At 39.4% G+C, this 72089-nt stretch overlaps 4 long non-coding RNA genes across 6 annotated transcripts; 2 read left to right on the forward strand and 2 right to left on the reverse strand.

Moving 5' to 3' along the window:
- Positions 1–3296: 3296 nt before the first annotated feature.
- LOC147754423 (uncharacterized) lies at positions 3297–18678 on the forward strand. Of its 2 annotated transcripts, none has more exons than XR_015317344.1 (3): positions 3297–3719; positions 5215–5446; positions 18539–18678. It is a non-coding gene; the product is annotated as an uncharacterized LOC147754423 (long non-coding RNA). The 2 variants fall into 2 exon arrangements; XR_015317345.1 differs by having other exon boundaries at positions 5218–5446.
- Positions 18495–41072, reverse strand: LOC111254516 (uncharacterized). 2 transcript variants are annotated; one of them, XR_015317343.1, is made up of 7 exons: positions 40789–41072; positions 32244–32470; positions 25131–25220; positions 24745–24867; positions 24359–24456; positions 19177–19536; positions 18495–18626 (listed from the first exon to the last, which is right to left on the reverse strand). It is a non-coding gene; the product is annotated as an uncharacterized LOC111254516 (long non-coding RNA). The 2 variants fall into 2 exon arrangements; XR_002675055.2 differs by having other exon boundaries at positions 18495–19536; positions 40789–41071.
- An 8325-nt stretch (positions 41073–49397) lies between these two features.
- Positions 49398–52760, forward strand: LOC147754424 (uncharacterized). Its single transcript, XR_015317852.1, has 4 exons — positions 49398–49474; positions 50062–50169; positions 51547–51605; positions 52093–52760. It is a non-coding gene; the product is annotated as an uncharacterized LOC147754424 (long non-coding RNA).
- Positions 52761–68218: 15458 nt separating this feature from the next.
- LOC147754425 (uncharacterized) lies at positions 68219–70880 on the reverse strand. The gene is made up of 2 exons (XR_015317216.1): positions 69461–70880; positions 68219–69374 (listed from the first exon to the last, which is right to left on the reverse strand). It is a non-coding gene; the product is annotated as an uncharacterized LOC147754425 (long non-coding RNA).
- Positions 70881–72089: the final 1209 nt, after the last annotated feature.

The raw sequence follows: 72089 nt of genomic DNA on the forward strand, positions 1-72089 counted from the left end.
TTATTTACCTGATTTACATCTGTGATTATATCGAAAGATAGCTTCTGCGTATGTAAAACAAACTTCACATAGTGGTGCAGCGGAATTAGTGCAGAACATAACATTAATCACATATTAGACATGTAAAATTCAGACGAGATACTGTCACTGGATGACAGATGCTCTAAACCGTGCTCAATAGGACATAGCTATAATTTAAAAATCACTCTCAAAATTCTGTATCGCTATTCCTCTTCAATATTGTTAAGTAAATACCGAACCCACTGAGGGATTTTACTTTGTGATGCCCTTTTAAATGTACTAATCTCCGTAGAACATTTGTAACGTTAGATGCGATTGGCACAGGGTCGTTTACCTGCAACTTAAATATGAAGTTGGCATTAATAAATATTGTAATATTTGATAGAAACTCGTCTAAATAAGCGCCCGGAATCACTTTTTGAATGCGTTTGAAGCAACTAGAAGATACTGTATCTGGCAGTGTATGCAGAAAGAATCTATCCTATATAGCTACTGCCAACCAACTCAGCGTTTGGAAAAAAACTGTTTTTCCAAAAGCTAGCCACTGAGGCTCGGCTAAAATGTATTGACCTTTCAAACATCGTTCGATCTGTAGCTTTTCTTAGGCCCGGCCTCAAGGTGACCTCTACTAAAACGGGCCCAGAGCATGCTTTCTCGGTTAGAGTAAACATGGTACGCGACCTTCAATACGAGTTTCGTTGCTGAGAATGAAGTTAAAAAATCCTCGCGAGAAATTGGAAGATGAAAAATAAAAAGTGAAGAGAACGTACCTATGTGAATATGCTAGGTTAAATTTAAGCATTCTTTTTTTTTTTTATACGTAAACGGATTTTTAGTAATGATACTCTCCCTAGTCTCCCGCTTTTATGCGTTCGGAAGTCGTGTCCCTCTTTGGTGTTCTGAAAATTGCCTCGAACTAAACAGTATCATAAGGTGTCTGCAAAGGTGCCGCAAAGGTGTCTACTTGATCAGCGCTCTGTACCAGAGCTTGATTTTAACATTTACTATGAAATAGGACATAGTTTTGCGCTACATAACATAGCTGAATAAGCGGAAATCACGCTAGCATTCCAATAAGCTAATAGTGAAAGGAATTTCAACATGTATGCTAAAGGTAAACCTGCTGTTTACATTTCCGATATTCGACTTACGCCAAGCTATGATGGCTTCTGAGCTCTACTTTTCGGGTAAATGACAAGTCTGCAAACCTACTGTTCTACGTGATGTTACGATAACCTAAGCGCATTGTCCTAAACAAATAAAGCCGTTGACAATTTTAGATAGTGATTTCCAAGTTACAGACATTCCTATAAACCTGACGTTAAAAAATAAATAAAAATGCAACAGCATTGGAAAAAAATAAATATTATATACAGTAGAATGTGTCACGGACCTTACGAAAATTACAGACATCTGGGCCTGTAACGGCGTACTCATTTTTATTCTATTGATTTACAAAGTGTAACCATTTAGGTTTCGGAAGGAAACCTAAACGTGCGTAGTTGATCACGCCACTGCGTGAACGAATTTTAGATTATAAAATTTGGCTTATAACCTATCCAATATAAGAACAGGTATCTGCGCACAGGCACTTAAGCGAAATTCAATGAAATTTTCTAAATTTAAATTGTCATTTATCCGCGGCTAGTTTTCGATGATCTTAGATTATTGGGCCTATACGAGATATTTACAGCGCATAATTTTTTATACGCTTCAGGAATTATGGCTTCAGGATTTGTTAAATAATGTACGAGGTACAATTAAAGAAAAAAACACTCGTAAATATATAAACCATATGAAAACAGTTCGGTTATTTATAGTTTAAGTAATTGGGCTATTTTTAACACCTGAAAATATCTTGCAGGCCCTGTACCCCCGTCACCTGTGCTTTTTTCTCGCTAACATTTTCTGTGATTTCCTTTACATGTGAAGGCTTTTTATTCAATGAACTCTTCTCTACAATAGCGCATAATCATGCGCTAGGCTTCTGTGTGTGTTCTTCAGTCTATTATCTACATAAAAAATTTTACCGTATAAATACTCTTGTTCTACATAAATGCCGCTTTGCGTGGACATCCTGATAAATAACTAAGGATTTATTCTACACGTTCAAAAGGGTCCTTGTTTCTGGACCATTTAAATAGGACTTCTGAATAGTATCCACCCACAAAATGTCCTACGAATTTGAACACGTTTTTCGCATAAAGGTGTGATGATTAATTGTAATGCGTTTCGCCAATGTATCTTACAATATTTAGTAGCCAATGTACTTGAAAACTTCCAATAGGATCGCAAAATGAAGCGAAGAAAAATGCCTGCTTTATTAGAATACCTGTTCTGGTGGATGCGTAACTTTGTTACGAGATTCTTGTGGGGGTTAAGTTCCTATTATATTATGTCCATTTGATCAAAGAAACACCCGCGATTATGGTACATCTGATAAATTTTACTTTTTTGGATCCCTGTTCTCCACATTGAGTTGGGCCCTGCGATATACATCGGAACAACAATCGCGGAAACGATCCATTCATCGCACGTTAAGCATATCTATTTCCCCGACTATTTGGCTAGCTGACTAGACTTTCTACCCAAAACAACCTGCCCGACGCCCGCTTGTGCAAATTCTGACCAGTTTTTCTACTTCTTGACGTCTAGTATATATTACATGGTTATCTACAAGCGCCTAGATATACCAGTCGAGAATAGAACTGCACCCGCAGACGGTGTAGTACAAATTAGGTTCGTGTTGAACCGCCTGTGATGGTGTGCATATCTGTCGAATTGAGGAGAATTTAATGAACGCGACCACCCTTAGGGAGGTAGGCTCCAGTTGTCGACGTCAACGGTCAAAACCTCAGCAGTGCTATCCTCCTAAAGGGCACACCAGGGAGGGAAATCTGGATGAGCCGCTTCCCGTGAAGCGTAACACGTCAAACTGGAAGCCAGGGTCTTACGAGTCGAAAACTGAGGACGAACCCGAAGAAAGTATGATATGCCAATACCATGCTGCCGTCACACTTCAACGGGACGACTCAACTTTTCTACACTTTCCTTTAGCATGTGGCTTGTATGCTACTGTGTAAGCGTGCAAAGCAGCCACATCCTGTTCTACCGCGTACCGATTCGAGAACGGGGAAGGACATTACACGGCCCAGTTCTCGCCCTTTCCCCTACGTTGCTCGGAGCACTCACAAACCTAGCGAAATCGAGTCGGGAGATTTTCGGAGCAAACCCAGACATTGTCGTTCTCTACTATGCGACGTTCTACCGTTTTCTGCTATGGCATGAAAACGCGACGAGCTTCATCTCGTTCTGCTTTTCTGAAAACGGCATATACGAGCCTATAAGCAAGAGTGTACGTTGTAGCCCTCAACGAACGACGACTAGTCGATCGATAAGTCGCTGCAAAGTGACAATAAGAAGCGGAGCTACTAAGAGAGGCAGGTCTGCACAAACAGCAAAGGGTAATATAACTAGTCAAGCGTACCTGAGTCTCATTTATATTGTCACAAAGCAGCAGAGGGTGCAGTGCAAATGTTAGTAGGAAAAAACGTGACGCCAGCTTTTCCAGCTAATACAAATCAAAGTACGTCTACGACCTACTCTGTGGAATTTCTTTGAGTGACTAGGTCATTAATGTAAGCTTGTGTCAATTTATGGAGCTGGATTTTGTTGCGCGTCGGTCGTCCAATCTGTCGGTAAGCGATATGTTTTTGGAGAGAAAAATATATATAGGTAAATGGAAAATGGTTAACAGTATAATGAAATCCTTCTTGAGAAATACAATTAAACATTCTGGTGATACCAGTTAGTATTTGAGTCGTTTTCTTTTGCTTAAGACCTTATCAAGATCAATTATTGTCGTAGAAACGCCTTAATTGTTCCATAGATAAAGCTTATTTCTTTTAATATACTATACCAACAAAGACAGAAAAGCGTAAAGCACACAACTGTAAAACCCTGCCAGTTTTGTAAGGAAGGGTTTATAAAGGTTTTATAACCTTTTACAGGCTATGGGATTTCGTTTGGTTGGAGTAATTTTTCCAATTTCCAAATAGAAAAAAACAATCGAAACTGATATGTAATATTTTCTTATCAAAACTTACAAATTCTAAATATTTCGCGCACTACTTCATCTATTCAACTTCCCAAATCCCGTTTTAACTCTGTACATTGACATCCTTCATTCAATGTACAGTAAAGGCCTGTGTATCCTATCGACATCAGTACCCGAAAACTCTCCTAAAAAGAGATTCTCTATAATCTTTGAACGTAGTCGCGGGTAGGGTTATTGTACCTTTTCCTTATTGGAAGTTCAGTTGTCGAAATAACGCCTACATATGCTGGGTAAACTGGTACAATATCAGCACATACCTTACAGCGTATGTTGTATTATGATTTAGTGTTACACGCTTTTCTTATGAATGATAGGCGATGTAGAAATGATCAGGGTAGATAGAGGGACCCACTGTTCTGTCTCTACCTCCTCCCGCAATGACGAGCGCTCGTTAATATCTTAGGAAGTCACTTGTTAATGAGTACTGTAGAAAACCATCGCAGATCGTCTAACTGATTATTGATATTGGATAATAAGCGAAATTCTGCTTTCAGTGGACATCTTATAGCCATTGAGCTTTGACCTGTTACTCCAGAAGGAGGTAATAATGCAAATACTTGCACAGAATCAATTTATCAATGCATAGACGTACATAAGTCGATAAGGAGGAGGACATGTTGGATCGCCAGGGGTAGGTATGAACAAATCAGACATTGTAGGCATGGGTTTACCGATCAAGTCGATTGCTCATCAATTTATTTGTATATGTACGTACGATGTGTAGTCCCACAAAATATGCATCGCTAACAAGTATTCAAGTCGACGTTTAAGACAGCAATTTTACGCCAGTGAATTTTTATGTGTATGACCACATTTGCCATAAGCGACATTCTGTTTCGCTAGAGGTCGACCGGGGCGATAAGATATTTCTACCGCAGACAAGATCTCGACAGATACGACTACACAAAAGCCGGCGTCTCCCAAGAGGGTTTAGCATATCCACTGCACAAGGTACAACTTCAGCGTCATTTTAATCAACTGGGGGGGGGGGGGGGTATTCACTGATAAAATTTTGCGTAACGTTTATAGCATAGACGAATCCGTTTTCACGATTCTTATTAACTCTCACTCGTCAGTAGGGACGTCTACGGTTGGCCTGGCTGATGCTACTGCTGTTAACGTGATGCTGTTGGTGCGAACCCGCCAACCCATTAAAGCAGGCGTACGACAGCATCGTCGCCGTGAGCTAATAGGAATTGACGATGTTGGCAAGCCACTAATCAGCTCCACTCAGACACATTGGAACGAGCGCCATTGCCAACTGCTACGGTCGGTACTGCTTTCAGCATCTGCGCTGTTTTGGCATTGGTAAGTTAGTAGGGAAGCAAAGGCACTAGTGAGTAGGGCACAGATTCGGTCGTTTTTTACCACTACCGTTGCCACTGCTACTATATCCCAGGAAAATAAATTGTCGAGGTCGACAATTTATTTTATTTTTAGTACTAACACTTAATTCCGCTTTGTTGACACCGACCGTTTTTTAGTTATTTTTTGGTGAGAGGTTATATTTCCTTTCCTATACGTTCTATTTTCTTCATTAGAAGCTAATACCATACCAAAGTAGCTCTGTATTAATTGTAATATAGCAGTATTGTAGTATTATGTAAGGTTTTACTCATGAATCGTCACTTTGCCAGACACCTCTTCAATATGTGACGTTACCCTCGTAACTTATTAAAGGAACGTAGCCTGTGACGTTCGCTACTGCAAGACCAAAAATGATTCTTCGGCAAGTTTTATTATTCTGTCAACTTCGACAGCAGGCAGTTGAGAGGTATAGATATACCAGTCCTTCAAAAAAAGCACCCACTTCCCTCAGGGTAATTCGTCCTCCGCATTTCTCTTTAGCACCGCCTTGCAAATCCTCAAATTCACAGCAATAACAGCAGCTCATGTTCAAGCAGTGGTCACTTCTCTCTGTACCCTTCTTTACGTATTGTCAGCGTTGCCACTAAATTGAGACTAGCGTACTGCTTACTTACCATGTGACTCAAGCTCTTTGGCCAGTCAACCGCCAACGAAGACGCTATTCGATGGCGTTGAAGCCGACACCCTCAATTGTCGACGCAAAGTGCCTGGCAAGAAAATGTTCACAAAGCCGTTAAATGTAACCAGCGGAAGATTGAGAAGCTGTACTCTCCCATTATTTGCTTCAGTCGTTTCTCTAGCTTAGCGCATCACTTTGGCTGCTGAGCTTTTCACTTGGTTCTCGGTTAGAAATTCACCATTGGTTAGACCTGTTCGTAGTGAGGGGTGGTAATCTTTGCCGTTTATTTAGTTGTTTTGGCTTACCAAGTTCCGAAAGCACGTATCTATAAGGGATTTTATGAATTTCGAAAACTGAATTAGTCGACTACACTTGAGAAATGGCGACTATGTAAAATTGATGACGCGCTGATTGTGGTTGATGTATGCAAAAACTCACCCCAAAGCGACATAAAAATAACAGTTGTTATTATACAAGGCAAATGGGAGCAGATATAGCAAGCAACATCAGAAAGTCACAAACTTTCCTGAAGGCACAAAACCTTCAATCAAAACCAGATTTATGTAAAAAAAAAATGTAAAGCCTTTTCGATATACAAACAAGGCCGTGAAAATTCATTCCAAAAATATAATACTCAGCTTCGATGTTCGGCGTAATGGCTGTAGATTTTGTAAATTTCTGAAAGTTTGAAGATTTCTCATGTCGTTCATGTGACCAAGTATGAAGGCTCTTAGGTTTTCGTTGCAGACCAAGAAAGTAGAAGGATGTTTCATCAGAGTCACGTTGGTCATTTCGAGGGGGATATTAGTATGTGACGATTTGGACGGCATACGTTTCATAAAATAGTTTCGGGGGAAAATGGCGAGTACACTTGGAATAGGCAAGTACACCCGTTAGAAGCTTTTTCAGTTTCTTTTAACGCCAGCCTTACCATCCAGAAACATTGCTCTTCAGAATCTGCTAACGGCCATTTAACTTGTCGACCGGGTGCTCAACATTGGGAAACTTTCTTGTTTTGGAAACATTAAATTACCTAAAATAAAAAACATTTTAAAACGCGTACGAGTAATATGACATTGCTTTAAATGCCCAATAACGTGATGATTTGAGCACCATTTGTTTATACCGGGTTTATACTCAATAACAATCCTACTTACGTCAGGTTATTTTTTTATTAAAATATAATAGAATAGAGCTGTATATTATATACATTTTAGTAGATATACTGATTATAGAAAGGTGCACTAAAAAAATCAACCAAGGAACAACAGCTATCTATTCGTTATATCCAATAGCCGAGCTAAATTCGATAAAGCCTACGCTTTTATTTTCCCACAAAACCCCTCATTACTGTTCAGGCGCCACAATTCCTCCGTTTTCTATGTCTAGATGTGGCGAGGGTAGAGCCCGTCTATAAAAAATAGTTTCTTTGTTATCGTTATGCAAAATATCGAGTATTGTTGTTATGCCTCATTCTTTCTAGTGTCGCTTTAGTATGGTTCCTTGTCATACCCTCCTTTTACTCCCCGCTTACCCTCACTTATATCCATTTTGTGGTAAAGTAGCTAACCCTGAGCGCCGTACCCTTTGACGACGGTATGCCTTCCTTTCTGGCGAATGTGGACTCGTCATTTGGCTGAAAGTGCCTCCGGAAGTGTATGGATGGTAGACCCGAGACCGGACGCCTTTAAAGCTCAGCCGAGAACATGCACAAACACTGCAGGAGCAGCGAGCAGCAGGGCAAATTCCCTCTAAAGTATGCATAGCAAAAGGCAATCATTAGGCGTGGTCGTGAGCACGAACGGTCCGTGCTTATGCTTATAGACTTTGTACCATATCGTGTTAGATATGAGCCACAAGCAGCGCTTTCTAGCTTTAGGCACACTTTCAGCCTATTCGATTTACTGATGGAGATAACAAGTTAGAGGTTTCGGTAGACCGGTAAGCCTATACTTCGGCGAAGAATGTAATAATGTAATATGTTTACTACATGCTGAGTATTTATTGCAATCACCCGGAGCAGGGCGCTTCAATGCTCCCCAAAGTCATTCCGTATTTTGCTCAAAAAGACTAGATAAACACATGTCCGAGGTGCCACTTCTACAGTCCAGCTGTCTGCGCCACCCTCTAACACTTGCAACATAAGTTTGCTACTTTATGCTTTCATTTTCTCATAGACTAGTAGTGGTAAGCTGCAGGAAAAGAGGCGGTGGCAGAAGAAATGATTACTTCCGTCAGCGTAACCCTTGCATCACATGCGACGCGAAAAGCTAGCGGTTCCGCTTAAGCACGGTAGTGTTAGGCGTGAAACCAACTCTAATGTTGGATAACTATCTAGTGAGATGCGCGCTATACTATGTTTTAATTTGAAGACAAGCTTGATTCGGGAATCTCTACAGCAGCGTGAAGCTCGGGGACTGACATTTAGCAGCGCAAATGTCGTTCCCCGAGCTTCGCAAAAAATTCGTTGGAAACCGTTGCATTTACTGCCCAGCTAACATCGGTCGTGTCTAAGTGACGATCGGTATTTGCACATTACCATGTTCGAGACGAGTTTTAATTTAAAGATAGTAACAGGTTATAGCTCAATTCACGGTTCAGTCAATGTAACCTGGATGAAATTGGGCCTCTGTTATAACACTATCAACTTGTTATGCCGAAATGTTACATTTAGGTAGTGTAGGTATATCATTTTATATAAACGTATCGCTTTAGCAATTGCAGAACCTGAATTCGACTCCTTTTTTTTGCCGCTATGCCCCATATCCGCTCCTGACCTAGTAACTATCTCTACGCATATCCACTAAGGAACATGTTTTTCCTGCATACGATACAGCATTACACGCTAGTAGCCAACGTATATATTAATCAGTTAAAATATTTTCATTGTGTTGTTCAAGTCGAGTTTATGACTCCTTGCGACTGCGTTCTGTTACAAAACTCTTTCTTTTTTTCTGACTTCATATGTCAGATAGCGCATCGAGCCCAGTCAGGCGAGTTAGCGAGCGTCGTAGCGTCAGCAAGCTTCAAGTCAAGCGCAATACATTTCCTCAACAAAGGATTTTGCCACCACAGCCGTTGCTCACGGGAGTGACAACGACTCCAATCGAAGAAAATGAAAAGAACAAGGATAAAAAAAGTAAGCGAGAGGATGTATCTCGGTCGAAAGCAAACAGGGCAAAATAAGACAGGATAAACGAAGAGAGAAGGATAAATAAGACTCGCGGGATGAGAAATGAGCAAAGTTGAAAAGTCTTGACACATCATGACATATGAGAGCCAGTTTTGCGGACACACAGGAAGAAGGGCCTGAGAGGGGTAGGGGGCCACAAGCAGGCCATTTCTTACAACGTGTCAGCCGCGGGGGTGACTGGAGTAGCTGTAGCTCCAAAAGCAGTAACGGCGAGTATTGGTTGTCGACCGAATAACACCAACGCCCCCAAAATACTAGAAGTTATGAGAAAGTGAGTGGAGTGTCATTACAGGACTTCCTGGTAAACCAGCAGCCAACATACCGGAGTGGAGACAAAGACCCAGTTCAGTCCATCTATGAGAAGGAGCTGGTAGTGGCAGAAATAAATTTAGCGCACATGTTTGACAAATGAAAGCCCAGTGAGGGCAGAATGGGAAGGTTTGTTGTATATGGTCGGTTACAAGCCAGGTACGTAACCAATTAGCACCACACTTTGGGCCGAGTGTCAGTTATGTAACAATATGTGTCAAATGAACAGCGTCGTCTAAAGAAACTGAATTAACGACGCCATGTGGTTTGGATTCATGCTTATGTTACGTGGCCATAAAGCTCCTGCGGAAGTGAGCATAGTGATTGAATATCGATGCGCAATCACGAGACAAACATGCTCAAAATTGTAAAACCATAAAGCTCAGACATATATCAATCGCTCGTGATGCTATAGAATGAAACATAAGGCGTTTTGTCTCTTATTGAGAGTAACTCTCCTGTAATCTCGCGCCCTCGTAAGCAAGAACATCTACAAGCCCCATTCTGCATTTTTTGTGCATTTTACGGTTTCACCAGCAACCATGGTGAAACCGTAAAATGCACCAGAATCGTCGATAAAGGTACACATAAAATACATATCGTTTCTCTATGTAAATAAAGGGCGTGTTATTAAGCTGCTCTTTTAAAATGTTTGCAATTGTATAACCATTGTGAAGATCGGAAAATTCAAACGTGACGCTTTCCTTCGGCCACTTCTCATGCAATATTTTTCTTCTTTTCATAGATGTACACTGGGATAACGCCGTGTGTTTTAGATCAAATGAAAGAAGAAACAACACCCCACCAACGCTTCAAACCGTATCGCTGGCATAATGTTTTGTGCTTTTTCGTTTGTCAAGGCGCGCATATCTATCTAAACTGTGTTTACATTTAGAAATAACACGTAAGGTTATTTTCGAAGGGGTTAAATCCTCGCTAGCATCACTTAGATCTGGAGGACTTTATAAGTTCCCTATAGTGTGCCCAACTTTGAAATCGATGAATACTATTCATTTTAGCTAATATAACATAACTGAAGAGAATACTGAAATAATTCCATTTATTTTTTTCGTAGATACCAAAAAATTCTTAGTGAACTACTTTGTATTCGATACCCCACAACATAGCCCCAGCGTTTGAACATTTTCCTCAACCCAGAAGTGTTCGATAATTTCCATCCCTAGAGATTTTTCGGGACAGTACGACAAAAGTCGTGCGGAATCCCCGTACGGTCTAGTGGCTACATAGATCTTTCTAGCTACCACTAAGAGCTTTTGAATTTATACTGATCCGAATTGCTAGAGACCTTTTTGTTGAGGGTTAGGTAGGCGGAACATCTAGCCCACCTCTGTAGGTTTATAACGCTATCTGCGTTATGCACTTGCGTTTATCGCACGTGTTTGCGTATCCAACAAAGCCAGCAAGACATATGTACTGCGCCAGCAAAGGAACTTTAGTCCTGTCAAAAAGATGCATTTACCAGTTGCTTTTGAGATGCTAATCAATATAAATACAGTTGGGTAAATGACAACTACAGTTGCCTTTAAAATGCACCAGGAACGGAGGCGAAAGAAACAGAAAGCGAATGATGCATCTTTTCTTCAACCGTATTTTAACACAAAGGTGCCAACGTCTCTTGTATGCTTCTTCCAGCTGGGCCTGGTCAGAGTATGCTATACTTAAAAAATATTGTTTTTGGAATATCAAGTAACGTTGTTTTTCAAATGAAAGAGGAAAAATTCGATGGGGATATGATAGCTTTTTTATGTATATAAACTTTTACAAAATATTTTGCGAAACGGCTAAATCTACTGCTAGTCGCAGGTTTAGTGTTAAAGTAACTTGTATTTGCAAAAAATGCGCCTTTGAGATCTATCATATTTGTTTCGTAGAATATTTGTGATTAATCAACAATTAGAATTCAGTGACATGTCTATGTGCATTAGAATTTATAGCGTATACGTAGGTATTCCAAAAAGGTATAATCATAACGGTCCAACTCACTTACTTTTTACCCTACCATTAAAATTCATCTCCTGATGGGTGAACTTTTAGGCACTGCAATGACCTTTAACACCGTTGTATCCCTAAACACGTGTAAGGTAATCATAGTCTGGCAGTACTGGAATAGTCCTGGGGTTCACAAGGTATCGCATTTAAGCTGTTCGTCATGATTATCTAAAGCCCCTTAGGCACCGAACACTTGTCATGGTACTTGCCTTTCCCTGTCGGCGCTTACGTATGACGTCCTCTGTACTGCCGCACAATGTTCCTGTTGCTCGCATCCGTCAGTCGTATCATAATCAACAAAATGATTCAATCAAACACGTTGTAGCATCTCTGTTTGCAGATATCAGCGAGTTTATCAAATCGTAACGATCTCTAGCCCGCGACCATTTGTTATCGATCTGCAGTGATGGCAGAGACGCCATCACTGGCGGAAAAATTAGAGTGTACCCATTCATTGATAATTTAGATCCAGCTTGAAAAAGCGCGATAGTACTGCAAATATGCCGTACAACCAACGAAAGAATTGGCCGGTGTTATGCTCTGACCGTTGCTGTGATTTCGCTCGTTTCTATAGTGTCGCATCGTTCTAAAAACTTGACAGCAGTTTAACCAAGCGAAGATCGCAGAAACCAAATTGGCTTACACAAGTTCAATGAAAAAAACTACCAAAATCGAAAAGGTAATTTCGACAAGAGTAATGATAACACCGATAGCAAGGATAATGGGTGGCAACGCTGATGAAGTGGAATCTCCCGACAAAAGGAGTTGATTGATGGTACCGTAATGTCGAAAGGCCCTAAGGTCGTGAAGATCTAACGATTACGAGAAGAGACGAGTCATTAAGTTGAATCAGGGACCTATGTAAAGGAAGGTGGCGCTTTCGTGACAAACGGTGTACCACTCGAAGCTTCTGGCTATTTGGAACACATAAGCTTCACATAATCAGTGTCGACTACAACAATTTCCTATCTTCTTTTTTTTTTTGTTGTTTTTCGCGCTAACTCGCCGCAAAGATCAATCGAATGGTGGACGAGCGGTAAAAAAACGTTCATAGTATAACTGCGTTTTGTTTGGCAATGCCTACCTGTGAAAAAATCGTCCGTTTCGCAGACGGTACGTAAATAGTGACCTTCAGTACTTGATTACGTTCGTTGGGAGACAGAGATGTGGATGTGAAGTCTACATTTTCTGTTCGGTTATACAAAAAAAAAGCTTTTATTACTAAAGCTTAATTTAGCGAAATAAATTTGCAGTGTACAGGCAATACACTGCACAGCCAAAGCTTTTCTGCTACATGCAGATTTGAGCTCGATTGACATACAAGATCGGAGGTATCGCAGAATTTTTTAAAATTTAAATTAAAAAATTAAAATTTTTAAATTAATCATTTAAAATTTTTTAAAATTACCTCACTTACGAAAAGATCACCAGCATTCGCATAGAGATTGTGCTTAGTATTTCCTAAAGAAAAATGTATGTCAATTGACTAAGCACTTAGCTTCAAAGAGACTTGTTTTTAATTAGAAATTTACATTATTCAGTGTAACAAGCTAGGAATCATATTATAGAGAAACATGTTGACTGATCGAAATTCTGATTCGCAGGGACCGTCTATAGGAAATTATCATTATTTTAACTCGTATAATTTTGCTAGTCTCGCTAAAGTCAGTTTGCTCATTACTCCTTTTTTTTTTCTAGGAAGCCGTCCAAGTTTTGTGGAGTAAGTGATCCTAAAATATTCGTAAGATCGTATTACTAAGGCTGCTAATTTTAATTCATCTCCCTAAGAGTCACTGCTATTTAGCTAGAAAAAGCGTGCTATTTAATGAAACATCCTTCCAAACAATCTTTCCATAGTAAGAAATTCTGCGAGGGTTAAGGAATAGGAATCAAAATGGTCAAGCGTTATGATTGCAGCCATCACGTATTATAATGAGAAACCCTTACAGCAGATACGGTTCTACATGGCAAAACTGTAAAATCTATTGAACTTGACCCCAACTGAAGTCAGAAGCCAACTGAAAATACGGTTTGGAAAAATCAGAAATCGGTTCGGTAATCGCTCATATTTGCTCCACAAAATACAGCTTAGTTTGCCTATTGGGAAATGGACATTGACGGAATCGAAAGTGGAAGTTTTTAGCATGATAGAGTATTTCGATTTTCACAATTAGCAATACGTAAAACATAAATTGTGGATCGTTAGGTGACATATTTGCGGCGGATCGCGCTACATCTGCTAAATTGCTTAAGGCATACTTACCCAAGCAAAGTAAGCGACGCCTAAAGGATGCTAACCTTCACTTTCTGATGGCCAGTCACCTGTGCTATAAAAACACCATATTACACAAAAGTGTTTGTTTCATACCTGCCCAATTATCCGCAAAGTCCGACCATCTCTTCTGCGCTTTTCATTCAGTAAATTCTCTACTATTTTCATAAATTCCTCTAAAAAAAACTCTATACCTATCGTGCACATATTTCTGTGGTCTAGCGAAGTACAGAAGACTTTTACGAAGTTACACTTTTACGTGTGAGGCCTGTACGTATGTGGAGGCTTCAGTTTCTAGCCATGACTAGATTGCAGCCGTGTCTCCGACCCACGACAACAACGGTAAAGAACTCCGAATTGCTGTGCTAACTAAGGAGGACGAGAGCTATGAGCAAAAAACGCTGAGACATAAACCATGCCTCCCCTCATTTGCCGTCAGCTGCTAGCCGAGACTTTTTCGGCCTTTCATAGCGGAGTGTAGGGCATATTTTGTTTACTGGGCGTCCGCGACACGAACGTCTGCTCGCACGAACCGCGAGACTCTGATTTCGAGGCGAAATACGCCCACGCTAACATGCACCTGCCAAGCACACCTGGAGTCTAGTAAATACGACCGGCCCTTCCGTGTACTTTGCCTTCTTAAGTAACTCTATACTTGCTACACTCTTAGTACACAAAATTTGTTTATGCTAAGTCGGCATACTTAATTTTCTGTCGGATCGGCCAGCTAGCAAAAAAGTTGATATGGTCTCGAGCACTAGTTTGATTTTTTTGTTGTTATTCGATATAAAACTTTAGGACGTTGTACCTGGAGAGGAGAAATTGTATGCAACTCGCAATCCCGTGGAACCCCAGGGACGTATAATATTGCCTTCGGAGCTGCCCTTTTTTTATCAGTTAGGAAGTGCGTACATTGAATTGCAGTAAACTAAACTCAAATAAATGATATAGATACGTCAGATAATACCCTCTCTAATTGCTTATAAATATTTTGTAGAATATAACGAAATAAAATAAATATGTGTTATGCATGCTTTCTGTGCTGCTATACCTCAGCTATGTCACATTTTCAACATGACATCTGATGATTGTCTTCTTCTGAGGGGGGTTTGGAGATGAAGATGTTGTGTATGATTTGCCGTTTGTTCATTATACTTTGCTGTGATAGATCAACCTACACGAAAATTACGTCTTATTGATAATTCTTGTGAACCTGAGCATGTTTTCTGCTTCATCGTAACTCTGGCGATATATATATCCTGTACCACTAATTTTCTATATAAAGGGACAAGGTCGTGTTCAAGTAAAGAATTCCTGCGTTGGTACTATTACGTCGTCATTATCACTGGCGGCCGTGAGAGGAAAGCGGATCGTCAGAGTGGTAGGCTATCTAATTCGAGGACAGATAGAGTGGTCGGCCAACTAGCAAGGCTAAAGTCTATGGTAGTGTCGTTAAATGTAAAGGAAGTCGCCATCGAAACTACTATTTCTTGACTGGACGGTTGCAGAAGAAGTAGCGAGATGCGCGCTTGTGCGCGTCAGCGAACATAGCCCTAACAATCGAAGTTAATTCTGTAATAGATCTGGTTATAAATCTGCAAATAGAGCAGGTATTGCGTAGTTACCATGGCAACTGGGCAATATTGGGGATAATGACATAACGTCGTTGCAGCAAACCCGGGATGACCATTAACCGCGATCCATCAGCGCGAGCACGGGTCATACCAGTAATCCTAGGCATTTTTGTCGCTGTTGCTATACAAGGAGGACGTTCAGCTCCGAAACATTTCTATATAAGTAGTTCCGAATTTTGTGTCCGGTGCTGTTATGAAACTTTAGTCAGACTGCCCTCCAACAAACGTACCAACGTTCTGTCTCTAGACCACCTCACGTGCTTCTCGGCATATATATATATATAAGGTGCGGTACCTAAAAGGGTGCTTTTTCTTATACTTTCTAAGATTGAATCTAAATCGAGATAGCGGTTTCTTTTTGGGTCTTAAAACGCTAACCCGTCATTTTCAAAATTTTTCTTCTTAAATCCATAAATGACTTTCCAACAATAGCCCTGCCTGCGTCTACCGATATTGGTACGTACAGAACTTGTTTACGTATCGTTCAGGTATACTATATAAAGAAAAATGCTAGTGGCATTGAATTTTATGCTGGCAGCAGATGAAAGGTACAAAAAATGTAAATAATCAACATGGCTAAAAGGTTCGAAGAGCAAAAGCTCAATACCTTGTAAAACTTACCTGGGCCACCCAATTACGACTCGATATAACGGCCTTAATTTTTATAAGTTCATGTGTGCGTTTGAGCTTTTTTGGTGAATATTCGGGCCCTTTAAATGTAAAATATATATTGAGGGTCCCACGGTTTACGTGACAGAAATCTTCCCCGAACTTTTCATGATCTGCCGGAAAACTGGCAATAACATAAATTGTCAAGTTTCAGTAAAAACAATTTTTAATATTGGTGGGGTAAAGTGAAAGAAATAGATAAGAATTGTATTTGTTTAAATATACAGTTTTCGACGATGATGAGCTTATTCTAAAGAGAACGGGTTTTTCTCTAGTACCAAGAGTCGCGGATGCGTACATGCCCGTGACGACGAACAGCCTGCGACGGCCTGCCATAAGTTAGGTACTGCGCTCTGTATATAAACGCAGTGTTCCAAAGAAAGTATACAGAGCTCAAACAATTAAAAAATCAATATTTTGATATGGTCAACATTTAAATCACAAGGAAATCTACATGAAGTGCCGTTACCGCACGCATTTAAAGGTCACCCTTCTGCTCAATACAGTTGTTATTGATTGACATAAACTTTAACAAAAGTTGTATTTAAGTTTAGCCTCTTAATCTTAAGGCGTGAACGGCTTACAGTGTATCATTGGCAAAAAACCATTAGTATGAGGTGTAGAATATGTTAGGGGACCTATTGGTCCGACCCGTCTATTTGGATTTTTTTTTTTTGTTTGACGTCGATAGTGTGCACGTGCCTCTGTTGGAAGTAAAATTCGTAATTTTTGCAGTGCGTAATCTAACAAATTTCGTGATAAATTATGGCTAGAAAAATAATGGTTTCATCAACATCTCGCTTAGATTGCATTGGTAAATTCACATGGTTTTCCTGCGGTAATGTGTGGATTTAAGTAGCTTTGTAACTACAACTTCTGCCGATTATTTGCGCCATTAATTGATAAATTTAAATCATTGTCCCGATAACTCTGCGTCTTGTTCACATTTTACTAAACATCTTCTTCAAGATTATCTTTCTCAAACCGAATTAGGTCCGAACATCGAATTGCTAGAACGTAACCCTTTTATTTACATCGTCTTGAAATGAGACAGACAACTGGTGTTTTGATGTCACGCTTATGACTTATTTATCTCGCAGCTATGTCGGATGTTTTGCTAGAACTCTTTTGGCTGGTGAAGGCCGTTGATGTTCTCGATCTTCCGTAACTTCATCTATGAAAATTCCATCCGTTTCAAATTTATCTTTTATCTGATTAATTTTAAACCTTGTAGCTCGATCTGCCTCCGACGCTGTATTTGTACTTCTACTATAATGTCAATTTTTTTTTTCTGCTCAAAAGTCCACTTATAATTTCTAATTCTTTACGAGGAAGAATAATCAGAAAGGTTATGATCTATCTAAAATTTTTTGGGATACCCCTCACCATTTAACTTCAAACAACACACTCTACGTGACTTGATCGAGATAACGTGGCGTTAATCCTCTTTCGGAATAGCAAAGATGGGATATAATGAATAAAAAGGATTATTCAGTCAAGCCGAAAGAAAAAAAGCTGTTGCTTCTATGACTGATCATAGCATTCGGCTTACAACACGGCTTCAGCTCATGGGTTGCTGAAAGGGGCTGTAAATAATAGCACACCTCATTTGTTTTGAACTCCCAAACAGAAATGGTCATAAAGCTGCGTATTGTTATTATGTAACGAGCGTTCCAGCTGTATCTACTCAAGCACTTGGAGAATCGTCCGTTGGCATTGTCTGCATCGTAGAACCGATTATATTGCCCAGACTTAATCCAATGCCTATTCTCTGTGCTGTGGACCTAATGTACACATAGTGGGCTGGCCTAGTTGGCCGTCGTGCACCTAAGCCAGCGCATGTTTTTGTTGAAACTGGACAGCCTGAATACACAAACAAATCTTGGACCAATAAACAAATAATGTTCATCGCCGCTGTGTCTGTTAAACGAATTAACTATAGCGAAGTACTTCAATGGAACATAAGCTTTCCAAGTAGGCGAAGTAGGAGAAATCGTCCGGTCGTTTAATTTCGAACACTACGACCGAACGAACGCCAGAATGAATAATGGAACCATTTCATTCTATCCGGAACTGAAACGTTCACGTTGAACAAACATATCATCACTACGGAACGAAAATCACGAAAGCGCCAAATGCATTAGAGAGCTGGTTATCTAGAACGTTAAATGCTTTTTGCAGATATCACACTTAATATAAACAGACAAATACGGACTGTTGAATAACTTAGAAGATAGCATATTAAAACAGAATCCTCGCTTCAACCGAAAATAGCGGTCCTATCGACAATGATTTTTCAGTTTATTTCCCTCTTACGTTTTTACAGAACTGTTCGTGGCTCGTTACCCAAGGCGGCCTTTACGGCTTCAGAAATATCCGTCGTGAGGATACGGCATGTGCGCCTATTTCGCATCCTTTAATAACTCATACAGCAGACAATGTTGCATTTATTAGGTTATAATTTACTGAAAATGATTTCAATAACTGTGTGTGTTAAGAACGATACGCACATAGAACGGATCCTGAAGCTCACATAAGTTCTATAACCTACGTATAGAATGACATAAATAAGACATAATAAAATGTAAACAGTTAACAACCAGCAAATGTCTGTTCTATTTCGTTGCATTCACACAATGCGCCAAAGCTAAATACGGTGACCTAAATACGTCGTATTATTTCAATTGTGTGTAACAGCGAACTACGAAGGCAGGACATAACCTTAATATCGCATTTTCCATTTTCAGGGTTCATTCGTTTTCTTGTTGGATCATATTAGCGCAACTCGTAAGGCTGAAATTTTTAGTTATCATCTTCTCGAGAGATCCTCAGTATCTTTAATCAACAAAGAGGCCATTGGAGTACACACTTCTTTGGGCGACCTCCTTCACGAGGTAACGTTTGCTTTCAATAGCTGTCTTTCGTGGTATTTTGTTTATTTGCCTTTGCCCCCTAAAAACTTACAAGTCTATGGGCTGCGGTCTAATCTTGAAAAAAGCTAGCGTCAAGTACAGAAAGCGGCATACTCTCTAATAAGGTTAGAGACCCCATCACTAATAGTCTTCCTCAGCATACGAATCAAAATCCTCAAAGCCACCTCAACGTATTCTGGAGCGAAACAAGGAAAATACAGACTTCAAAACGTTTTTGGCTTCGGGAGACAGTTGTTCATTCTCTCATTGACAGTAACATGACCCACGGTGCCGTACGTTGACAACGTTGGTAATCGCTTGACGATATTATTGTCAAATAGTTAATAGGCAAGGTGTTGCGCTTCATGCTTGCGGTGGCGAGAGATAGCTTGGACAGTCACCGTAACTTCACCTGAAACAAAATGCAGGGGTTATAGATTAATACACGCACCAACTCGACGATATGGGCTCAGTGACCACACGAGTAGGTATCTAGGGCGGTCATTTTCAGAGCACATCTAACTAATATAAAAACTCTCGATCAGTAAAAGGTCCAAACCCAAATATTTAGTTTGTAAGTTGTAGAAGTAACTGCAGTCGAACACTAGCAGAACCATTAATATAGTTAGCCCATGCTGGCAGATTGTTCATAATGCATGCGATTAGGTTAGGCTCACAAGGAAAGTCGCCTTAAAACAGTTCTTGTTATTGGGTAAAACGCTTAATAAATACTAGTTATCGATCAGCTACTCGACCTCCGCCTTGCACTCCGGCCAATTATAGGTTCGGATACAGGTTACATTTCTTACAATTACAGGTTCTTGCACTCCGAATAATTCAGGTTACACTTCCAAAGTCATTCCAAACGCCTGTCTTTCAGGGTTAGCGGTATTCGTCTCCTCAATTCTATACGGCAGTTACCATTTTCCCTGTCATAATCTGCTTAATCTTATAATAACCAGTTGTAAAAATGTTCCCTTCTTCGTTCCATACAATAACTTTCTAGCCTTTGAGTCGACCTATAGTTAATATCATAAAGGGTAAATATCCAAGTAAATGCGTTTTGAGAAATGTACTAATAAAAGCAAAAGCCGAGCCAGTTGGCATTTATTCACGTTGGACGTTGTATAAGATACTGTAGGATGAAACATGCCTTTACTAGATTACTCAAAGCGACTATCTGCAGGCGTGTAACTGAAACAAGGCGGACGGCTAACCAAATATTTGTTTTCATCAAGGATTTTATCTTTGATTTATATTGCCACCCCTGTGCCCTCAAACACCCCTATCTGTGTAAATGCAATTCGGTCCAGTTCGACTATTCTAAGTAAGCCATTAAGTGAAGCTCGACTATGGAGGCTCGTATACGCGTTGATCGATTGCGAACTTGTCTGCTGTCATAAATATTCATGATTAGCTCGCATTGCCTAAGAAGAGTTGGATACTTGCCTGTAAACACATTGGCAACAATGAAAATCTACCCGAGGCGTGGGACGTTTGTCCAGAAGGCATCACGCAACTTGATTAGTAGCTCTAAGTTATGCAAAGTAAAGCAAAGGCAATTTTTCATAAGGCTCAGTGAATTTAAGTGAAGGGTCGCCGCTTACTAAAAAAAAAAAATTGGTAGCCTCTTTTTCGAAGGATCTACGAAATAAGTATATATAAAATCGTAGTTGGCATACCGTTAAGGCAGCAAAGAACAACTGACGTCGAGCCGATGGCATGTACCCGTAGCTGTTTAGTCCAACAAACGCTAGATGGCCAAATCGGACCACTTTGAAATCTGCTTACCCATATATTACGCTTGCTCCCAACACCCTATATCATCCGATAAGCTCTACATGTTTGTAGACAGTATATAATGGTATGATACCAATCAAACTCGAAAAAGAGACGGATTTATTTTTCCAAGCAGAACAAATATTTACAGCTCAATAAAGTACAAAAAGTCGAATTAAAACATGTTTTTTAGTGAAACGCCCATGACATGACCCCAAAGATGTCCACATAGCATATTACCCCGGGTCAAGCGGAGAAAATAATTCCCATTTGATATTGCGCATCTTGTTTAGGGTAAATAGTTGTTTTCGAACATGTCATCAGGAAGAACGGTGGCAATATCTATAACTTTGTACAAAGTTGGCTATATATATAATATGCTACAATTCCAATCTACATAGAACGTGGCCCTCTACACAAGCATGTTTACCTCATTTTTTATTTACAGATGTTTCAAATGATTTCTCTCTTGGTCAGTGGTATCTCAACTTCGGCTTTTAAATCTTTCACTGCGTCACTACAAGGGTTTCTGGCGTACACATTCTGTTTGAAGTGTTCCGGGACTTCTATATCGAATCCATCTTTTTGGAAACATTCTCATCAAAATATTGTATGGCATCCCTATATAGCATGTAGGTTCACAGTTGTTCAGTAAATCCATCGCTTCAAATAGTCTTTCCCAAAAAGCTGTGCGTTTTGTTTACACTTTCTCATGTGCCATAAGCAAAGTTGTTTTATTCGGTCAGGATGATCCTTAAGTAGCCTTTACGTATTATAACTTTTCCATTTGCACCATCCTAAAATGCTATAGAGACTTCACTTGAGTTGTTGATGTCAATCAAGTTCACAAATCGATTATTTCACAGAGTTGAGAGATTTTGCATAAGATTGATTGGCCATATCAGCAGGGAGCCATGCACTGGCCTTTATTAGTGGGTAGAACTCGTTCACGTTTTACGTCCCTGAACATCCTAAACAGTTCCATCCGCTTCAAACTTATCTTTTGTCCGATTAATTTTAAAATACGTAAGCAGACCTGTTTAAAGCTCTTTACAAGATTGTCCTTGTGCTCCTGTCGCATTGTCTCCTTGTTTCCACTCGCATTTTTTTTAATCAAATTTTTTGCTCAAAACTTAATATTTTCCTATTGTTATTATGATTATTATTACACTCTGAAAACAAAAAACACTAAAAAAAGTTATAACCCCTCAAGCGGTCTATACGTTTTTTGGACACCCTGAACATATATATATATATGTTCAAATAGGCAAGCAGAATACGACCATATATATAAATTGTAGGGTAGTTAGTCAAGCCTCGTAGTTAATACTCATACCTTAGACCTTCAAGTCACCAGCAACCGTGACAAAGCGGAAATAGATACATACTTTCTATTTAGCCCGTTGTTCTTTAAAAAAATGAAAAAACTTTTCAGACTCTTCTGTTTCTCTACATAACGATGTTGCTGGAAGGTTTTTGTTTTCAACCAGAGAAGCAAGGAGCGCCTGCAATAGATAATTCGAAAATTCTTTTTTACGTAACGTACTTGTTTACCTTCCCATAGTAATGTTCACATTGTCGCCATTTTTAAATATATAGTAAGCTGATCGCGCATAGTTGAGCCATCCCCTGCAACAGGTCAGACGGTTACGCATCGAGTACTGCTGACGGAAGTAGATGGCCTAACCTTCAACAAAGTTTCGCCTGACGGGCGCTGGGAAAAAGCAGATCTTATGGAGAACAAAAAAATTAGGCTTGCTGGGTTAAAGATCACCGTGAATAAGTCTAAAGGGTAGTAATGCGTATGAGGCTAACTTAGAAATAGTTTCTTTCTATCTTTATCGCAGCGACATTCTGCTTCAGTGATTTTCGCGCGACGAAACCAGTACTCGGATCTTCTGAAGTTATCTGCTTGTCGCGTACATTGTCATGTGTGGCTTAGCCATATCTATATCAGTACTGTTGTGAAATCAGTACGGCTCTATATCTGATTTGTATTTCGCAAAGGATATTATTTAACTTCAAATTAGGCGAAGATAAATCCTACCACAGCTAAAACCTTTATACTTGGGGTTATCGATCAGTTAAAACGAGCTTGGAGTGCGTAAATGGGTATGATGGAATAAATAGTCTTAGAGCTAGAGGTGAAGGGGTGTAAGCTAGAATTCAACACCAACGTTCTACGTCGTTTTAATTATAACTTAATGGCTCTTTCTGAACGTTTCATGTAGAATAGAAAGCGCCTAAGTTCACTATACATGCATGACAAATTTCGAGACAGTTTTATATAGCAAAAGAATACAACGAATTTGTTAAACTCATGAGTACCCGTAGGGTATATGTGTTTGTAATTCAGAGTGTATTGTCACAACTAGATCAGGCGAAAAAACAGCACGTAAAAACCACCACACCTTATTTGGCCCGCTATTTTTCAAAAATAAACGTTTTAATGGCAAGTGACTTATTCCAATAACTATACTACACAATGCAACTTACTTCCTGAACATTACCGAACCAAGTCTTTGCCTTTCATAACGTTACCTCAATGTCCCCCTCAATAGAATTCTAGAGGTGTTGGCGCACGCAAATAAAATTTCTCTCCCAGCAGTTTCGAATGTCTCATTTTCAATATAATTATTTACTGTAACCCATAAAGTACTAAATTAGTATGAGTCTTTTTTTTGTCGGAATTCATAGCGATTTTAAAAAGGCTAGTTAATAGAGAATATGTGTTCTGTGGTTGAAGTGAACCTCTTATGTGATACTAGTGCAGTTTCAGGCGTAAAACTCGAAATACGTATTTACTTATGATCGAGACACGGGACGGTATTAATGAGCAACTATTAAGAAAAAGAGCGCCCTGCATCAACGACGTTTGGGGTGTCGATCTGAAGCGGCTTTCACTGCTGATCCTGGAGCAAGAATGCCATCAATTTCATTTGAGTGAATGGATGAACAAGCAAATCGTGGTTCTTGAAGTTCGTATATTTGGTCTTATGGTCAAGCATATAAAGGATCCTGGACCCAGCGATGCTGACGTCTCGCAGTTGTCATGAACTATGTAAGATATTGCCGTTCTCTGGAATCGCCTCCTTTATTATGATGCTGAAATACACCTATTACATTATTGTGTAAAATCATATCCGCTGGCCTTTATCTTTTAAAATGAGGACATTGTATAACGTATGACAAAAACCTACAAAGGTTATTAACAAATGCAGTGTGAGAAGCTAGAACCACTCAGCCACGAAAAAGTTCTGCGCACATCTTCTAACTACATGTTATTGTATAAGCTTTTAGAGGTCTAGCGAACACGTTTGTTTATGTTTCCTTATAGCAGAAAAACATTATGAGAGAATACTAGTTTAATGTGTTGTTTCATTCAATCTGATATGGGATTTGGCATGCTGGGCTAGTACATTCAACACTTTTTATAATGGTTAAATGTATGTTACCTGTGGAAAAGATGCCTCTTCGACATTCGGTTTCCTTTACGTTTTTAGAATCAGCTCATTTGCACTCGTGATACTGCAGTGGTAACACGTTTATTGACCTAAGCGAAACATAAGACGGTTTAAATAGTTCTAGTGCAGACATGCTTTGACTTCATAATAAAATTTGTGTCCTGGGAAAGACAATGAATATGTCACAGATAGAAATTATATATATATATATATATTTTATTCCTCTTCTGATATGCTTCTGAAGCGACACCAGACGGCGGTATCAAGCATATCGAGAAAAGGAAAGCAAAAACTATGTACAGACACATCTTTCGTATTTTTTGGTGCTTTGTGTAATTTTTGCCAATGGTGGCCGGAAAGTTTGGCTGAAATTTTACCTGTCGAAAGCAGGAGGTCACACACGATAGATTGCAACATGCAAGCAGCATATTTATAGGGTGCATATGATTACATGTGCTCTATATGGACAAGCGGTTAAGTAACGTGGAAAGGTCGTGGTCCTGAAAAAATTAATTTCAGCATACGTTTTAAAAAAGGTGTAATCAATTAGGAAAGCAGTTCTCGTCCCTCCTTACTAACATCCTCACCAACTTCTCCATCTAGTGAAAATCGTGCATAAATGTCGTTTTACCAGACATATATTGTTTCATCGTAGATTTGATACAAATAATTGCGGTTATCGTCTTTTTCTTTTACAAAAACGGTTATTTAAGGGCCCAATTCGCACGAGAGTGTCACACACTGTACAGTAGAGATGCTGTACCTTCTAGGATATTTTTATGTCACCTTATCGAGAATTGAAAACTAGTAGTTCTGTCTCCGTTGCCGCACGTCTTAAGCGCCCGCGGGGAATCTGTAAAAAAAAAAAAGTCGTTAATACAGCAACTGAGGATATGTTAGAAAAGCCAAACCTTTAAAATTCTGGCAGATTGCAGTACATCCATATGCTACTATCTAGCTATGCTATACGAAGACATCGGTGTTCGGTTTTATAACATTCAGTTAACCCAGTAGCTTATGCCCACAGACTATGGGAAGGCCGAAGAGCAGCTACAGCGTAACCCTAATTTAGCACTGAAAATCATAACCTCAAAGACGCTAACGTGACTGGACAGATGAACGAATAAAAGTACCGCTTAAGGGTATGATAGAACCAATAAATTATTTTATTTATTGGTTATTATATATTGCATATAGCAGACAGTCACTATATGGAGCTAAAGTAACTGTATCGTGTGGGCGTTAGGTAAAAGCACTAATCGGATCGTTTTTTAATTAACTGATAATAGTCCTTTTTACAGAAATATGTTCAAAGGTACTCTGTCCTCAAAAAACTGGATATGTTTGATCTTGATACCACTGGCTCCCAACAAGACGGTCCTATTTACGATTGCGCATTCAAAATACAGAATTTTTTTTTAAGAAAAGCTTGGTGAATTTGCTTTCGCGCACCCTTATTATGGCCGGTCCGATGAAACGCAGAGCCTTTTTTTGAAAAGTAGCACTTTGTCGGGTAGAGGCCTGTATAGTTGGCGGGCTAAGGAAGTATATTCCTAAAAAGAAGTTGCCAATGACTTATATGACAAGATCGCCGAAGACTCTGTGTTTCATTTTGATCTTTTAAAAAATCCCGACGTGTTAATATTAATGTTATAAGCATAATGATGAACATTGCCAAAAATAACAAACTAATGTTGTTTAACAGTTCAAAATCAATATATCGGATTAAATAGGTTACCCTATATAGAATGAAACCTACTCTTTGCGTTCAACTAACAAAAAGACGCAATTATCTCTAAAGCACAAAAGCCAGTTATATATATACAGTATTTGGTTTTACCACTATAGTTAATTCATAACGCCTTGTGACCCTTAGGTGTTTAACCGATTTTTCTAATTATTATCATAATTGCAATGTTAATATTACACTTTTCCATAAAGCTCAAGTTCACACGCTATGGAACCGAAATTGTGTTTCTTCAACTGTTTATATTATCCTTTGAAAAAGTCAAACATGCCACTTATAATCGTATCTATCGATACGCCAACCTCAATGTATTGCGGGCGAGAATCCTTTAGCTGTTGCCTAAAACAAAGAAAATTGATAGAAAACAGTTTAAATGCTTCTTCTTTTAGGACGCAAAGTAAGGCATGGTAGAACTCCCATGGTTCCGTTAGGTTTTCCCAAGCTTAGGTTTTTTTTTTTGGGGGGGGGGGGGGGGGGGGTAGTACTTATGATATTGTCCTTGAAGAGGCAAATCTCGAATGTACTTAAGCTTCTTTCTTCATTTCAGATATAATGGACGCAAAAGTCCATTTGAGTCTTCTGATAACGTTTCTTTACTCTAGGGTTCCGTTTTATACGACGCTACCGTTGCTGCGTTAAATGACACCAGAATAAAAAAAAATTAACTTCAAGCAATATGAGTCTACACCGGTACATCGTCCTCGATATATGCTATTGGCTCTATGTTCCTGATTTAAACTGGCCCTAAAGACGGTCGTGCGTCAAACGATGCCTTCACTTCCGACCAAGTACAGTGTACTCAATGTCCGCGATTAGTTAAATTGACGAGACCATGTTAGTTGTTGTTTTCCTGTACTTTTCTATTCGGTAATATTAGTATCAGGGCCCCTTTGCTTTTGCGTAATTCAAATGCAATATGTCTTCTAATTTCTTTGTCGAATTTTGGCCTTGGGATTAGATGACTTCACTGCCGTGACAACGATTTCGTCAGTAGGTACTATGTCAGAATAGTCTTTCTGTCCGAGCGCAACAAAACAATTTTTAAACCGTTTTGTAGACGCGGGACGTCTGCATACGGGTTATGGGCCAGTAATCTCGCATGATATGCGTTCAATTATGCGGTGAGCAAACTTAATTTTCTATCGCAAACTCAACTTGACGGGTATGTTTGGTGAGATTACTTCAGTCCAAAGGAATACCAAGTTAACAGGCAAATTTTAGTAAACACTTTTTTAGGCGGGCACAAAAATAGGTCTACAGCATTTTAGACACAGGCGATGTCCTTGTGCATGGCTACTATGTATTAGTGTGGGCTGAAATTAAAGAAGCTGCTTCTCTTCAACAATGATACCCGATTGCATATAAAAAGTGGAAGACGGTTCGTTTATATTCTCCGTATCCGCAAGAAAAGGGAATGGTCTTTGCTAATGACACTTACACTACCCGCATCTAAGCGAAGCGACAATGTACTTAATGCTCATTATCAAACCGAAGATTGTAGCTACTCTATTAAGCTATAGTAAACAATCCCAGACTTCACTATCCTTCACAGGCTCTAATTATTTCCAGGTTATCTATGTATCGACACGGTAGGACCGTATGGAAGCTACTTAGCTTCCTTTCTCACAAAGGAGCGCTGGTCTAAGAAATTAGTACTATCAAATTTGCATCATTCTTGTAAAAGCATTGAGTGGTATTAGGTAGTCATTCTGATGACTGTATGGACAAGATGGGACTATATGGGCACCGCTGCCTTTCGAGCACATACAAGATGTTAATTCAACGGAATCATTAAAACAAGCTCATCAGCCCAAATACAATTTAACCTCAAGGTAATGCACATATATATTTAAAGGTAAATAAAAATATCGTTTTTTTTTATACTCGATGCGTTGGATGCCTTATTCTCTGCAACAGGCCACATGTAATTGCTTTTGTGACCACGTGACACGTGCATCGTATTTCAGATAGTCGAAATGAAGAATCGCAATCAACCCTGGGTAGTATTTTATATCGGGACACTATGTGTTCAGGCAGGCTTCAAAGGGTAGAGCACGCGATATTCGAATCTTCCCTCATATATTGAGCTCACTTAGCTGAGGCGTAGCAGTATCTGAAGCGTTCAACGTCCGGTGTCTTTCTGTGTAGGAAGAGTTCATTTTTGGTTAAACAAAACCTAGTTCTAGGCGAAATACGATTTTTAACTTACTTAGCTTAGTAAAATATAACTATAAAACATTGTCTGCCTCACTTTCCGTCGTAGAATGATTTATTTTTTCGTTTTAAATCCTCACTTTATTTCATGTAACATCACTTCATCGGGCCGTGTGGATAAATTTCATAAATGCTTTTACGGACGTTTTCGTAGACATTAACAAATCATGTTGTTCTATTTTACATCAAAGAGGATAGAAACAACCTTGGCAAACGGAATGTTTTTCCCGCTTCGATACCAACTCGCTTTCAGTGATTGCGTTAAGTCGAGTTTTTTGATCAGATGGCCCCTCTGTTCCCTGCCTGTCGTAGCAGACTAACTCCGTTCAAGCGGGTTCAAGGCTTTCGGATATAGATCTATTCAACAGAAATTTCCAAGAGCATCCAAATGTCTTCACGCATATTCTTGTTTACTAGGGAATATCTAGCTTCTTTCCCGTTGACTTATAAGGATATCAAAAGCCCTACAATGTCCCGGAAGTCGTATTTCCTCAGTGTGCTCCGAAAGGTAATCCTTAATATATCGTTTTCTATGTTGGTGGCATAAATAAAAGCTAATAACTCTTTTTACGAATACGATAATTTGTCATACGAGTCAAATTAAGAACAGTCTTGTCATAATTTTCAAGCGCGCAATATGCGGACGTTACAGGGAGACCGGTATCGTTAGCAGGTTTTTATTGAGCTCACGGATCTAGAATACATTGCGCGATACAGATAAAGAAATATGGCTAGGACGATCCACGAACGGCTCGTAGGCTAGTCGTATGGCTAGACAACTGTCACAGAAGCTGGATGGGTAGGCCCATATTATTCCGGAACAGTACTGAGCGGCGAACCTGAGCGCGCAGGTAACCATTGTTAAAACTACGACATTTAACGCTTATAATCCTATTCAGTTATTTATACAACACTTAGTGTATTTTGTTCCTTAGAACGTGTATTTTCATGTAGCGTCACCGGAATAATTGGACCAATTATTACCTACGCATCCTTTTTACTACAGTTCATTGGATTTGCGCATGAGGGGTCACGAAGGACGTTGTGGAACTTTTGTAATAAATCATGTTTATTGTGAAAGGTATATTTCTCTAATTTTTACGAACTAGAATAATTAGACTAATTATAAACAGTGCTCTGCGGTGCTCGCGCAACGTCCACGATATCGGTGCAAACAGGCGCCATATGTGGCGGATGGTTTTTCGTGTGATTTCATATTGAGCTAAAAAAAAACACGTCGACGTCTCGATTCTAGTTCAGCGGACCTGAGCGTAATAAATTAGTTCAAGCGTCGTCGTACGTCTACATTTTACAGATGCGGCACACCTGGTGAGCTATTAAAGCTCAGGAAAGGGCTTTATAGTTGAGGCATAAAGTGAAATAGCTCTGATAGGATATAAGATTTATGAACTTTAGCAGTTAGGTTGGGTCTCCCCACCGCTATCCTTGTTACCAATGTGGCGTTTCTATCAGACGATATTAAAAAAATTATAGTGATTTATTGAAATTTGTACACAATTTGCCGTATGTGCGCTGGGATTTGCGTTTCCGACAAAATTGTTCATGGAAACAATTGTTGAGCAAGTCTTGTTCTGGACGAGTTGAGTCTACTGGACCCATTCTGATAGTTCTACATAATAGATAAGTTGGGTAATGAATTGAATGGGGTAATTCTATTAATTCTCATAAAGATTTCTCTAAGCCTACTCTAGTGCTGTGCTTAATTTATCAGGCGAGTGAATTACTTACTCTAAACAGTTTGCTGGGTTCTTTTGTCTTTTAGTTAGGCGATGCTAGTACCACTGTCGTTAGCTTGTCAGTGGAGTATTAATATCAGACTGGTGTTTCCCTTCATCACGGTCACAAAAATAACCTTCCAAGTCTTTCTAGTAATTACAGTGTCTCATGAAAGGCATAGGGCGTAGTAAATGGTCCTTAAACAGAAAGAATTTTATTTGCCACCTCATAACTGAAAAAAAAAACAATGCCCTTTGATGATTAGACAATACGGATTCGTCCATTGACAGATACAAAGAAGATTTGCACAAAGTATCTATGGAATGAAGACTCGTGAAGTATTTCAATGTAACCAAACCGAGCTAGCAAGTTCTAACAGCTTCTGCTATCAACAACTCGTCGACATAATTCTAGATATAAAACTAATAATATCCATATCGAAAATTCGATTTCGTTAGCTGTTATTTAAAGGTACGGTGTCATTGTAGTTCGCCATGTTGCAGCGTGAAATAACGTTATAAGTCGATGTAAGATGCGGCTCTTGTGGGACTGGTTGCGGCACACGAGTGCGTGCGCAGAAAGACGTTACTAGAGATATGGGTTTTCAAGGAGCGATTAGTGCGGTCCGGATAACGCTATGTACCAATCACATGCACCCCTAACCCATTCGTATTGCGTCTTTCAACTTTGTATGGTAAAACGAATATAGGTCAAGCTATTGTATCAAATATGTCTCTTCGACTGAATTTTTTCACTCTCAAAATCAACCTTCAAAACTACGCGCATTGTTTATCTGCAAATTTTTAGAAAAATTACAATCAGATATTCAAACTTGTCAGTAAGAAATTATTCAGATTATCTATGTACTTTGACACGAGTATGCGACGACTAGAACATCAAACCCTTTGTCTAAAGCTACCTGTTACTCATCTGCTTCGCATATTAGTAACCTCAACCTTACCAAGGCGCGCAAATCAATTTTCTTTATTTCATCCTCCTGCGTCCCCATTTTAACATTTCACAAGGTCACATACTGATCCATCACTGAATGCTCAATTTATAATAGTACCTATTACATACATAGCTCAATACAGTTTAATTAGCGGCACATGTTCTTGATTTCTGCGAACTTCCGTTCCTACAGAAAACAAGTTACGTCCTTAGAGGCGAGGTCGGTGTCGAGCCAACCGCTTATTCAGGACAGCCTGCAGACAATAAAAATGTCAGCTTTTCTGTTTCCTGCGAAACCCTCGACCTCTTTCCAGATGACGTTCTACCACTTTTTCAGATGACTCGTTTTTTCCAGAGCTTAACCATAAAATGGCTTGGTACTAGGTTTTAAAACATCCGGTCGACCGTTGGACTGGTCATTGTCCTGAGAGGCCGTCTGCGTTGTTAAGACACACAAGATATTAGCTCAAGCCGTGGACAGTCACTAGAAGGATAAGAGAGCGCGTTTCCATACAGTGTACTTGTAGACTCGCCGGATAAATCTGCGGCGATGGTACCAGGCGTGACGCCTTTAAAGATCGTACTCATAGTGGCTAATAAATAGAACGCTATTTTTTTGTTGATGACGAATACATCGACGATTGTTGATGGTAGTGTCCTTCGCTTACGCAACGCGAAATTTGGCCGGAATCACCTGGGTGCGCACGGGGCATTATGTGCCTATATCATGATTACTGACTAACATTAATTTAGTTGTGATATTTAAAAATTTTACAGATAGACGTATTTTTAGTAAAAAAAATTGTAAAAAAGGAAAACGAATTTAAAATACATATGTAAAATAATAAACATGAGATTCGTTGAAGCTTTCGAGGCTAACATGCCATCAAAGCTAGTAATTTTGAGTAATCTTTGACAGGGGCCAGATTACCGGAAAACGCTCTTCCAACGTGATTCGGAACTATTAATTGACTAGAGGTACAGCAGGTTATAAGAATGAATGAAAAAGTTTGACGATGAAAGCCAAGAAAGACTGTAATTAAAAATCAGGGCTTTTGTTGTCACATTGGTGACCCATGCGTGCATTTACTGTTGCCTATTTAGACACATAGACTGAGGCATACCTGTGAACATCCAGACATTCAAGTGAAGATCGGCTATGAATTTAAAGAGGGTTAGGTAATTCTTCAACACAACTATGCTTATTTTCCTTTCAGCGTTACTCACCTGGATCCTAGCTGATTCCGCAGTTCACCTTCCGTAAGATTAGGGTCACTCCTGAGTGTCGTATTTCTAATTTTATCAACTACATTACATTTACCCAATCCAGATTCACGATGTCTTTGACCTAACCGCTGATCCGTAAATTTACCCAGCCGAGAAGTCGCCCGTACCACCTTCGTCCACTCTCGTGTGCTTTGACGGTACCGATTGCGTCTGTTGCAAGTCTTTTGCTTTGGAAGCATCACATGTAACAATGAACCAATCGAGTTAGCTTTGTGAAGAGGGTCGCGACATTTCCATTTGCGTTCAGGTAACTTAAGCGTATGAGAGTGAGGCGGCTGTTATTTTGGTGCATTCGAGAAGTTCAAGTTCTAGAATTTTGCGCCCTTTGATAATAGTCCCTTGCATTTTGCTACTGACGCCGATCGATTTGGCAAAACGTAAGAGATGAACGAAAAAGTACACGCCCGCTGTTGGTCATTATTCCGCATAGGAAAAACGAACCTATCATTATGTTATACCATCACCCAAGGCGTGTCCAACATTCTCAATAATTATTGAAAAGACTTTTCATCTTCAACATGGTAGCGAAATAGGTATTCTATATCCACTAGATCACCGATTTAAACACTGCTATTATTACCAGGCTTTTGTAGCTTTTTGTAGACCAAAATTATATGCATTTTTAGTTTTCCGTTAGTCTTTAGTAGGATTTCTTTTAACTGATATAAAGTTCCCTCCCTTAGGATAAAACACTCCTTCAGCGACTACAGGCACTTAAAATATATATAACAACGGTATCACATATTTGATAGACCTCATTGTTAAGATACAGACGGGTACAATAGTTTGTCGAGGTTCGATAAACATCTCCAGAAAATGTGACATATATACAAAAAACGCAAGCAGTTCGCATATGTAGACTTTCATCGACGACAAATTTACTTTCGTGTATTTCTACTAAAGCGAAAAAATTATTCACTACATAGAACATTTTTTAATAACCAAATTCATACAATGAATAGGTCTGCAGTTGTTTTTATCCGATGAGATTATGATTCACAAGGTTTACTAATTCAATCTACGTTTTGCAGTAGTTATTAGACTTTAAAAGTTTGAAAAGATTTTAGGCACTATTGTCTTTTGCATCCATAATTCCCAACCCGTTTATGGTATAAAATACCATATACTATATTACATAGCCAGGTTCCTTGATACCATCCTGTCGTCTTTATTCTTTTATTTTTCATCGCTGCTGCCCTCTACTCACAGTTTCGGCCTCTGTCTGCCGGCCGTAACTGTTGCCCTTGGCTTCGTCCGTGGGCACTGCCGTATGTCAAGCTAAGATGGGCTTGACGTGGGCTTCCCTACAAATTGATGTTCTGTTTGCTTGTTGGATATACTTCGGTTCTGTGGGGATACGACATGGGCGCAGCATATGCTGTTGCGGGACTTCTCAAGGTGGCAAGAATATTTAGGCAAAGAAAGGGGTCGATATTCCGGGAAAAGGCAATGGCGTAATCCAACTTCGCGCAGTTTCGTATAGCGCGCGTTTCCGTCTCCAGATCACCATCACAACCGATGCTTCCATGCGGTGCTCAGCAAGCTACCATCGCTGATATTGAAGACGCCCCGTTACCGCCGTTGTTAATATTACAATGTCTCTTTGCTTATGGACTTTACCTTATATCTATCATCAATGAATATTTGATCCGATGCTCTGTAATTGCATTAGGATGCGACAGAAGGCCTGTAGGGGGGGGGGGGGGGTGGTCCGAGAGGGGATAAAGACGAAAAGCTATGAAAAGTTCGGGTCGGCGTACGCAAACCAGTAGAGGCCAGCGGCTCGACAGGCGGCTGGCGTTGAAACCTTTCCTACAATTTCGTGTTTGCTTTACGTTTTTAATCGCTACAATGTCAACAGTTTGTTAGATCTCCAGCTCTCGTTAGGCTCTAATAGGCAGCACGGTACAGGGCAACGGCATGCTGGTGACGGCGGGCAAGTCGACAAGGTACGAGTTGCAATCAGATCGTTAAGCGTATAGTGAATGCCCGTTGGAAGGAAACTAGGAAATAGGCATTCGCAATATTCACGATAAATACGGTCACTGTTGCTTTACCAGGCCACCAGCAATATCGTAATAGAGGTCAGAGTTGTTCGAGTATTCATGTCTATCGAGTGAGGGTCGTGGCAGCCAAGGTGGAAAAGTAACGCGGAAAAATATATGTTATCGCACTCATATGCAAATAGTAGTCGGCATTTATTTAGAATCAGTATTTTAGAGGCAGTTTATACTATATTAATAGCTTATTAAACATATGTAATATGGGGGCTGGTAAGAGTGTATCTTTGGTACAAAAGTATACTTTGTAACAGATGCTTTTGTAAGTCTATATAGAAAGATAAATTTCTTGACCTGTGCACGCACATGAGGGATGGAGTAAGCTAAATTTTAGCGAATTGCATCGGCTTTAGAACCTCTTCACCCTGATTGTAATTCCTCTATCTCACAAAGTAAGTGATTTTTAGAAACCTGGATCTTAGATCACGCACTTAGATTGGTCAGCTTTCAGTTAGGTGTGATATTTAACCTTCGTCGACGCTACGGACGGTAGCATGGTTCATCGTTGCCAACAGATAAAGACAACGACAGTGGCGTGAAACACACTCTTAGCCATACGGAGGATAAGTTTTTTTTTTGCAAGGCTTTGTACATAAGCCCAACTGACGAAAATTATGATATATATATATATTATTTCAATTGCTAGCATCACGATAAAGCTAATATTGGATACAATTTACGTGACACTATCAACCATGTAGAAGGGCGCCTCTCTACATGAACGATACAGTTTCTATGAGAAGGCCAAAATCCGTTTTCCAATAGAAGAAGAACAACACAGGTATTCATGAAGTAGTCTATTGAGCTACTGCTCCTTGCTATATATGTTGCTTCTGATTATTATTAAGGTTATTCTTATAACTTTAAGCGAATTATTCAATGACGCCCTAGATGGCGCTATTTTTAAAGAGAATTTCATTAACTTAGTTTATATACGATTACCAAACTAGAAAGAATGTCTACCAAGTGTAAATCGGGTGTGGCTCCCGGCCGTGACCGTTGGATGTAGTTCCATCAAAACTATTACTCACGAACTTTACTTCCTCGATCAAGGTTTACACCGAATCAGCCCAGAACTTTATCTGATAATACGACAGGCTGATGGCAAAGCGTCGCTAGTAACATCGTTGATCGATCCGGAGAGGAGTTACCTTAGTCAGACGTTCTCACATTCTGAAACGGGCTAGCTCCCTGCGTAAGGGATTAACCTTTTTCGTGCATCCTTTAAACCTGATTACAAAGCGTCGTTTGTCGTGACGTACAGCCGTAACTTCACGAGCCGATTCTTTTTCATTCAGGTTTTCTCGTATTAAAATTTATTCCCATAGCTGCTTCTGATTTCTACTTCTTCCAGCATGACTGATAATTGTCTTTGGCTTCGTTTTTTTTCATATGTCTGTCCCAGTTGAACTAATGTTCCCTGGTCGTTCCGCCTTAAGTCCAACGGCCATCTTTATGCTCCAGTCATTTTCCCCAATGGTGAATCTCTACAGCAAGAACTCATTCAGCGCTAAAACTAGGCGAGCCTTTACATTTCCTAAATTTACTGCGAAAATTTGTTTCATTCATCTTTTTCGAGGATCCTAAATATTTAATCGTACTAAAATGGAGGCCTCAATCACCTCTTTTGATTTGCGATTCAAAACGAAGTTCAAGTGAAATGTACTTGCAGTATTTGAAGCAGGATTGTATTAACGGACTTAAATGTGGCACACGTTACGCGATTATAATACGTGAACGCGAAACGCTTTTGGTTTATTTCAATTGAAGGAGGACACCCCAATTCCGAAAATTTTCAATTTTTTTTTTTATTCAAGGGACAAACATCTAAACTATTATGGTCAACATTGTTATGGATTGACAGGTCATCTTGTTAAATAGGCTAGATTAGCGATAATCAAGAATTGCACGGAAAGGTAGCAGTACAACCCCAGTAGTTTTACACTGAGCCATAGTAGTAGTAGTAGTAAAATATTTGACGCGCATTCTTATCACTCACCCCCGACCGTCGGACGATATTTCAGGACGATATTTTTTTTTTATCTTCTTTCACATCAAAGGTAACGCATTGTTTCATTTTTTTGGAGTGAATTTGAATACTCGTCAGCTTAGTCGAACTTAAGCCATACATTTAAATTATCTGAATCGTTTATCGAGGACTGATAAAACGTGTTTTGTTCGACCCATCTAGAATTTCTCCAACAGATTAAGAAGGCGACAGAGTGATCATATCAGCAGTTTTAAAAGTATTTTTTTGCATTTTGTCGAGTTAAAGGCGTGCACGTTTAGGGCCTTAGTTGTAAAAAAAAAAAAAAAAAACAGGTTACTTCTTTTAGACACACCAACAACACAAATACTACATAGTGTTCGAAAATTACTTTATAGCATTATTTGTATCTATATTACTAAGAAATATAGCAGTCTTCCCAACACAAAATACGGACAAGGTCGAAACGGCCCGACTCACTATTGTCCACCATGAATCGATTTATTTCCATCTATCTTAAGCAGACCTTTGTCACCAAATATCTTGGTCTATTGCAAGCACCATTACAAAACGCACAGTTAGAGCGATAGACAAACTCAATCTTATCATCAAAGGTGAATCAGCTAAATGTATTCGCTAATCAGTCGACACGATCGCATCGTATGTACCTCTTTTCATGTACAGGCCCATATGATCCTACCTAACGACCTGTGAGGTTCGCCACTGCTAACGATTCCGGATCGATCGAGTCAGATTATTTTATCAGAACCAATGGTGGTTGTGATGGTTAACCTTCTATCTGCAGTTGGTTTTGATTATGTAGCACATGTTCGCTTCGTAGTCAAATGATTGTTTTTCTGATATATATTTGTAGAAAGAAAAACGCCCGCAGGAAGAAAAACTATTTCTCGTTTTTTAAAGTGCCTCATACAAATGTAGCCCGCTCATATAAATGTTAGGATTCCAAAAAACAAGGTATTTGCACGAGCCTTAGAGATGCAGAAGCAAAAATAATCTGCGTATAATTTAGACAATGCTATTACCCATCGACGTTCAGGAGATGCAATCGCAACGAAGATATGAAATAAAGAAAGGTACTTTGTGCAGGTGCAGGTTGACGACCCAGCACATATAGCCTACTAGTATTAGTATCATTTATAATGTTGCAATAAGTCATACTACATTCCATTGAAAGACAGGTAAAAAAAATATTGAATATTTTCCAAGGCTCGAACGGTTTGAACCGAAAAAAGCATCTTTTTCCTAAATGTTCTTTGTGAAGAATCAATATAGTTTCTAGTACAATATGTTGGAACCGCAATGGCGTCACGAGAGTTATAGGAAAATTATCAAATTATTATTATGAAAAGTAACAGCCTAGTTCTGTACAAGGAAAAAACTTAATTAGGGAAAAAAGCGTCTGAGCTTATTGTGATATGAGCGCTAAAATGAAGCGATTCGTGACGACGGCCGATTCCGATTTACCAGCTAGATATCTAATAAAACTGCAAAACTTTATGTGAAGATGAATAAATACAAAAAGACTTAGAGGGTCTTGAAGCGTTTCTTAGATCTGCTTCCTCCGCCTACACGCCTGAGCACCTAACAATGTTCCTTGAACGAACTTTCGTTACGAGTTTCATAGTCTCACCTTATCTATATAGAGACACCATATGTTACTGACTGATAAAGCCTCAAGCGCATTTCACTAGCTATGCAGTAATAAAAAATGTTCCATAGCTGCCAGGGTTTCTCATTTAAAATAAATACCACTTTCTTCAATTACGCTGGAAAGCATCTATACGGAACGGATAAAATTCGCAGCAACGATCGCCAGATTACGTTTCAGTATGTCTGTCTTGTGTTTTATCATGCTGATTGAAGGAATAGGATTGAATGCTTCCTACGAACTGTTTATTGTACAGTGTTACTAGGGGCCCTGTGAAATACGGTCCTGGAACGATGTTCTGAGTTTGTGTCGTTTCAACTTGAAGAGAACGAACCCTCCAGCATAACTAGCAACCACATTAACTGATTGAGAGAAGGACTAAGAAAGCCAAAGTATGCAACAGTTTGAATAAAAAGAAACTAAAATACACTGATAAAAACTTGAAACAGGGTTCCAGAAAGTGCCGAAAGTTTACAGACCGTCTGCAAGAAACTATCCTAATGCGGTACAGGCCTTCATGTCCGGTAAAACGCCTTCGTAGACAAACTCTGGGAATGAAGCCTTAGCGCAAAAAAAGATCCAAGCAATCGACGAACGCGATCGGACCTGCGATACGTACACAAACAAACGAAACGTTTCCCCCTAGCGGATCTCAAATGCTATTGTGAATCAATGTTCTATCATAGAATGAATAAAGCTTTCCCGAATATGTGCGAGTAATCGTTCGCGCTACCTTCGTTGTGCCACGCATGAGCTATTGAAATAATTAATCGAACAAATAGAATGGAATAAACTATGTATATAGACATTGATAAAGCCTCAGCTTCGTTAAACAAAACCATTCAGGTGCAAATACCTAAGTCGGCTGAGAAGCTACGTAGTAAATTTAGGTATTGACAAGGACTATCCTTTCAGTAGGCTCTTAAAGAAGGACTCATCAAATTATGTTTCTACTATCAGTAGGCGCGACCCGTTCTGTGTGGTATCGGTCAAAGTGACCATAGACCCGGTAGCACCTTAGGAGTAATGGTTGTATATTGCGCCTATACAACTGGAAATTCGGTTGACGATGGAAATATGTAGTGTTATCTAAGCAGGTTTATCTCTAGTCTGATAGCCATCTCGTCACACTTGCGAACGACCTGGCCAACTGCATGGAGTCGCGGGTGACTCTAGTGAGAACCCAGACCCCTCTGTACAATAGAGCCTAACAGCAGAACATTTCTACTGAAATGAACTTACACTTTCGAGGGCACTTATCACAATGGAAGGTTTAGCTATGCTATCATTACAAGCAACATCAATCAAATGTTTATTTTGACAACTGCTAACTACATTACCTATATTGCCGTGAAAATTCTAAATCAGACGAGCACGAATATTCGGGTTCAGTTCGATAGATTACGAAACAGATTTTAAGACCAGAAATATATGCTGAAATACGGGAGTGGTACATATAGAAATTGATCTGGTCGTCATTTATAGGACATTTATGGCGTTATACGCACTGGAATTCTGCCATAGTTCGAACTAATGCAATGTATTGCCAAAACTAGTAAGCATGTGACAAACACACTAAATGGTTATTTCTGTCACTGTTAGGTCTAAACCCGGCTATTTTGGGTTGCCTTGTAAAATATACGTGTTGTCAGACCAATGTATCAGCTTTGACACCCAACGGCCACGCCTGCACGAACTAGAATTTATCACTAAAGACACTAACTAGTTTTCCATTCCTGATTTTCTAGTCGCCTAAATTTGAGAACGATTGGCTTTCAGTGTGCGCCTCGAGATCTTCCGGCGACCTTGCCAAACGTATCTGTGTCCGAATCAGATTTAGAGGCTTAATTCACACCAAAGCTTGCATCCGAATAATCAGCTAAAAACTATTTGGCTTAGTTTCAGGGAATGCGCAACTGAGCCACTCTGACAGAAGGGTCAAGAAATCTGAAGGACAATGGTGACACGAACGAATCTGGGGTATCGCTGCCCTTTTTTTGGTCCGTGTATTTTTCCAAGGGAGAATTGGAAAGATTATCGGGATTCAGGATAGGCTTGGTTGGATAACAGTCCGCGCTGGCTTCCGAATGACGCTCTGTATAATTAGATTGAAGCGGGGAGAAGAGCGTCCAATATTGGATCTCCGTGTCTCTAAAAGAACATTCCTATCGGAAACTGTTCAAGAACTACTTAGTGCATAGGAATCGCATATGGGACGACGCTGCAAACGGTATCTAGCAGAGAAAACGAGCGACAGTCGAGACGAACTCCATCAGTCCAAAAATGACAATATGTTATATACCCAGCATATCATTATCGTGTATCACTTAATGACAAGGAAAAATCGCTATGCGGTACGGCAGTAACACAAAGACAATGAATAAGCGAACGGAGACATTTATCGGCTTTTAAATGGTTATAGAAGTTATCAACGGTTCACTATTTAGATTAGCGGACAGTTGTGTATACGTTGCGGTAATTTTACGTCTTAGCCATTTGGTTGTATACCGTAGAGTGGATCAAATAAAAAGACAAAACTCGATAGCTTTTTTCTTAGTTATTCGATGGGTTGGTGACGCCCTTGAAATACATCTCACTGCACCGGCAATAGCGCCAACGGTGCAGTTTGCCAGGTGGTGATGGATAACAGAAACGAAGAGGATCTTATTTGTCTTTCGATAAACACGTTTCAGTGTGCCAATTGTGCGTGATCGGGATCTGGTCAGTGCGTCTCATTACTTCGGAATATGAGTGCAGTCAATTACTTACGATCTTAAAGGCTTCACTTCGAGTTGTCACAGCTGCTCGACCATGAAAAAGTTATTGTAGTCGTAATACAGTGTATAGGTATGTTTAATTTTCCAGCTCCGCTTGCCGTAAGCCTAGTAGCTTTTCACGTCTTAGACTATTTAGCAACTAACAGCTTTGCTGCTATTAGTCACTATAATCGCGCATCATGTACACGTGTGTCGACTGACCATTCAGACGACAGATCGTTCAGCTAGCTCATCGGGTGGTCAGGGTAGACAATGCATACGCCCTTCGGACAGCGGCGGTTTACCCTTGCCAATGGCTTCGTTGTCTGCTGGGCGGTCCAACAACCTCTCCATATTCGTAAACATTTCTAGGTTTCCTCGTGAGGGAGGAGGCTAAAGTAGTTAGATTGGGGTACCTTTCGCTTTACGAAATCACTCATTAGCAAGCATAATGCAGTGAAAGTATATGGGGATTAATGACTTAAGCAAGCCAATTGCGATAATACCAGTAACAGTTTTATGTGCTCTAAGGATTTCTCTAGCAAAATCCGGAAAGAAGGGATAAGACCATGAATAACGGTTATCAATTTAAACTCCTTCTACTGTTGTAGGTCATAAGCTCTGCTTTGATACAGCCACGGTTAACAGTAAAATTTGGTCCTGTATGGTGTCCTTTGGGAATAACATTTGACAGTAACCTTTCGAGCCAAAATGTATTTTTCGGCTACTACTGATAAATTCGCGATTTCTGACACCGCGCACGATGCCTTTAGTTCTGTTGATGGTCTCTGTCCATTTGGTCGTTTCAGTGCGTTCAGCGTAAAGACGGTCAATCCACGAGCAAGGTCAAAGGCACCTTGAAGATAACGGCTCGATGCTAATTTAACTATTGGTGACCTCAAGATATGACCGCCGATCGCTCTTAGCCCCGAGCATGGCCATCTGGGTTTTTGACTCAGTTACAATATTCTCACATCGCAAAAATTCCAAGACACTTTAACCAAAATATCCGAAACTGCGAAATGCCGGCGGCTATGTACGCGGAGGAACTTCCTATATACGCACTGTGCAAGTATGTATGTATTTCTAAAACTGAGGTTTTCAAACCCAATAATTCCGCGTTTGAGAAACCAAGTTAAAATACTAAGACGTATTCATGAGGCTTCATAAAGTAAATGCGTCAAAATATTCTAGAATATCTTAAAAGTATAAAATTGTAAGCTCATGGCAACATAGACGATATCTACATGGCCTAGGTTTTCAGAGTGTCTGTAAAAGCCTATCGTAATCCATCGGACAAGCTCCATCCTTTAACTTCTTTTCGGTCAGTCCGATGCCCCGGCACCAGATGTACCAGTTCTCAGTCTCTTGAAATAAGGTCAAAGCTAGGCCCTGTCAAAGCAATCAACCCCAAACCTAACAATATCGGCGTTTGTACAGATAGTCAAAAAGGCAGTAGATGCTGCTTTATGTTTTAGGTTTATTGACGCTACTGTGTCTAGGTTACAAATTCTAAATATTTTACCTTGATACAAAACGAACCCTTTCACCATAGAGCTTAATAAAAGAGTGCAATAATGTAACGTAAAAGACGTTTTCGTGTAAGATGGAAAATATTTCAGCCGTTTCGTTAGATAGTCCAACGTGGCGATGGCAGTAGCTGTTGACGCTAAATAGATTTCATCGTTCGAACTAAATGGTTTATAATAATCGTATAGCTTAGTTATAACTGATTTTTTATAGCTTGTTATCTCTATCTAAAATAGTCTGTCTTCGGGTAACGGTCAGGCTCAATAGGTCCTGTTAATTAAGCAAAACATGAACAGCTTCTAGTTGGTACTCTCTGCGTCACTCGGAATTCAATAGTAAAATATTTTACAGCCTCACGAACGCAACAACGCGGCCGTATGCAAAAAATCAATTTTTATCGGCAAAATTCAACCAGCTATGCTGAACGAGAACACAGATAGCCATTTATTAGACATCTCCTAACAAATAAAGCCCACGTGCTTAACAAATCCATGTTAGGCGACCTTTTCGAGCAGAAAAGTTCCTTGCTGTATAAAAGGTCAGGCCTGCCTAGATGAAAAAACTGCTAAAAATATGTCATCAATCTTAACAGCGGCAGTCCTGCACCGTAAACCTGATAATCTGCGCAAGTTGCCTTCATGTCGAACTTATTCTGCTACCGTTGGAAATTTATACCAGCTTTGCTTAACAAAGTTTCATCGTTCGATAAAATTACAGCATGGAATTGTTAGGCTCACCTGGATTAAGAGGACTCAAATTGCAATTATGATATTGCGACAGCAGTTTCAGAAGGCCTTTCGAAGCGGATTCTGTTTCGAGTCCTGCGACTCGTGAACGGAAAAGGATTTTTTGACAAATAAGATATGAGCCTTTAAAATCCACAAATTATCGCGCGGCATCAAGAATCGACCAAAATGGCGCTCTTTAAAAAGTTACTTTCATTATTTGGTATGATTTAGTGTCAGCGCTCTCTAACTTTGCTCTGCAAACTCTAAGCACTTTGCTTAGAGAGTCTAATGCTATATTTGAAAAGTACTCTGAAGAAATCTTTCTTTCTGGCCAGCGAATTACTGAACCTAGTTGAGAGATGTTTCTGCTTCGAAATACATATTTGACGCAGATCTCCGCAACACGCAGGCTAATTGCATTAGTTTTACAGGTATAAGTAACACTGCTCGCGTGTAACTTGCAATTTACTGGGGTAACACATGTTATATACGATCACATTAAACTGTTACCACTTTAAGGAAGAGACCTCGTTGGCAATTACTGAAAAAAATTGCTATGAGAAGTACCTACCGAACCAGAACAGAGCTTGTAGGAGTTCGCCAAGCGCTGCGTACCGATGACCGCAGGCGCTAAGACGATAAAAGCTGCCTAGGCAGGCCGTAGTTTGATTTAGGCTTAGAAAGTGCATGATAAACGGATATATAGTAGAGCAATGTCACACTGGCTTTCCAAGACTACCGGTCAAAGTAGCTGTTAGTGTCAAGTGGACCAACTTTTTCTCTGTAAAAGCTTGAGGCTTGCAGTGCAATCTGTACCTGAGTCAGGTCGCATATTTCAGTGAATATGTGCATACGTGTACATGGCAGGTTGGTTCTGTCTGCGCTTGTGCCGCTGGCAACACCAATAAGATGGCCGACTTGCAAGGTTTTTCTTCTGCTGAGTATATGGGCAGTGCTGAATTTTCGATGAGGTTTAAAATGCCGGTTGCTGGCCTCTGAGCGCATGAACAAGCATGAAACGCGCACCTGCTGACTTCGATGACTTGGACTTTTGATGACGATCATTTACAAACGAGTCATAATAACGATACTTTTAAATTTTTTTTTTATATCGACTATTATTTCGCTCTTTACAGACGATTGCCAGCGTGAAATACGAAATATTTACGGTACATACTGGAAATACTTTGCAGCGCAATATGTCAGCCTCAAACAATGCCTCTAGATTTTCCAAAGATAGCCAGTGCTCACAGTTGTAACTTCTAATCGTCTTGATCTCTTTGAATTTGATCTATTTGGGTGCAGACTCGTCTATACGCATGACCTGCCACGAAAAACACCTTATATGTTGGCATTCGCCAATTCGCACAGAGTTTCGCGATAATCCACGTATGCATTTATCTTGCTCACGATTATGTAATCTAACTACGTTATTACTGTGACAGGAGCATCTGGACTTGAGTTCCGTTTACTAGATAAAGCGGCGGTGACCTAACCACCATATAACCCTTATAACACGTATATTACTCTACTTTTTTCATTTTTATTCATTGGCTCTTTGACAGCGTTTTCCGATACAAAGTCGTCTCATCTTGATGCCTACAGTGGCCCAATTAATAGCGATCATTCATCTGCATTTATTGCGTCACAGATCGTGCACGAAAGAAAGCCAACATATGCAAATCAAAGATACATTCCATCGCGAAGTCAATACCCCGTTGCAGTCGTTCACTAAATTGATCGCTTCCTCGTCCTTAAATTACTTCAGTTACGATGCCTACTTGAAGGGCAACACCGTTCACGATTGAATCTCTCCACTGGGCCACTTCATGTTCCACAGATTTTTGTTAATTTATATTATATAAGGCAAGTGTTGCGCATCTTTTGCTAAAGTCAAGCCGCTTGATTAACTTTTTTTTTTTTTTTTATCTATAAAGAACTAAATTATCCGGAAGTAGAGCAATTAGCAGTAGCAGAACATTTCCTATAGGTACCTGGCAAGACGTTCACCCTGAACGCAATCGAGTGCCCCGCAACGACAACGAGCATATGGTACGAGTCACTCCAGTATTTAAAATTGAAATAATTTTTTGCTTCGTCCTTACACAATCCTTTGCCTAGTTGACTCATAGGCGTTGTTTTTCTAAATGTAGCCAGTTGAAAGTTACGTCGGCAAAGCAATGATGGCTTTACAGGTGCTATTTAGAACTAACTGTAATGCTAAGTGTCAATACCTTGTCGATATCCGACAATCACCCACTTCGTACCTTCGAGGCACAAAGTGCCATTGTTACATGAGCAATATTGCCATTGGGATTTTTTGGAACAAGAGATCGTGTCCACTTTGTAGAAAGAAATTGGGTCAGGCCATGCGGTTGCCTGTTAAACTGACGTTTACGAAAAGCCATAGCAATAAGGAGCGACCCTAAGTTGAAGCACCTCAGTAAAAGAAATATCTACTATAGTTAAAACCTGCAAGTCGAAGCAAGTCCTCCGAATGCACACTTTATGGAGAACAAGGGTACCTTTTCGAATGATGGATTTGAACGTCAAAACTAGGTAATTGCTTTTAAGAATCTAAGACAAATCAGTAAATCACTGAATTTCGACTGGAGACTGAAATCGATATTTGATGTTAGAAACTATAAGTCACAATGGTTATCTGATCTTTTAACCACTTGATCTTCTCGTTGTCTAAATAGAATGAGTAAGCCATGTACTATAGAAACATCTCTTCTAATCGTATTGAAACCACTTACCTATAGAGCAACAATTAAGGGTTCTTGAAGAGTCCTGCGACGTGACCAAGACTAGTACCCATGCTGTTTCACAGAGTTATCACCGTCTTGGGACACCGTTATCATACATGGACATTGTTGATGTTCTTGAAATGAATTCACTCATGGACGTCAACCAGCTTAAACGAATGTTAAAGTATAGCATCTAATTTTACCAGTTTCTAGGCAAAAACATTAATAGTTTATATATGGTTTAGCTCTGCGCACAGATACACAATAGCCCACTTTTAACTGGGCAGTTGCCGGCATGATGTTAGGTAGCTTTGCTAACCAAAAGTAGATTCAGGAGTCACATCTTTTGGTATTTATCACGCTATGAAGAAAACGATTCCGACATGTAAACTCTTACGGATAACTGTAAACGTTCCACCTGCGATTCTCGTACTGCCTTGCGCACACTATCAAAGTGCATATGCTGCATAGGGTGAATGAAGGCTGTCTATATCTTCTATGTCAAGCATAGGGTTCCCCACATCCCGTCCGTCAACCACTTGATGCGAATCGTATACTGAAAAATCTCTACTTTGTGTCTGAAATCCTCTATAGGTAACCTGCTGAATTGATGTTCCAATGAACGATAGAGGTACTCCGGCGGACATAAACCATTGGCGTCGAAGATGATGAGACAAATATTAGATTAAGACAACGAATAAAAACATATTAAAATTGAAGTTTTGAAACGAGGAGTCATGGTTTTTAAGAAGTTGCGAGATTAGCCGAGACTGCGGTAAAATTTCTACAAAGTATGGTGGTCAACGGAGGGAAAAATGACTGTTGTCGTATAGAGCGAAGCAAAACAATATCATGGGCCTATCATATCATATCTCTTAAGCATCGACCCTAACTAACAGCTACAGTGTACATAAATAAACCTTATCTCAACAACGCGGCACTAGATACAAGCATGGTGAAATTTGCAACTAATAATCATGTTAACAATCGAACAATGCTGACTAGTTATGTTTCGCTATTTCTAATCCGTCACGCCAACGAAACTAAATCATTTCCAGCCTAAACCATTCTTGTTTAATGTAAATAATTTTGATTGTGTGAGGGTCTTTGTTATAAAGATAACCCGAGACGTATCGCGTACCTGTCGAACGATCCTGACGCCAAAGCTCACCGGGAAATTTTTTTTGCGGCTGGAGAGGAGAAATATGCCTCATAGACCATCTTCATAATCGTGGCTGACGTTGTCACGTGTGCATCACAGGACACAACAAGGGTATCGGCAATGTAAACAAGGATAATTAGTTGCTTTGTTTGTTTGTTAAGGTTTGAAGCCTTGCAGGAGCGTGAGTGCCACTCGGTTGTCTGTTTTTTTTTTGAAAAGTAAGATCGGAAAAGGAAAAAGGTAGACACTGTCTAATTGGTAGTAGCTACAAGATGATCTACTTGCGTTGGAACAAAGGTTTAAGGTTATGCAGAAACAGTTTCGATTTTTATGCATAAAAACCGTTCACAAGCAAGCCAGAGTGGGCGGGCCACGTGTGGTTATCGAGCGACAGGGCTGTAGCTGACTGTAGTAAACACGGAATGGTTGTGTTGTTCTTGTCGTTGGATATTCTGTCCGCTTGGATCACAAGTGCCAAACTTTACAACGGCATTGTGAACACCGAAATTCGTGGAAGACGCCGCTAGACGGTATTATGGGAAGCCATATAGTTTCATAGAGGAGCGAGCGAGCGAGCGAACTTCAGCGAAGGACTTGCAAAACAATAGCTCTAGATTGTCACTAGAAGATATGTTACATATGAAAAGCATTCTGCTTTAGGGACGAATAAAACAATAAGTTTCATTCGTCCCAAGAGGGCATACGGTGATGAGGCCTCGTCGAATTACGAGTAGACGTCGACCTCCCGTTTGGATAGATGGGGCTTTTCTTATTGCGAAAAGATATCTTGACGGAGCTCCTTCCAATAACGATTTCCCAGCACTCGCTGTAAACTAGCACCTGAACGACCGTGGACTCTACAAGCACCTTCGTGAGGCAAATCAAACTTCTACTGGAGCTTCGAAGATTATCTAGATATTCAACACAGGAGGCGCCGTAAATCACCGAGGTGAATTTCGGACACAAGTTGAAAGCCAATTATTATGGAAAAATAGGCATGTTAGTGTTGCGTCGGCTTTTATTTTACAATGTTCAGATCAGTGCTGGCTACGTGTAGACCAGTTACCAGTCGATTATGGAGCGCTTATTCACAAACAACAGGACTTCATTCCTATTTGAAGTCCGAATGTGACTGAGGACAAAAAAAATTGGCTTACTCAGCTTTTCAACAGGAAATTGCCATTAAACGTTGTCTTTTAAAGAAACTCTTCGAAAAAAATAGACGCACAGGATCGAACACCATATTGTCTAGTCATCAAATATAATTTATAAAGAATTATTAAGACCTACATGCAGTGACTACCCGCGAATCTGCATGTTAACGTAACATGAACTCGTTTGCCGTGTGGCATTAATTATACTGCAACGAGCACGAATAACTGTATACATTTCATTTATTACTATGTATTTATTATTAAGCGCTAGCAACTCTTGAATTGTTCCTTTTGAATTTGCAGCAATAGCTTGTCCCATGTAGGCATCCGTGATTGTCGGTATCACGTAAACGCTCTGCTACGTGGTTTTACCATGAATGACGTACTCTGCTGTAGCTACAAAGCACCTTTGCTTTTTTTACGGAGACTCGAAATTCGCTAGTAGCCTTCAGTGTTACTATTCGTATTAGCGGGGCTTCGGATTCACAAATCTTCGGTAGCCGTTTAGAACGACCATTCGTATACCGTACGGTATCCATAAGACATTTCAGATTTCGATCTGCACTATGTTGAGAGTCACCATTATATTTGAGAATTTATCGTTTATCATCAAAGCTTTCTTTCGCTTAATGTCATAGTTGAAGCTAAGAATGGTGTGTTTTTGACGGAAATCGCAAAAAATTCCGGTAATCACGTGTATAATCATACTTTGCTAGGAACAGGCTAAGAGCCAAACGAGCACTATACTGTTCGATTATACATAGATGGCAAAATGCTAAGCTAGAAATGAGTATTTGCTTTGTTGCATAATTTTAACATTAATAAAAAGAAAGCCACCCTTTTTTAGGTTGTTATTGTGTACGTGTGCGTGTGTCGACAAGTGTTTTTGGATGCTATTACCAGTGTGCGGCCGTATCGCTGCGATTAGTTTTAGTCGCGCGGGATTTCTTAACCCCTCGTTTTAGCCTATAGGGGAGATATGTGTCGTGCTTCACTCGTGTATCGTATACGGAAGTCGCTCAGGCCTCGAACGTAGTGCCGGAAACGCCTCCGGATGTACTAGTGCTGGCTAATGGATAACGTGTCTCTGTAAAAGGACTCTTCTTGTTTGGCATCTTTCATAATGGCTAATATTAGTCTGCAGTGTCCTCGGCATTTCAGCGTATTTTCAAAACCTTTGTAGTCGAACGTGCTCAAAAACCTCTTTTACCGATGCCTCTGATAGGAGAGCTGCAAGACGAGAACTGTAAAGACTGCCGTAAGCTTTATAAGTCAGGTAACTTTTCCTAACTTTCTTCGCTGTTACAGGTTGCTGCTTGCCGTTCTCAGACATCCTCGATCAACCACTGTCTGGACATAGGGTCACCTGAAAATGGTAATCTTTGATCGGGAGATAAACTTAACCTAATCTGCCTTGCAATCCATTTTAAATCACAGAATGTAGTATGTACTCTAATATAGCTTCCTAAGGAAGCTTGAACTGCTCGCGAAGCCTGCTTGGTGGTAAAACATGATGCAGTCCTTCTATCACTACCTGCACCAGCAAGCTTTATATTAAGACAATATTGCTTGACGGAATTTTTAAACGAGATAACATTACTCAGTTTCATTCATTCATCACTCCAATAGGCGAGAGGAACGCATAGAGAACACATATTATTGCTCGGGAGTACAACGATATCAACAACTTTCTTTGTTCACTTAAGTTATTTGGCAACTTTCGAACCGGTTGTAAAGTCTAACGCGCTACTTTGCAGTGTATTATATACATGTGTTTATATTTTTTAGAAAAACCGTGTTACTCTCTAGCTGGTCACATTAAATAATTTGGGTTAGCTGAAATTTGGTTCAAGTAGATTAGAATTGAAAATTTGTTTCTGTAGAATATGGTATTACAATGTTTATATGTTTGTGCACTCTGTCCTGCATTCTTTGTGGATTCATTGGTCGGATCTGCTGTAGTTAACCTCCGGGTTAAGGAACGTTAGTTTACGTTACTCCTAAGGCGTGAAGCGTACCATTGCTATTGTAAAATTTGCGGAATACCTTTGATAGGGGTGATGACAGAAGGTAAGTTGTGGACTATCTACATGCACTGTTCATCTAAACGCCCTTTGTTGCTTTTCATTACACTTTATCATATAACTCAAAACTTTAGCACGAATAGTACGTACTGACTAAACCTCATCCCTATACAATCAAATAGTGGATATACAATATATAGATATATATATATACGACAGGCCAGAACGTCGAAATCGGAAAATATGGAGGGAATAAATCAGAATCAGATCTTTTGAAAGCTGTTCATACGTTTTCTGGAAAACTGCGAATATTTATCTTCAATGTTGACTGATGGTATGTTTACTGATGCAGAAGCAGTGGTATTTACAAGCTTACCCATAATAGGTTCAAAGGAGCTACTAAGTATTTATCTCTAAATAACAGATACGGCCAATCAAAGACGAGCTTTTGTTTAATTTCGAAATGTATTACCATTATGGCAATTTTACTCCTCTAAGCCTGTTTGTTTCTCACTTTAGTTGAACTATATAGATGTAAAATTTTTAAGAGTAAGCATTGAGGTCTGTCGGGTGATAAGCATATGAGTTATTTGAAGATTGAAGCGTCCCGGGGTCGCTGTTTGCATCCAGCCTCAAAAGATCTAAGTTGACTCTAATAAGCATCGGTTAACATTTGTTTCCAGCCATCCTCCTTTAGCATTTGCATTCTAACGCCTGAGTATTGATGTATTTTCTCATACCTCACTTCTTGAAGGTCACAGGCGATCCTTTCAACAGTGAGAATTAGTTAATTTGTTTGTTCAAGGATGAATAGTAGAAGATCAGTAAAATATTAGCGGCTTCCTCCTTCTCATATCATCACCTCAGAAATGATTATGCGATTTCACGCAATCACTAAATACGTAAATAGAAGCTTGCTTCATTAGCTCAAGCATCTTTCGTACTGGTCGTTGGAAAGTAGGTAAATTACTTGTCCAAGTACATCGTCGTCGATCCGCTTGTTGATTCATAACTTATGCATGCGAACACTCAGTACTAACTTGTTGGTAATGATTTCTTTAGGAGAGGAGACACCTAGGACAGATCACAAAAACATTAAGCAATCTGGCGATGTGCGATGACCAACAATCATAGTACATTGGTTGCCGGTGTTTGAGCTAATTCTAGTAGGAGGTCAAATTTAGGACTCAAATTTAATTTAAGACAAATTCAAATGGCTCTTTCCACGCACGCCAAATGATGAGCAAGGTTACAGCGGCAGTAAGAAAAACAAAAGTCTCAGACAACTGCAACATCTCCAACGCAACCATGTTTACACAATGTTGTATGCGCTTAATTTTTGGGACTTCTGTCTGCCTCATTCTACATATGATGGATGAGGTCTACTCGCCTCATTACGGCTGTCTGCTTTCGATTTTTTCAGAGGACGCATCTAGGACCAACGAGTTGGATAACATAGGTTTCTCCATATGCCAGCATGCGGTACGCGCAGTCGAAATTGATAATATTAGAAAATTCATAGTAAACGGCGTGTTCGAGCTTATAAAAACGTAACGAAGAAAATTAGACGAGTAAGCTACCGCTTAATGCCGCCTGCTTTTCCTATCGATATCAGATCCTAACGATATCAGTATGAAGGGTTGCTATTAAGCATGTCAGTTAGCGTATTACGCACCGGTGATAGGGTTAGGTTATTTGCAGGAAAAAAATTCGTGCGTAGAGAGAGAGTATGCGAAGGGTACGTACTAAAGACAAAAATGAAGCAAAGGTTTTTCAAGCTTAGATCCCCATAATTTACAATGGCCTAAACAATGCTCGTTCTATGCCGTAAATACTCGAGGCACATTAGCGTGCCTCGAGTATTTACGGCATAGAACGGAAAGATTAGCTTTTCGGTAATATCGTTAGTTACCTTGCATGTGTATAAACATACGTTTAGATAATATTTTTTTTATTATATGCTTCCCAGCATCGAACAATTTCATTGTTGCCAGCGTTGTCGTCATCATTGCTCTAGAAATAGGATCGTCATCCGTTGAGCTCTCCCGAAGACATTACCAGCAACACGAAGCAAAAGCGAAAGGGAAAGATATCTCCTCCAGCGCGGACAGCTTTGAAATGGATTCGATTCGGTGAGATCCATTGACGGAATATAATGCTGAACTTTTAATTACAACAAACCACCCACATTACGGTGCGAACCAGCGACGCTATTGCAAAGCCGTTATAGTCGGGCGAGCTCGTCTGCTTTGAAATGTACGTCTGACATTACTTGCAGTACATTTATAACGACAAATAAAGAATCCTTATCGCACTTTCATTAAACACGTTCGAACAATAATGGAAATTTTACCAGAAAGAAGTATAGTTGAAGCAACAAACATTGATGGATCCAAACACCCGAATTACTATGAGGAAATTTTATTGTACAAGCTTATGAAACGCGTCAAGCAAACCCAAACCAAGCGGTTACTGCTGCCAGTCGATTTCCGCACCGCGAGCAGAAAAACTTGCCGGTGGCAGGGATGGCGGGTTTATGTTGTACCTTTTGATCAATCAGCACTAAATTCGCTCAGATAAGTGTCTATCTTGATCTAATGCAAACAACAGTTCTCTAGATTTAACATAGGGCAAGCCTACGACATACCTCATTCATATTGGCCCTGAACCTGTCCGTTGAAGACCACGAAAGGGGGGAGGGAGGGGAGGGCAAGGCAAGGCAAGAGCCTACTGACGAAACGTCAATAAACTTAATAAAAACCTCATCACGCGTTCGAACGGTGCGAAATCGATAGAAGGCAGGGCAACATTTTTCAAGAATATCTTGGCGAACACTTGGCAGGCTACCTTTGATCATAACAAAGGCTTATTGGGTTATCGGACAAGCATCAAAAGTGAAGTAGTGTTTCTTTTTTAAAAAAAAGCAATATTAGTAAGCAACAATATGTAGCAAATGTACGATGAAAGTGTACCATCCAAGCAAAATTCGGTAGTGAATATCCAATATCGGATTGCGGAACGTTAAGCTCAAAAAAAATGTCTGCCGAAAATGCTGAAAATTCTAAACGTTGAGAAGTTTCTATGGTAATCATTATAGATTTAGCAATAAATCTATTCTACTAATAGACAAGATGAAAATTTCGAAGTTTTGTAACCCCGTAATTATGTATAACATGTTCTCTCTAAATAGGACAATCGTCACACCAAAACGGTCATTTCAAAATTAAAACGAATATCATTCAAACGAAAACAAATCTTTAAAAAAAGTTCCAGTTTTTGTCTGGAAAATCTATTTTTTACGCTAAAAAATGCCCGATTTTATTTGAAAGTTATTTTATTTAGTAGGAATATACAGGTTACTTTAACCCTCATGGTTCACGATACTGGTCGACTTGGACTGGTAGAGTACTGATTTCGCATCAATCAAAGGCGTCCATTTTCATCTATTTATCATAAATACAGCGCAAACATGCACGTAAAATAGATAACGTTTGCCATAGTTACACCGTGAGAAGCATTTTTTTTTCAGCTTCACGGTTTTTAGTTCTCAACTATGCAAAGATTATTAGTTTTCGCAACTACGGGGGCTATAATAATAGGCCTCAGTTTTTTTCAAAATGGTATACAGTAGATATAAGTCTCGTTTAGTTTAAACTGGCCTTTATTTGCATTCGACGACCCACATTATGCAATATCTTCAGAAATATAATATTTAGTATATTTTTTATATACTTCATCCCGAAACCTGACGAAAAGCTGAGCCCCGCCCGTTCTAGATGTGGGGGTGTCTGAATATGAATACTCCAATTCTGTGTAGCATAAATTTGCTGTCGATTCATATATATTCCGCTACTCTATTCACAAAAGAATCGCTATTAAGTGCAAGAAACATCCGAGCCCCGCCATCACTATACGAGCCCCTAAAATGCCGGTAAATGTATCGGTTTGTACTTTTTCTGAAACTAACACTCTTCGATAGGCAGTTCCTGTTTGAAAAGTTGTCCGTTAAGGGAAGGAGAAAAAATCTTAGAGCCTGTTATCGAAGCTGGGTAGGTAAACGCCAGCATCTACAACATTATTATTTATGTGCGTACAGCCATTAGTCTGCGGTACTCTTGTCACCACCGTCTGGCGCTTCTTTGGCGCCGTGAGGCCCGGACGACAGCGTAGATTTGCTTTATCCTTAAGATGCTGCTATGCAGTTGGCTGGGTTGAATCTCAGACCCATCACTTACTTAGACCATATAGCCACGAATTTAGACGTTTAGGCCAGAGGTAGCCGGAAGCGAGATGGTTGAACGAAGATTGGACAGAAGTTCGGTGCGAAAATATTGCAAAGGTCTAATATTTCCGGTGTAGACGAAGGAACGTACGCGCAAATATAGTTAATATTAATTTTGCAAACTATGGTACGATAGCTCGTTACTTAAGTAAACGACTTAAGAAAAACGATGTTTCTAAGAACAAAGTCCTTATACCAATTAGGTAATATCTATGACCATTGTACAACTGTATAATGCCTCATGCTTAATAGATATTATCATTTCACTAGAGCACGGTAATAAACTGTCATGTAAACAATTTAGCCATTACGTATTATTATGAAAAATAATTCACGACACCGGGCTTTCATGAACTGTGAGATGTCGGAGGTGATGCGGACGCTTTTCTTGGGCGGTCCGACTTAATAAAATTTATAACCATTATAAATACACCGCAGTTTTCCTAAGCATCACTTTGTACTAGCCCAGCTTTCGCTAACAGTTGGCACCATAGGCTGGTTCAAGCAGTGATGAGGGCTTACTGGAGTAATTATCCAGGGTCGCCTTATTCTCCTCTATGTTATGCTCCTCGCATTAGACTCTTCAAACAGAGTCATCTTTGTGACTCTCGCGGCTGAAGGTGCATATGCCGATTCTGAAGATATAACTCTGAAAGGTGCCGCCGCTGGTGAAGTACTGCATTAGGAAATAGCTCTTTTCTTTCTGACATCGTTTAATCTACTTCCAAAAGTTTGAGACGATGTAGCATCCAGTAGCTCCTAGTTTTTCGGACTTCTAACCATCCGCTTCACTTGCCAAGCTCCTATGCTCGTTTGATATACATGCGCCGCTTCCTTTTTATTAGCTTGTTCGTGTGCAACACTGTTTATCTAATAATAGTTCAGACCAGAGTTTCGAAGAGGACTATCGATTTTGTAATAGGCACAACAAATATCATAGTTTTGTGTAGTCGAAAAAACATCTTTTCATAACCTTGGCCGTGACTGTTCTAAGGTACGGTGTTCCTTACAGCGCGTGCTCAACCACGGGGATAGTCTCTGTCCCAAAATTGAGTAAAATTTCCGAACAGTACTTTCTACCTGCAGGGAAAGTGTCCTCTTTAGAATCATCACCACTTCCATGCCTATAGAGTAGACCGGGCCTCTTTTGCACGTCTTCCTAGCTCTTTTGGTATTCAAGCCTTAATCGCAACACAAAATCTCATATAGTGTTTCAAAGTATATTGCCTACAATGCATCCCTGTGTGACCTCGTCCGTCAGAACGAACACCGAGTTGTTCTTGCAGATGACCTAGTCCCTTAGACAGCCGGAAACTGTCTTAAGCAAGTACGCCGGAACGTTTCCCTTCCATGGGCTCTGAAAGGCAGTTTTAAATGCATTGAAAGCGCTGTAGAACACGTCGCTTAGGTCTAACATTGGTAGGAAAAAATTCCGTTCTGTTCCGTTACCTTTCGGATTTACTTCTTTATGCTGACAATCCGTTCTATCGTCACAAATGCCAAGCTGTTCTTCTGGAAAATACATTTCCTCTGCGACCAACCACTCTCCGGATACTTCTTTAATTTATTCCTTTTAATTTAATTTGAGAAAATACTTGGCCCTAGAAAATCCATTTAAAAGCTCTCCGATATCTCCTTAATATATCTATCAGCTGCACTATCTTCTATCGCAACGCCTTTGTTGATTTCGTTTAAAATTACTCTCAGATCGTTATAATTTAGCATTTTGTGGCTCGTGGTTGCAATGTCGTGTTTCCTAAAGGCGACAGTGCGCTGCGATATTTTGAGGGAATCAGTGAACCCGGAGTTCCTTACCCAATTTTTTAAAATAATAATATACCTTCAACTTCAAAGTTAACTTTCTATAATTCTCTAGTTAATTGTCAGCTTAATCTTTTTCCAGCTTAAATTGATGTAATCTGGTAGAAGACTGTTCAATATATATATACAGAAGCAAGTATACAGTAGTGTATATATAATTTCGATAGACCTATCTAATGCTCATATATTGCTCTACCTAATAAAATAACATTATGGAGAGCAGAAAAAATCTGACTTTATTTCTACTCAGAGTTAAATTAAGGTTATTGATTCGCACTACGACACAGCGTCACCTCCAAATTTCATCTCAATAATTTTGTAGATTATTCTGGCTTAATGGTTACTTGGGAAAGAGTTTCAAAAGGAAAGGAGATAGAGTGAAGATAAGACCACAACAAAGAAGTTTTTAACTAATGGGAACTTTCGGTTGGTTGAGCTAATCATTTTTATCTGACTTTCAGCCCTTTCACTGTCTGAATCTGATATTCAATTATGACTAAAATGTATTTTACTATGACGGCATGACCACTTTAACCGCTTAGGATATAAACAACTGACTTACTTACACCGTAAACAATCGGGCCAAAGTTCTATCCTTAAGTAAATTGTAGAGATGGCGTTTCGTGGGTTGCATTTGCTCAACAGGTGATTATACAAATAGAACTATCTGAGCCGAAAGACTGATCCTTTAAAAACTGGGTAAGTTAGAAGTAACGACAAGGAAAGGAAAATTCAGGATTGGAAGCTAAGCCTCTGAATTTTTTATAATTTTATTATTGCGAATAAACATTGTTATGATATACTTCCAACACACACATATATATATATATATAGAATTTGACATTTAGCTCTAGGTTTAGTTCCGAAAAATACTTCAATTTTAAATATTATTCTATACAAGTTCTACACCGTATAATGCAAGTTCGTTACATTTAATTCAATATAGATGACATTTATTTTATTTATTAAAAGGTAGTGTACAGTTCTTTTTATGAGTCGCTAAGTAAAATATTTTACTCAGCTGAAAATCGGAATTATACAATTGCTAATAATTGCTCCTTGTAAGCCTCTGGGAAGCAATAAAGAGATGCACCGTAAGAATTTAAGAGGGAGTAATGAGTTTTAGTTGTTCCGCGAACGGAAACGTAAGAGTCTTACGAGTGATTACCGCAGCGTCGCGCTAAAACGTGCTATTGTACCGCAGAGTCTTAACCAGACTCATTTGCCATATGTACGCATCGATAAACGTCGCGCACAAAAGGGTCTAAATCGTACCACGTCGTGTGGTATTAATTAATACAACTTTTAAGAAATATCTTCTGCGAAGATATATCCGTGATAAGTGTTAATAGTAGCAAAAGATCCGTGGGAACTCGGTCTGTAAGATCAGCAGATTACTACGCCATCGTGCGCTATCTCTGCGGACCATTAAATGCTTCAGCGTCATTATACCAACTAACAGACAATGATCCACGGAACCTATTGCAGAGAAAATAAAAAGAGCTTTAGTGATATCAGCTACATGCCCAAGCCACATTTCCTTTCTCCGATATAAATCTCAAACTATTTTAGATGAAAATTCGTCTGTAGTCTCGCATGGTAAATATACAGGTATCCTTTACGAAGGAACTTCCATTCAGAACTGTCCTACAGAAAAGCGATCGGCCGGCCTAAATAGGTTATCTGTATGCCTGTTGACTTTGATCGATAACATGTTAGGTCGCAAGCGGCTGGTATATCCTTTAGCCGTTACGTCGTGCTATATATAGGACCTCAAAATAATATTCCATCTTTCCAATTAGACAGCTTACGGTAAAGTCCTTCGCAGATTGCTTGAATTATATAATCCCCATGACGCAAGATGCCAGGCTACAACCTGCCCTGGAGTCTCCTCTATCAGCACGCTCATAGGACGAATCATAGTTTCATTGACTGCGGATAATATGTTTGATAAGCTCATCAACAAATACCTAATTAGAGTGACTTCATATACCCTTATCTATCTATAAAATCACGTTGCTATGCGCATTCTGATATGAAGACAGTTTTTCCTTTGGCATTATCAAAAATATCCTCAATCGTATCAAATCAAAGTATCTACATACGCGCCTAAGCGTAAAATCACTCATTTATACATTAACTTGCCATTTTGCCATCTTCTTTATCAGCTTACGATGACGCATAAATGATTCGATAGCATGGTATGTAAATGTCATTACGTAAGTTAGCACGTAACTTAAAATGGCTTCCTCATGCCATACACAGAGCGAAGGGGTTCTGGAAGTATTCTCTTATGCGTGCCGACACCGCGCCGTTACTGTCGTTTACAAACAAAGAATATCTTCGTTCATCCTGTTCCTTGGTGAATGTCTTCATATAGTCGTAATGTTGCTGTCGTCAAGAAGATAAGAATTCTGGAAAATTTATTACGTGCTGTTTGATGGGTGTTAAAACGCTTTGAATTGAGGGTTCTGATTTGAGACGCTACTGTGCCGCGTTGGGCTCTTTTCGTCAAATAGACGCACGCCCACTTCCCACTCGTCTGTTTTTCTCGCGAATTTTCTCTAGCTTCTTCTCTGTTGGTCTTTGGTAGGATTGTATGATCCTTAGATTCAGCATGTGACCGAATTTCGCCAAGCAAGATACAAGCTAGTAATGACGAATCAGAAGGGTAGGGATGATTTGTGCAAAGGAAGACACGCGCTAACAAAAAGAAGAAAAAAAAAGGGCAACGGCAATGAACAAAAGACACCGGGAATGAATCAAACAAAGTCGGCGTTTGCTTTATTTTTTACTTTACAAAGTCTATCGAATCTAGAATGGCGTTATATTGTTATATGGATGATTAGAGAAGTTTCGGTTCTGCCGTGATTTATTATAACGCTTGTACTACAGTAACAATTAGCGACATAAAGTAGTATGCTTGTTTTGCTTAAAAAAGGCGGAATTTATACGCTTTTATTAATTCTATTTGCCGCCGTAATCAACAATGCCTAAGAATCGCGCCTCAGACTATTAGTATTAAAGTGCGAAAATCGACAAAGTTGGAAGGTGACAATCGTCTTTGGTACAACATTTTCTTACTTCATTAAACAATTGAATGCACACTATATTCTACCTATATTAACAGACTGATAATCTTGGACAACCTTAATATAAGGCAAGATCCTAGGCTTCATACGTGAGTGTTGTACGTCATACTGATTTATTAACTTCCGTTTACGTACTGCAAAGTACCTGGACTATTCAGGCTTATTTTCCGGGTTATCCTCTGCCTAGTCCAGGCATTGAGCGTGATGAGCAAGATAACGTTCCGATTAAGTATCAATGGACATTTGTGAGCCGCGGTCGCGGCCAACAGATCATCATTATCGGTCGATTAAACGACTAGGTACCCATATGTAATGAAATGTATAGAGGTCGAACATCTACCACTTCTTTTGATAAGGATCGCTAGAAACTCGCTGCTCGTGTGTAGCTAGCCTTATCTGTCGCTTATACCAAATCAAATGGACAAAATGAAGCACGACCTAGCGATGGATTTTTCAAGAGAACACGACACATACCATGGTTATCTATGAAACATCCCGTTAAACATGTTAAATAACTGTAAAGCATAGCAAAATCCGAAGGAAAATCAGAAGACTCTAATTGTTTGGTTGAGCCATTAGCAAACATTAATAACAAAGCGATAACTAACAAATCATCATTCCGACCCCTCGTAACACCTATCCGTCAGCACTTAGACCTAGCAGTATAATATAAAAAAAAATGCAGGAACTGCTCTTACCAGCGTTTCAACTAAGCAGCCGTACTAAGTATTACCAATATGACCTTACTCGATGTTTCGTCATTTACCTTCCTCGAGGGTCGATTCGTTCATAAGTCGAATTGTCAACTTTGACTGCTCTCGTGGTCGGTATCCGAAGTATCGCCAGTTGATGTCAGTCGTCATGAATACTGAATTTAAAAAAACGTATTATTCAAATAAGCTTTGGCACACCACTGCTTCTACACGCTCGTAACTTTCTTGCCTTATTACCTTGAGTCTAATGTTATACGACTCGACATCAGGGTATGCCTCCGTGGTACGCTCCCTGCTCAGAGGTGGCTTTATCTAGCTCGACGAAGCGTAGTCAAAAACAATAACACATCTTTTCAAGGTGACTTCGAAACTAACATTATTGCTACGTTTTACTAGATACCCTACAAAGACGTAATTTCAAGCAATTTCATACGAACCCATCGTACACGGCTGAACTCGTAGACATCTTTGAAGGAATCATACATATGCCTATTGACGATCGTAACGTATCACGTGCATAGCTAGCTAACTAATTTTTTATGCACGGCTCGATGTAATGCAAAGTGAGGATTTTTTTGTGCTGCAGTAGATACGGCTGACGATATATCTAATTATCCAGGTTGGACTTTACATCGTTGTTGTACTTCCGTTGCTCTCTAGCTCTACGAAACGGAAGAGGGTTATTGATGCGCTATCGCTGATAAAATTCGCTCAATTTGACACAAAATAATATTTAAACAGCAATTCCTGACTTGCTTGTTGATTAATTTTTCAAGGTAAATTAGGATTACTTCGAAATCGAATAACCTTCTTTAATTAACAGCTCGGCCCTGCAAGCGCACCCATCACGTTCTTCACACAAATATAAAAGCCAGATTAGCCCTGACCAGACAATCGGTTAGCCCCTTTGGTACACCTTCAAAAACGTCGACCCAACACATGGGAACCCATACGAAGCTAACTACGATAGGTAGTCAGCTATTCAATTGTTCCGTTGTATCGTGCGACAAACATTCCGTTCGCTATTAATTTCGTAAATTGCATTTGACAACACACACACACACACACACACAAATAGATGATTCTTTAGCAGGAACATTTTTTCCTGTCTGACTTTTGAGCGCAAGAAGCCCCTCGTAACTTCCGGTCCTGAAGTCTCTTTGCATTTCACCATTACGAAGGCTGTGAAACGCGGGCTCGATCGCGTCGTTGGAACAACTATCTTGTAACAGCTACAGAAACGAGTGGCTATTCGAAACTGGTATACTGCAACTTGAGTACGTTTCGCAGTAGTTAATTATAGGGTATTGCTTCCCAAATAGCAGTGTGCTATTTCTCGGATGCGTGATGGCTTGAAGGGTGAAAAAGTTCGCGGGATACGCTTCTATGTATCAACGAATCTAATGAAATAAATATCTGCAATATCCAAGCAGGCGCATTAACCCTGCGATGATATGGGTCTTCTATCTAAATCTAATGTAAGCATTTAAGATCGAAAAGGAAACTATTATGTACGCTTAATCTGGATGTATATTTTTTCGAAAAGATATCAATTGTAATGCGTTACAAAGCGTTGTGAATCCATTTGTCGAATTAACATCTAACTTTATTCGCGTCATAATTCCGGCATAAAAATTTTTTTTTAAAAGTCCAAAATAAAAGATAGATTCGTCGGCTTACAGAAAATGATATGGCCGACCGACCCTGGAACTATTCACGCTTTACGATTATAACGCGTGGCTGCTTTTTTCCACGCATACATCCCCGTTTAGATTAGCTAAAATCGAAGCTAGGCAACACAGGCTGTTAATTTCGAAGCAGTCATCAGGAATGAAATGCTTTGAACTCCCTTGTTTCGACATAGCTTCTTCGGCTTCAGATCTATCGTCTAGATCCCCGGCAGCACGAGCACGTTTTCGATAGTTCAAATGTATTTTTAACGTCGGTCGACGTTAAAAAGCCATAAAAGGTCTCAACAGCTGATTTCTGTCCAGAATCAAGGTTCTCTTACCTCTTACACTAGCCACGAATAAAAATTGACTTTCCCAACGAAAGTTAGTTTTCATTCAGACGGAAGTGGACTTAAAGGAGTAGTTAATTCAGTTAGACATTGATCTCGTCAAGATTTGACGAAATAATAGAAATAATCGTCTTTCAAATTCCCTTGTAGCATCTAGCTAGAACAATCAAGCTTTGTTCAAAAAATCAAAAAAAAAATATGAAAATATCTTTCGTAATTTTGGAACAGAATGTATTATCTTTCTCGCGACAGCAAAGTTGCCGTCAGTGCTTGTTGTTAAGATTTATTTTTTGTATCGCTCATAATTAGCGCAGCTTACGACCCAATAAGACACTTTATGATTTGACTTGCCTCTTCTTCATGATCATCTTCTATATTTCGTTCTAGCAGTCCGATGCCTTTGTATCATTAACTACGAACTGATAGTTTTCAATGGAAAGATATTAATATGAAGACATTTTTCTATTTAGCGTCCCCAGACGATCCGTCTAGCAGGAATCTTACTATGCAGGCATAAATAACTTTATTGATCCATGGAGAAGGGGACACGATCGATGAAATGTGCGACGAGGAGTGCGTTTTCAAAGGGACTGAAACTAACGTAACCGGCCGCAAGCAAACATCAATTGACATATAAGTATTTTAACTTTCAAAGTATTACAATCTATTTGTACCAGCAATAATATAAAGAAATATCAAGTGGAAAAAAGTTAAGAGGTATGCGGGTGTTAGGACATGTTTTGTCCTTCGATGATCGCCAAGAACGCTAGTCCTCCCGATGAATACATGATGGCATTATTTGCAACATACTCTCTTTATATTTGAAACATAAACTTCAGTAATCAGATTATCGATACAAATCATGCAGTTCTTCAGTAAGCATCACTGCTACGATGATGACGAAAAAGCATTTTGCAAGTTCTGATTGTAAAGCAAACAAGATAGGTAAAATTAATAGATATTCTTTTTTTCTTCCCTTACTGGAAGATGGGTGTAATCTGCGAGCAGAGACTAGCTTCGAATACTCTGATCCAGAATCAACTGGGTTCCATTTTCATCAGTTTTTCTTTCAGCACCTCCAAGTAATATGACATGTATTAGCCTATACAAAATGGCCAAAATTAGTGCGTAAATTGTGACATTGAAGTTGTCATGAATAGGCTCGCGTTCATGTTATTATTATTAGAGCGCAATAAGTTTCAGCTCAAACATCAAGCTAACAAGCTGAAAAAAAACGAAATACCTAACTTTATCAGATAATGATTGACTTTAATACCGTATAGTAAGGAACTGTAAGATAATTATGCTTCGACAACCGATCGGTTATTTATTATAGTTTCAATTCGTATAAATATATATGTATATACCGAAATGCAGGATAAGTTTCTGTAACTTTCTAGAAATCCAGTGATTGTATCGGCAAATCTACAAGCTAGTTCGTATTAACTCTGGACAAACACTTAGATCAAGCGTATTTTGAAAAAAGACCTGTTGGGAAAAATTGTAGAGGGTAGATCACTTAAGTTAATGCTATGTCTCACTTGTTGTGGAACAGCTTTAGGGCATCAACAATGAAATTACATTCGGTCTGGTCTCACATTGTTGGTCGGGTTTCGATGAAGTAAGAATGAAAAATAGTATTTTTTCGTTCAACGCAGAATCTTCCAGACCTTACGACGGGAACCGTTTCCTCAATCTCATTAAATCGAACAGGAAAAATGAAATATACGCAAATCTGCGAAGAAAGGATAACATCTTTTATTATGGTCAGAAATTAGATTTACCTTGTGAGCCGATTCTCGTGGTATAATGTCCATCTTCTCGGTGGATACTATTCTGTAGAAGATAACAATCATCGGATTTGTGAATAGCAGACGGTCGCGCCAACGGTAAATGTTACGAAAATTTCTCGCTAACAAATGTTCATGACACCCAGTATCAATGAAAAAATCTTTAGTACTTAATTGGACTCTCTTCGAACTTGCAGGACCCGCCATTTCGGATTGCTTCATGCATGACGGTCTCCCTCAAAATCGAGGCCACCTCATTCGCCTCATAAAGCATGTTTTTATGTCCTCCTCTGGCAAGCGTCAATTAGGAAGTGATAAGCTACTAACCATAACCTGTACTATTTCGTCATTCAGTGATGATCCTTCAAGTCTATCCACGGATCAATGGACTGTGCTCGGCTCATTCTAAAGCCACTTTAAAGCTAAAGCATTATTCAACTACAACTGTTGTGTATTTCTGAAATAAAGCATACTGCGCTCAAAATAGGATAAACAAGCTGTCTATAAACTTTGAGTTTGTAGGAAGATCATTTGTGCAAATGACCCATTAACTGGGTCATTTGCGGATGGGGCATATATGATAGGGTCACAAAATACAGTTCCAATTTCGCATATGACCGAATGTGGCGCCTTCGAGCTGAACGTACGAGTTTGAGGTGGTTAACCAAAATCCGTTTCGCAACATGCTCAATAAAAGAAGGGAAGAAATTAATAGTTAAAGTGTATGCACCGAACTATAACATCCGACGACCTATTACTATCGATGTAATTCTCGAGTAGAAAATTAGTAAAACTAATTTTTTTAAAAAAATTGTGTTACGATAGATATTTATTACAGATTAGCCATGAATGCATAATTCGGCCTCCATTGTAAAGGCGAAATATTCTACTTACCAAGTTTAAACGAAACTTAAAGAAGCCACTAGATAACGGTCACTATATGGTACGGTATAGACCACGTAACTATATTCAATAAAATTAGTTCCCACATCATGAAGTTTAACGACTTTTACACCTTCAACAGTTAGTGGTCTAGACTTCAGCCATTTAAAATGCAATGCAAGTTCCAGAAGCACTCACTACACTATTTAAAAATCATGTACGAAAACTGTTTTAGAACAAGTTAAAGTCGAGTTTTCATCTAGAAATAGAACTTTAAGTGAAGTCTGTGTTTTGGTAAATATTTCCCGTCTTTTTTTTTAGGATATAATACGGTAACGTATTGACTGAAAAGTATGTTCCGCGTAAATTTCGTTTTGCATGGCTAAAACCTTCTCTATTGCAAACACTTCTATACACGATATGTGCCCAATTATAAGTTCAATCTCGATGAGTTCAACTTGTCACTTTCTTACAGCTGTTTTCCTACCTGAATACATATTAAGGCAATGCTAGGAAATGTTATGCAGGTCGAAAAAAATTATACATAAAAAAAGTTTCCTAAAATGAAATATTGATTCAATCCTGTGGACTGCAGAGTTTATCTGCGGTTGAATTTAACTGTGTATTTCCCAACTAAATGACCCCATTTAACCGATTTTTATCGTTTATCAACTATTTCGTTCCAGGTGATGCCTTTCAGAAAACAGACGATCGTCTTTCAAATGTTATTTATAGAATAAAAGAGAGCACCGTTGGAACTGTTGTACACGTCACATTTAAGAAACAATATATGTTTCACTAAACGCAAGACGGATTCTAATTATTATTATATTATGGTACATGAAATTTAAACTTCGTCTGTTGTTTTTTTTTTTTCTTAACAAGGTATCGGTGACTTCACATTCTCAAAAGCTTTACGCCTCAGACGAAAAGGTATGGGAACTGGTAAGATATAAATCACATGACACCCCTGCCACAGTCTTCACTGAGCTTCCATTCTGACATCGTGCCTCTTTCAAGTTAGGAGAAGCTATCATTTGATTGCATCTGAACTAAGTAGTTGATAAGAAAACTCATTTATGCTACCCGGTTCTCTCTGTAACACCGGTGTTTTTTTTTTTACGTGCTAGGATTCATTTAAGTGCATTATTAGATTCACTTTAATAACTAATTAAAGGGTTTATAATTTGTTAATGCGATAACTGCCGCCATAGTAGGGTGGCACGACAGTATGCGGGATTAAAGAACCATGGATTTGATCCATTAATAATAGAAACTCATTGATTTTCATAAATTGTTTGAATTTTTACTATAAGCTGCGTTTGGCCAATGTCAATATCGTTAGTGTTCTCGAAATTTTATCAGGTCTCTTGTGTCATACATGTCAATTTCAACAAATCGACGCTGATAATCGAACTTTAGCTATAACATTGATAGAGAAAAGTTTTAATTCGATACAAAACTAAGCTGGATTAAACTATTCGCAAAACCACAAGTTAAAAGATCTTCTGGTTTCAAGGCTCCTTACGAGAGGGGCCAGAACTCTGGGCCTTCGATGGTCCTTGTGTAAAATTCTGCTGCGCAAATTAAATAAGAAAATCACCAACTCTTTCTTGAATCCTCGTAGAAAGCGCATCCAACGAAAAGAAGTTTTATGAACAGCAGCTCTGTCGCCGGATGTCCTCAAAAGGCCAAAGCTTTTCGCTTTCTTTTAAGTCTATAGTTGATGCAGATATTAAATAAACGAATTACGACACCAGATTAAGGCAGCCGCTGCTCAAAAATGTATTTAAGTAGAAGAATAAAAAGTATTTAGCAATTGCTCCAAATGTTTTTTGGCATTGCGTCAGGTTTCGAAATGGAAGGGGTCGTCTAGAGTTATGACGCATGCCTATTTCTCTGAAAGCCAGAAACCCAGGCAAGAGCTGTGCGATATCATTTTGTTCTAAAGGGGCTTAGCTATCTAGAACAATAAGTAGCACAAATTTCTTCTTAAGGACGCTGTTGTTGCCGGCAAAAGTTGGCTGGCCAAATTTAAAGCGAGAAGTTACCTTATAAAAACAATAAGCAAAAATGTTATCCCAGCTATAAGTCTCCGTTAAACCATACATGCTTCAACTAAAGTTGGCCGGTTTTCCCTCTAGATAGTATGCGAAAGAGTGTAAGATCACTTTTTCTTTCAAGTCCACGACTCACGCTTGTTAGGTAACAATCCCATCTAGAAAACAGCGGGCTTAATGGATGCCCATACGTCCTATTTGTCAAACCGATTCATTCATACAACAACTATTCCCTTCAAAACGATGTAACTGAACGATGCCAGCATCATTGTAGAATAATTAACGAACGCACCTGTGATAGAAGTCGAAAAATTTTTCGATAGCGTCTACAAGCGCACTACGTACACGATTTCACCATTCTATTACTGTGATACACCTCCTGGTCCATTCACGATGGTCCACCACGCATAGATGTGGGCACAGTCCCTACTTTTACCACGGGATCACAACTATCTAGTCAGCCACTAGTATCCAACAGTGGTAACTTGGCTTGAGGATCATGTTAGCGTTGCGTAACCCGTCTGCGTATTCCAGCTTGCCTGGCGAACGGGCTGTAATAAACTTGCAACGGTTCGCAAGAGCCCTAACGACCTTACGGCCAGGATGGGCCACGAGCGTATTGATGGTACGTGGTTTAGTTTAGCACTACAGAGTCACAGTACCACTATTAAAGCTAGTAAACGACCTTTAATATGTGCGAATTTTCCAGCATCGTAGCGAGACACGATAAGCTATTATTCTAAGGGAAAACTGTACACGGAAAGAAAGATCTATCTGTATAATAGGTCGCATTACGACGAGCGTGCGCTTTAACCCTGCTCCCGACTTCTTTTTTTTTTTTTATAAAGAAGAAAGAAAGCTTTTTATGCTTTTGTGTTCAGGGACCAATTAGAACGAATCGTAGCGTTTTTGCGCCCGGAGGTAGAAAGTACATAGAAAAATTTAGTGTGTGAATATAAATCTTCGTGTATACTTTTGATACTGCTGTGACACTATTTTGTTTTTTCGAAAAAAAAACTTGAAGGTGCTTATTCTCTAACTAATGGCCTTTAGTGACATTGACTTTGGTTCGTGTTCGGCTTTAGGTAGGCTTGCACTCTAAGCCTAAATGGCAAGAATTACTAACGGAGGCTCGTGCTCTTAATTAGTGGCTTGATTATCTATAAAAAAGTTTTCATCATACGAAGCAGTTGGTGTCTCCGTCGCTGGTGAGGAAGACAACTATAAACATGTTATATAATATGTGATGACCCAGAATAAAATAGGCCTTTTTCTAAATGGCTGTGTCTAACTACCTATAAAATATCTGTTAAGAAGTAATACCAAGCAAAATCACATAGCGGCAATTTACTATCAAGTATGTTTGAAGCGTGAAGGGTTTCTTCTGAATTCGAGAGAAGAACCGCTTTTGCCATAGATGTAATGAAATAGTTAATGATGTAATAAGGTCTTTTATTCACACGAATACTGTGCATAATGCCCTCTATAGGGTGGCGGGGTCTGAGTAACATTGTTTGTAGATCGATTATACTGACGAACGAAATCCGCATATCCGATTTGCTCCCCAAAATATTCTATGCGGATAGGTAGGTACTCGTTGACTCTTTCAAAGCGACTATTATCTACGCAAGCAATTGAGCAAGTATAGCTTATGTGAATGCGGTCATAATTTTTTTCTATTGCCCTCTGAAGTGACCAAAAAAAACCATGGTCATTTTAAGCGTTGTAACAATATTTCAAGTATTACAGAGGTTTAAGGTTCTCTTTTTTAGTCTCTGACAGTATTTTGTTTGACTTTTTTTTTAGACATTTTTTAACCTCGCAGCAAAAACCAGGTGCAGAATGACAGCTGGCAAAAGCACATAACAAAGGTGAATTTTCATTGGATGAATTTTTTCTTAGTGACTAAATGAAGAATCTTAAAACTATTTTTTGGGTTGTGCCCCGATTTCGGATTTTAAATACAAATATTTAATATAATTAAATATCATAGCCAACTATATCGTGGTGTACTTGATCCATTTAGCTGTGGGAACCTCGGAAGGCTGAGCTAAACTGGCCGCAGGTTTAGTAACTTACAATATCGAATATATATATATACACTTACTACACATTTATTTATCGAGTAGACTTGCCTATATATACGCGACTATATTGCTCTCAATAGCTACATATATAAGACTTTGTTTTTATAATAATAATAACAATAATAGTTGTTTCTAGTACATAAGGTATACATCGACTGTCTTTAGTGTCTGAACATCTTTAGTGCCAATGTTAATAGCTGCTAAAGTTTACGTCTTACGTAACCTATAATTTAACAACTGTAAAACACAAAATTACTATGGTTTTTATATTGGCAATTAATGTTTATAGGCTACAAAAATATTTTTTGGCACACTTACGATTTTGTTACGCTGCTATTATTGCATATAGACTGAATTTATTTTTAATTTGTTAATTTTTTGTCCACGGATGCAGTATACTTTTTAAATATGACGATAATAATAATTGTAAGTTTTCTAAGGTACACAGAGTTCCAGTTTCTTCGTACGACGTCTGCTTGATGTAGTTGGGTGCATCTTCGGCAACTAACATACAGGAACGTGAAAATTATCGTAAGCATAATGTCCTGATCGGCATTCGGCGGGAAACAGCGCATTATTAATCCACTCACCCTAAGAATAGTTATCACCTGGGGTATCGTAGGAGAAATGTGTCAAGCTTCGTTAGCACTTTTCCACCTTGTAAGTACGCATTGATTTTTTTTTGTCAAACAAAGTGGTCACGACTGTGAGCCAGGCCACTGAAAGCCGGCCTCTACCCTACGAGTAGGCGACTTGCGCCGCAAATGGCGGCTGCTGGTGGCGTATCCCCTTATCTCATAGAGTGAGGATAGCAGTCGTAAAACAAGTAACTATAATAGGAAAACATGGTTGAGCTGTGGTCGCAGCACAATAGCAGAACAATGGCAGACATTCATTCGCTGACTCACTAAATGAGTGAGCGGCGTTGATTGACATTGGAGCCCTTTCCTCAAATCAGCTCATCATACATAGATGTCGGAATGCAATTTAAAGTTTCCGACTACGTTCTTTCCAGCTGGTCTTTTCTCCTTTCCGCCAACCAGCCATGTAAGGCCAGTTGCTCTGCCGTGGGTCGTCCGTCGTTGCATTCACACAAACGGTCACCGCCGCTCTCAGTCGTAGTGACAGTAGTACATCCACCTAGAACACATCGAGAGGACGACGGAAATGCGCAGCCATACAAGACCGACGCGGACATACTTCAGCCAAGTCTGCATAATGTATGATGAAAACGGCTGAACGGACAAAGAACATTGGTTGGACAGTCGCTGACGGAGCAGAAGACTGGAGGAAGGGGTGAATACCCTCGAAGACTGGACCATCCTTAGCCGTTGCAGACGGACGATGATATTCAATGTCATTATTATTATTGTTGTTGTTGTTGTTGTTGTTGTTGTTGTTGAGCCTGGTAATCGGCCACAAAAGAAGGCGAACTCGTACCCTGAAGAGTTAACGGACGGAGGTTTCGGGGATTAGCTGGGAATCTGCATGATGAAGACTATGAAAAGAAGGCGAGAGCGCGTGGTCCGTCGTCTTTTTAATGATGGTTGCTGTGGTTGTGTAGCACTGGTGGGAATTCTAGTGATGGTTTGTTTGTCGGTCTGCCGACCTATTTGCCCTTGTGTAATAAAATCTAGACGCCATTTTTAAAACCACTGGATGAGCGAATAATCGGCCAATGGACAAGAATGCTGGGGGTAAATTGCTACGAAGGAGGAGCATTTGGACGTCTTTCAGGTTTTGCATGTCATGCTGGTAGAACTCAGCGATCAAGTGCAAGATCCCGCGAGTGAACTAAGAAAAAATCAAGCAAAGGAAACCAAACAGCAAAGTTATGGCAGGGACCTGCACGAATGCTGCTGAACTGGAACGAACGCAAAACAAACAAGAGTGGCAGGACACCCTCACCATATACAAGCCACAATAGTAATCAACTCTTTACGACGACTTAGTAACTGCTTCTTTTACTTACCAAGGACTCCCTAAGACGCCTGCGTTGGCCTGCAGTTTTCACGCGTCTAGACTCGAGGGCATTTTTCACCCACTTTATGCTGACGAGCTTAAAACATGTATACGCACGTTTCGGTGATCTCGATACACTCTAACCAGCAAGCCCTGTACTACCTAGTATGCTACAAATAGTATACTAATATAGATACGATAAGCTAATAAGTGGTACACCCTGACGAGGCGGCGAATTTACATTACACAGTGAAATATATGCGACGGTCCTAGCCTGGATTTTATCAAGCACATGTCAAATCTGGCTAAATTACTAATTAATATTTTCTGTATATTAATAGTTTAGTGGTTTGTAGTCAATCGCCTGGGACTTAGCGCAAAAATTCACGAGGTCTTTTACGTTTTTACGTACTGGATAATTGTGTTACGATACCCAGGTGGTGTTTGCGTCTAGTCAGTGACATAAATGTGTCTCAAACTGTTTGAAAAAATTATGAAATGCGTGTTTTGAAACGATGCAATAAGCATTGTAACACGATAAAAGCGTAAATTCTTTGAAGATCTACATCTCGCTAGTAATTTTTATTATGGTAATTTTCGAGTAGAAACACCTTTCTTTATTTTCAGTATATTTACAAACGGGTGTAGCTGCATAAATGTGTATGAAATTTGAAATACGCGGTCACTCAATCGCTCCTTTGGGTGCGAGGGTTAAGAAACGATGTTTTCTATATTAGAGTCGCATTGTATAATTTTGTTTGCGTGTACATTTCCGAGTTTATATATTTACTATAGTAAACAGCTTAGGACAAACAAAATGTATTCAAGTATTTTGCAGCATAACACGTCTTATTTAAATGATAGCTGTACGGCATAGAACGTTTATACAGGATGGAGCCAAAGTGAGCTTCATTAAAGTCCCAGTGTGACATCGCAACGACACGAGAACGACAATTAACTTCATTGCTCATTATCAGAACTCACTTGGTATTCTGTAAACGAGTTTGCACGCCTTTTGTGCTCTCTTTCGGGTTTATCTTAGCGCTTCACCGAAAGATAAAAAGAAAGGCTTTACTTCAACGACAAACTGAATCTCGACTCATGCACAAGTGCGTCTTTTTTGAGTAGCATCTTTCGTAGCACGTTTCGCGTTCAAAAATTATATATTAGTTGAAACGAACCCAGTTACTTAATCCTACATCTTAATTAGATAAATACAGATCCTTTAACGTATACGAAGGCATCTTTACAGCTCGC

The sequence above is a fragment of the Varroa destructor genome, unplaced genomic scaffold (genome assembly GCF_002443255.2).
Source record: "Varroa destructor unplaced genomic scaffold, Vdes_3.0 BEIS01000007.1, whole genome shotgun sequence".
Classification (NCBI taxonomy): Eukaryota; Metazoa; Arthropoda; class Arachnida; order Mesostigmata; family Varroidae; genus Varroa; species Varroa destructor.